The sequence below is a fragment of the Myxocyprinus asiaticus genome, chromosome 45 (genome assembly GCF_019703515.2).
Source record: "Myxocyprinus asiaticus isolate MX2 ecotype Aquarium Trade chromosome 45, UBuf_Myxa_2, whole genome shotgun sequence".
NCBI lineage: Eukaryota > Metazoa > Chordata > Actinopteri > Cypriniformes > Catostomidae > Myxocyprinus > Myxocyprinus asiaticus.
Genome location: NC_059388.1, coordinates 18,128,814 through 18,187,721, shown reverse-complemented (window position 1 = coordinate 18,187,721; position 58,908 = coordinate 18,128,814). Strand labels below are relative to the sequence as shown.

The 58,908-nt window shown below is 38.1% G+C and overlaps 1 protein-coding gene across 2 annotated transcripts; it reads right to left on the bottom strand.

Annotated features, from left to right (window-relative positions):
- Positions 1–22,658: 22,658 nt before the first annotated feature.
- Positions 22,659–47,407, bottom strand: LOC127435103 (nuclear respiratory factor 1-like). 2 transcript variants are annotated; one of them, XM_051688299.1, is made up of 12 exons: positions 47,273–47,407; positions 43,378–43,615; positions 41,831–41,945; positions 41,468–41,594; positions 40,906–41,049; positions 35,175–35,333; positions 31,645–31,848; positions 31,103–31,204; positions 30,758–30,915; positions 29,550–29,618; positions 29,279–29,403; positions 22,659–24,210 (listed from the first exon to the last, which is right to left on the bottom strand). In XM_051688299.1, the coding sequence occupies exons 2-12, from the start codon at positions 43,586–43,588 to the stop codon at positions 24,050–24,052; spliced, it is 1,575 nt and encodes a 524-aa protein (XP_051544259.1). In that variant the 5' UTR covers positions 43,589–43,615; positions 47,273–47,407; the 3' UTR covers positions 22,659–24,049. The 2 variants fall into 2 exon arrangements, with proteins under 2 accessions (XP_051544259.1, XP_051544260.1); XM_051688300.1 differs by lacking the exon at positions 29,550–29,618.
- Positions 47,408–58,908: the final 11,501 nt, after the last annotated feature.

Here is a 58,908-nt window from a genome sequence, read left to right as displayed (position 1 = left end):
TCCCTGCTTTGTCCCCCAACTCAAAGTATGACTATCTTGCCCTGAATAGCCAAAACTCCACCTTCCGTGACAAAATAGTATTATATCTGTATTTCAATCGGGTCAATTCTCTGAGGCCATCAGCTGACATACGGTGCTTCAGCTCTGCCTCGGCACTTTTAATATTCCCTTCAAACTCCACAAGTTCTCGTGCTTTGGACTTTTTGGTGAATGAGGCATACTGTATGATCCGACCCCTATGAACCGCCTTAAGTGCCTCACAAGCCACGCCCACAGAAGATACTGAGGTCCAGTTGGTCTCCATATAAACACTGATTTCAGCCTTTAACATTTGTTGGAAATCAGGATTTTGCAAAAGGGACACATTAAGGCGCCAACTATATGATTTATTTTTCTCCGAATGTGGCAACACCTCTAAACTCACCAGGGCGTGATCTGAGACTAAAATGTGTCCAATTGAGCAATCCACAGCAGATGAAATGTGGGACTTAGATATCTAAAAAAATATATATTCTAGAATATATCTTATGGACTAATGAAAAAAATGTATAGTCCCTACCAGATGGGAAATGTTTTAATGTTTATGGGCTGGCCCCATTCAATTCCAGTGTAACCCAGATTTTTTATTTATTCATTTTTAATATAATAAATGAGGGACAAGTCGAAAATAGTTTTTTGGTAATCAATATTATGCCACAAATGCTGTCAATTGAGTTGAATTTGTATTGAAACCGGAACATTCCTTTAAAGACCTTTATCCAAGATTCGTATCAACAGTTTATAGCAAAAAACACAAAATCTTCATTAAACACATTTGTGTTGGAAAAAAAAAATAGATATTATATATCACAGTGTATTAAATCATAAAGTAAAATGGACTAAAGACTTAAGGAAGTTAGTGCTAAAGGCCAGTTCAAAACAATAAACTCATATTTATAAAAGTATATATTACTCATAGAGGAGAGAAGTTTGCAAGGAAAGTTGTATAGTCCAGGTATAATTTAACAGGTAGAAAATTAGTCTGGATAATTTATTAATTTATTATTTATATGTTAATTTATTATTATTATTATTATCATTATTATTATTTTATGTAGAGACTAACGTTCACCAACAGGTGTCCCTCCAGCTACATAAAGCAGAATTACAATGAAAACTGTAGTACCATTAGTAGCCTGTAGGGTGCGATATCAACTTTTTCTTACAAGGGAGGAAACTGTTTGGTAACATACGGCCATTAATCTTTTCTACCAAAAGTCTCAGTCACGCACCAATCTGTCCTCTCTTGTTCTGTTGGGTTTTAGGAAAGTGAGATGAAATTGAAGTATGTAATTTGCATTCTCTTCCTTTTTTGATTAAAAATAGTTTCCATTGATAATCCAACTCAGGCTCTGAGTGAAATTCCTTGAGCAGTTGTGACTGTGTGACGCTCGTTTCTTTGGACCACATTTAAAGGGATAGTTCACCTGAAAATCCAAAAAGCAAATAAAGGCAGCATAAAAGTAATCCATATGACTCCAGCTGTTTAATCCATGTCTTCTGAAGTGATATGATAGGTGTGGGAGATCAATATTTAAGTCCTTTTTTACAATAAATCTACACTTTGACATTCTTCTTCTTTTGTTTTTGGCAATTCACATTCTTTGTGCATATCGTGACCTACTGGGCAGGGAGGAGAATTTATAGTAAAAAAGGACTTAAATATTGATCTGATTCTTACCCACACCTATCATATCGCTTCTGAAGATGGGGATTTAACCACTGGAGTCAAATGGATTACTTTTATGCTGCCTTTATGTGCTTTTTGGACTTTCAAAGTTCTGCCCACCATTCACTTGCATTGTATGGCCCAACAGAGCAGAGATATTATTCTAAAAATCTTTGTTTGTGTTCAGCAGAAGAAAGTCATACTCATCTTAGATGGCATGAGGGTGAGTAAATGATGAGAGACTATCCCTTAAATCCTTGAATCCTACATGCAAACTTCCTAACTCTCCCTCAACTTTCCTTCTACATTTCTCCCCTTTATCCGCCACACAATTTCCCTTCTGTCTTTCTCTATATCTCCTCCTCCATGCTTCTAAATACATCTTTTTCTTTTCATCTGTTTTACCCTTCTTCACTCTCATACTGGCCTTTCCAACAACCACTGGAGACAGATTCTTCTTCAACATCTTCACTGAGGCAGAATCTTTCCTTAAGTATTCAAAGAGAATGAGACTCGGCCAGAGATATGGCAGCGTGTATGCCAGTTCTTTCTAAAGACCTGACCTTCAGTTCTGGGGAAACATGAGCTCCTCAATGAAATATTTAAAAGCCTTTATCTGCAGTGCGATGGTCAAGAGGGCTATACTGGCATATATGACGTAATGCCCAGCCCCAAGCGGCTGCTGTGATTGGCCAGAATCAGAGCTATACTGTTATGTGACCGGTCCCTGTGGTTCACTGAACTCAGAGTAGATGCTTGATACCACTATATGTTGATGTCTTCACCATTTTCACTTAATAATGATTTTAGATTTCAACATATATTTTTTAAAATGTGCTGGGATGGCATACATAGAAACACACTTTTAAAGGGAAAGTTCACCCAACAATGAAAATTATCTCATTTACTCACCCTTATGCCATCCAAGATGTAAGACTTTCTTTCTCCTGCTGAACACAAATGAAGATTTTTAGAAGAATGTCTCAGCCCTGAAGGTCCATACAATGCAAGTGAATGGTGACCAGAATTTTGAAGGTCCAAAAAGCACATAAAGGCAGCATAATAGTATTTATATGACTCCAGGGGTTAAATGTATACCTTCTGAAGTGATATGATAGTTATGGGTTAGAAACAGATCAATATTTAAGTCAGTTTGACTATTTAAGTATGTTTCCCTCCTACACCTATCATGTCACTTCTGAAGATATGGATTTAATCACTGGAGTCTTATGAATTACTATTATGCTGCCTTTATGTGCTTTTTGGACCTTCAAAATTCTGGTCACCATTCACTTGCATTGTATGGACCTTCAGGGCTGAGACATTCTTCTAAAAATCTTCATTTGTGTTCAGCAGGAGAAAGAAAGTCTTACATCTTGGCATGAGGGTGAGTAAATGATGACAGAATTTTTATTTTTGGGCGAACTTACAATCACTTTAAGGAAAGGCATACAAAAAGGAGTTGAAAGTGTCATTATTTTTTTTTATTATTTATAAATTAAATGTATAGATCTTTATTTGGACTGTGGCTGTGTAACAATAAAAACAGTGTAGTAGATATTCATAGATATCCATATAGGTAACCATTTACTAATCACCCTCTGCACTTTTGAACTCTCATCAGTTATATGAGCTGGCAGATACACCCACAGTTATCAGATGTTTTATCAAAGCATCATATGACGAGCTGGCTGGAGGACACACAAATAGGCTAATATAACCACTCATTGTACAGTAATAAAACAAAACAAAATAAAGAAACGAAATCACAAGCTAAACCGCTGCCTTATTTTCTTTTAATGTCCTCCTGTGAAATGCCATCCTAACAGCTGACATGTGAGACGGTATGTCTCGACCGACTGAGTGTCTCTCATGTCGGCGATTCGGTTACTAAACCAGACCGACCCCGTTATTAATGGATGACCGTCTGATTAAAAACGCCTTACAAAGGCGCAAATGGCAGATGCTCTGACTCACCGTCTCCATAGAGACTGATAATGCCAGTTTAGTCAAATGTTGCTATTGATGGGAAGGTGATGACACGCAGAACATAAACTCCATGCATGGACTCAAAATTAGTTATTGTGCTAATATATCTCTTTTTAAAAATAAAAAAACCCCTGCTTTTTATTCTATCTTGCAAGATCCTTTCTTAACAAATCTAATCACAATAATATGCACACAAAAAAAAAAAAAAAAAAAAAAACGAAAAATGATTTTTCTTCTTTTTCGTTTTTTCTTTCTTTTTTAATTTTAAATAATTTATCTATCCATCCTTATATGAGAGACTGAAAAGGGACCATATCAAATCAGCAATAACAGCTTTATTAACAGCATTTCAATTTCTTCTCACATCACATTTCCCACCAGAATGATACAAAACGAGGCTTTCGATTGTCAGCAATGAACATTATTATGCCTTTGTTATTGCAACTTGTTTTCATGCGTTTATCTACGTGGTGCTTCGAAATATTCTTCAGAAAGTAATAGTGGAATAAGATGTGTTCTAGACCAGGTGTGTTGAAGTACATTATTAATGTTATTTAAAAACTGTAGTGCATTTATTTATGAATTACTGTAAATTATAAGCAAAAGAGAATTTGCAAATGGCTCTTCAACATTTGCTAATACTTCGGCTCCAAGAAATCGTATATGCCACTTATTTACATTCTGCAATTCAACATGTTTTCTTATTTTCTCTATTTTCATATTCCAGTTGTGAAAATATATTCAAAGCAATGATACAATTACAACGCTCCTACATATAGGCTATTATGGCGTATATGGCTCATCTTGAATGCATAAAAAAAATATATATATATTTCTTACACAGATGAATTATTTCCACTCTATAATGCGGATTACAGGGTTGCATTACCGGGCATACTATAACTAAATAAAACGACCTCTGCTATAAATGTGAATGAACTGTTTCATAGCAGTTGTATAATCAGACTTAAATATTATTAACACCATCTATAGGTAAACAAATGTGTGTGTGTGTGTGTGTGTGTGTGTGTTTTCTTTTCTTTCTTTTTTTTTACAGTATGCCTACATTATTAAAAATTACATAAAAAGTACGACTAAAAAACAAATAGATTTACAAATATCTAGTCCAAATTAGGCCTACTATAAAGAGATTATTGACTACCGAAAATATCTCAAATTCCTAAACTTCTATACATTTTTAAAATAGTTAATTTGATCTACTGGCTCGTAAACTGAATGCATTTCCTCAAATTATTAATGTTTTAATATGCAACAGAATGCAGAATAATTAGACTAGCTTTCCTGATAAAACATACTCTGGACTCTGGATTAATCATAGGCCTTCTTTAGATTAAAATGTGATTAGTATTAACTAATTACCTCGATCATAACAATGTTGAACCGCAAAAAGTGTCTTAAAAACCTGAAGTGATCCAGTAACATGATGGCACTTTGAAATGGACTGTGCATGAGTTGTTATTTAGTAATAAATAGCCCGTATAGACGAGGTTTATGCTGTGTATAAATGTTTGTCAATACATCAAATGCTCTATTGATCATCTGTAAACCATTCAGCCTCTGACTCTTTCCGCGCGCGCTTTGTTCCGCGCGCCCGTATCACGTATCACGTGAAGAGTGGCCCGGTTACACCCGATACCGCCTCTGGCAGGTGGGGAGGGCTGAAACATCTTATGAAACCGGGAACAACAGGTAGCTTACAACGAAATGACTATTTTAAATATTCACGAGCTTCACTCATCTTCTAATGTGCGGTGACCCTCACACAGGTGATCTGTGGCTCGTGTTTCGACTTCTCCAGAATCAGGTGGATGAAGAGTGCACGGGTGAGGGGAGGACTCGACTAGGGCTGACTGGACAACAAAGATCCCGGGGATAGATTTCACCATGGCTATTCGGTTTGAAAAGATGTAACCAGAGCCGCCAGACTAACGCCACTGGCGTACTTTGAAAATATGGAGCCGTTTTTTTCCACTGAGGTGTCGGTATAGGCTTCCGTTATCAACAGCAGGTAAGTGGACTCGGGGTTACGTGGGTAACGTGGAACGGTATATATTTGAAGAGCGATCCAATGGAGGACAGCATCACTTGAAGCCTCAATGAAGTATTTGGGTTGTGATGCACTGACTGCACGCTGCGGCTGCTCTAAAGATGTCCTGATGTCTTCGAGGATGGAGGGATGCTGTCTGCAGTGACGCCTACATGGGGTAAAATACGCGTAAAATACCAGCTCAACTTCAGATAATTTTATTATGACAGTCGTGTGCCTTCCTTTAGGCTATGCCTCCACTGGGGCCACAAACAGGGAGGCCCTAGATTATTACACAGACATAGGTCATCGAAACAGGAATGAACATCTACGCAGGTCTACTTTTTAAAATGAACAGAAATAAAGGGCAGGTTTTTGCAACTCTACTGATACAAATGGTGCCTTAAAATCTATAACAGCATGCCATCATATTTAGGGTTACGAGAGAATATTTTTTAGATGTTCACGCAACCTGCAGAGCAGAAGGCTGAAGCAGCATATAGGGCATGCAGGCATATGAAATGGTGCGTTTGAACGCCTGCTCATTACCGGCCATCTGGATGATGTCATCTGATCCTAAAACCCAAGACCTACGGGACACACATGGGGGAAAACTAAAGCAAGGCAGTACTTTACCCCCTTTATCGATAGGTTTAGCTTAAGGTATAATTTCAGAGAAATATTACACTATATCACACTTTTTGTGTTTTAAATTGTGTTGAGTTTTCGTTTCAAGTTATTTTGCCTTTTTAAGTTATTATTTTAATGATCAAAAATGTTTTCTAATTCCCCCCCTCTCTCTCTCTCTCTCTCTCTCTCTCTCTCTCTCTCAATACAGACAGAGCCCCTTTTGTTTGCCGGTAATACAGGTAAACACCTGTCTTGCCCCTCTGCAGACACAACACAGGATATTTTTGTGCGAGTCTGCGACCTTACTTGCTAAAACTGCAAGTAATATATAGCCATATTAGGCTACAGAAAACACAAAGGCTATCTATATATATATAGTGTAAGCCTCAACTAAATGAATCCTTAATTTTCGACGGGAATGAATGGACTGTCTCTTTAATGACATGCGCCGTTTAGAGTAAAGCTGTACAAAGGTACCTCATTTTCTGGAGATTTTTTATTTATTTTTATTTTTTATTTTTTTGTCAACTTATTTTTTATTTTTTCGAAAGATGTTTTATCAGCTAAAAAAAAAACCCCACCACCAATTTGAACAATAGGCTACAACCCCTTGAAGAGACTGTAGGTTTATCCTTCACAGCCTCGGTTTCATTCCCGTCAAAAATTAAATATGGCGCTACTCTGATTAAGGTCCATATTAGGCTACAATAAACACATATAAATGAAGCTTTTAATAGCATTGACAAGTTCAAAGAATATGAGCGAAACTTAATTAAAATACACAGTTTAAATCAGAAAAACAGCGGTATCTGCTGGAAAACGAAGTTTTATTTAAAAAAAGGCTTTGGCACCCTTGCTAAACAAAATATGCCAAAAACAATGAATAGCCCCAAGGTTATACGAATATAAAGTGATGTCTTTTGCAGATAAAAACGAATCCGTCTCCGGAATAATTCGGGTTTAAAAATCTTTTAATCCGAAGATCAAGTAACCCAGTGACAGCTGTATGCTTAGACTGCAGAGCTCAATCAGAAAGTCTTTAAGGTGGCCTCGCCTCCCGTCGGCTCCACCTTAAAAGGAAAGAAAACAAGCACCTGAGTTAGTGACATCGCAAAATGCACAGGACAAGAGGAGGGTTGGATTATTCCTTCGCCCTGGAGTAAGATGCTTACCAACGAATTATTTTACTGTTGCAGACTAAACAAGCGGGAGACCGTCTGTGCAAATATCGACGTTTTATTTTGCCTGTGTGTTGAGAAGAGAAAAGCAGAAATTCTGGGAAGTTGTTTGAGCACCTGGAGCCGCCAAACCGTCGCACAGGTATACAGCGACTCTCTAGGTGGAAAAGAGAGAGAGAGAGAGAGAGAGAGAGAGAGAGAGAGAGAGAGAGAGAGAGAGAGAGAGAGAGAGAGAGAGAGAGAGAGAGAGAGAGAGAGAGAGAGAGAGAGAGAGTGAGTGAGTATGTAAGGGGGAAAACAGGGCTGCATTTGTTATTTGATACTCAGGAAGTCAGTGACGACGCTTTGACTTCTTTGTCTCATTGAAAAATCCACGATTATGCGGTGAGAGAGCTTGATAAGAAGTCACTGTTCCTATTTATGAGAGTCACTCATGATTTTAAAAAACAGTAGAAGCTCGGCGGAAGGGACTTGCTTCATCTCACCCTGGCGTGGCAAGTAGTTTTTCCAAATAACAATCATGTAGACTTCGTCGAATCTGTACAAATCTGGGTGACAAGACCGGCGTTTAGATTTTGGTTATGTATAGAGCGTTTTATGTGCGTGTGCGTGTGTGTGTTTGAGTGTCCGGAAATAAGTAAACTAAAGGGAGAAACCGAGTCTGAAAAAAAGTAATTAGGATTTTGAGACGGACGCATCAGGTAAGGTCCTAAATAATTGTTTGAAAACATATGCACATTTTAGACTTTTCATAATAGCCTGTGTATATCAGTTACTGGGATCTTTCTGAAATGTTACCTGCGCATTAACATTTGAATGCATTCACTGTTACGGATTTTACGAAAGTTTAAAAAATATATTTTATAGTTTAATTTGGATGCTTTTTCAGGTGTTTCAGCTGCACAGGATAATTATAGTCTCAGTGCAAAAGGAATGCGCGTGTGTGAAAATGCATTCGCAGCATCCCACATATGTAAAAATAGGACAGGACATACACCTTGTTCAGGGGTCTTGCTAAATCTAATAAAATGTTATAGTCTTCCTTTTCTTTTTTCTTTTTCAGTTGATAGGTCTGCGTTGTTTGCATAGGCTTTCGTTGGAAAATCTCCTTGTTATTCTGGCAATCGTACTTGAAAAAAATCGAAATAATTCACAATCAACCGCAAGATGCCTGATTATGGTATTTATATTAATACCCAAGATGTATTTTAAAACACTTTATTTTAAAATAACTACACCGCTGATAATGAATTTTATGGTTGGTTGCCAAACATTAAACCCTCTTGAACAATGAATTAGATTAATTCGATTTCTCAGGAGCAACACTTTACACTGCTGCACAATGTATACAAGCTATTTATTATTATTATTATTATTATTATTATTATTATTATTATTTGTATTCAAAATCGTATATCAGTCTATCAGCAAGCAATGATTGTTTTGCCTTCAGTCACCTTGAAGAAGCACAAGTCGCCCCGTGCGGTGTCCTTTTTGAAGAGACAAAACTGGTCTAGCCAAGTCTCTCCTAAAATAACTAAACTTCGAGGAGATATTTGGTAATCAGACAAATGCGATTAACCGGGAGGCTTTGAGACGGTCATTGAGGTTAACGAGAGGTGACCAACGCACACCGGTGCTGCCAAACCAAAACGGCTTGTTAACTCTGGGTGGCTGTTTTCATGGAAAAACTTTAGAGCAAGAATCTGACGCAGTTTAGGCATAATGCCATGTAGGGTTAAAACACCGGATTCAAGATCAGTCTCTAAAGGCTGGATAATCTTGGGTTTACTTAAACGAAAACATTTGATTAGTTACAGAAATAATAAGTCTCAAAATAACTTATCTTTAAGTCATTGTTGACTGACCTGAATGACACAACATTTAAATTAGATAATACTCCAAGTCTGTATTGCATAATAATAATATTAATAATAGCATGAATAATAGCTTAAGGGAAATATTTGTTTTGTTACAGTACAAACATAGTAATACAGTCATTTAATTTATGCTGTTGTTTTTTTTTTATTATTTTTTTTTTTATGTATATACATATATATATATATATATATAAACCTTGCCCATTTGGTCTGGTACAGATGATTGGGGGAGATATGGACCATTTGTTTTTGATAAAGCAAATGTATTCACCTCTTTAGGATACTTTATAAAGTTTTGCCTTTGGCACTGTGGTTTTTGAAAAGCCCTTGTTTAGGGTGAAGACATTTTGTTTAAAATGTTTTCAGCTGTAGGTTTCCATTTTAATAATGTCTTGTGGAGAGGCAGGCACCCAAAGAAAATAGACCACTAAGTTGTTATAATGTTATCATATGAGACATTTTTCTTTCATTATGCAGGGGAGGGGGGAAACAAAAACGAGCCAGACCAATTTGACTATGCTGCCTTCTCAACTTGGCTTTTTAGAGGTATTGATTATTCCAGGAAATTGCAAGAGGAGTCTTGCTCCGGGAGCCATTTGGGCGTCTGAAAAATCACTTAGAACATCATTTTTGAGCTGGAATCAATCTGGCCTCCATCTCCTGCAGGAGTAGAGGGAGCAGGAACTAATGGCTGTTCCTGGGACCTCCTGGGTGGGGCTGCAGTGTTTGTCTTGGGGAGGAGGGTGCTCTAGGTCTGGTGGCTTCTCCCATGGCAGATGGCATATAACCTGAATCTGTGTGGTGCGGAGGCAAGAGAGAGGGGAAAATATGGGGCAACAAAAGCAGCAGGCTCTCCAGGGTGCTGTGTGTTAGATAATGTAGTTTATTTTTTTATTTTTTTTGCGCTGAAGGCAAGTAAACACAGCAACATGGCGTCTCCCATGTTACTTTACTCAATGGGGATTTTACACCAGTCTGGTTGTTGTCCAGGCCTTTCACTGTTCTCAAATCTTCCAGCTAAAGCTGATATTCCTCATGCTGCAGACGTTAATTGCTCAAAAATTGTCTGCTATGTTTGGAAGGAAATGTTTCTTATATTGTTATTCAATGACACTGATAGATGAATCCCGATGTGGACTATCATACATGCGTGTTGTCCCTCTAACTACAGTGTAAATAGAGTCTTATTTCACTGTAAAGGGATCATCCTTTCATTTTCATTTAAATCCATAACTTTTGTGAAAGCCTTTGCTTTCTTCATAATCTGCAAAGATAAGACAATTTCATCTGAAGAAGAAACGCTTCAGTTCTTAAGAAGATGTAAACTCTTATGAATGCCCATGCTGTGCCCCCCTCAGCACATTATTACGTATTAATATAACTTTGGATAATCTCCTCAACAGCTAGTTGAAAAGTCTGGTTGAGCATACCATGCAGGATAATGTCAGCATTTTTGTGCATTTGGTACAGGGCTGTAGTGATCCAAAATTTACTCTGAAGAAAACACCGATGTTTCCAGAGCCAATTTTTGATCCAGCCATTGGCATAATGGAGACCCTGTAATCTTATTTTGTGATAACTATAGAACCGAATGTTTGCTTCCTCGATAATCCAGCAAAAGAAATAGCTTGGAAAAGCAAAGTGATTGAATTTTGATCTTTATTCTGTACATTAGCAATGGACATTACAATGATATCCACAGAGGTCCACAGAAATTAAGAAATGCTCTCTTTTCATAACTTTCCCTATACTGATTTACCATTTTTCTTCATTAAATGAGGTTTTGCTTTACTGCATCACGTCTGCTTGGCATGTTGTCTCTTTGAATCTTCTATGATGCACTTTTGCATTTCCTTTCTTTTTCACAATCTCTCTCTTTCCCTTTAGGAAGAAGGGTTCTTCTCAACTTCCTTGACCAAATTCCCCCACCTCCCCCTCCCCATTACTCTCTCACTCTGTCATTGGTGTTGCTGGAGGTCGCAGGTTGTCTTGAGCTGGCTGATATCTTCAGCTTGCTGGCATGGGAGATCACTGGGTTGAAGCTGACAGACTCCTGTTCTGTGTATGGCACTGGTAGAATTCACTGTGAAAGCACACTATCAGTGAATTACCAAAGGGCCATAAACAGAGCAGAGAAAGAACCACATAAGGACACATATCCCTCCCTCTCTTCATCCATCACTTAGGCCAATGTTTCAAAACGACTTGAAACCCTTGGATGCTCTCTTGTCCCTCTTCTTTGCCTGTTTTGGCACTAGCACATTTTTGCTTTTTATATATATATGTTGAGCAATTATGTGTAGTGCCAATATAGGATGAGACAGAAATACACCAAAATTCACCATGTATATGAATGTAGCAAAAGGACAGACTGCAGGCAGACAGCTTAATTGATTCTACTCAGACAGCTTTGGCAGTCATGTTCTATTTTCAGTTCTTTTACCATGTGTAACATAAGAAGTGACTTTTGCTGCAGGGAGACAAAAATTCAATAATCTTGGAGTTCTTTGTGAGGAAATTTTCCTTTCTATCACTGCAGTGAAACCCCATTGTAGCGTGATGTAGTTTTTGCACAAATATGATTCGTGCACATAAACATGGACACATTATGATACTAAAACTGTTTGTCTGCATTGCACGCCATGAAGCATCATTACTAGAGGACATTGAGATATTCATCTAGCTGAGCTCCACTTAGACGCAACTGCATCTTCATCGATCAATAAAGTGTATGTGCTTTAAAAAAAACATGCTTCACAAACAGTTTGCCATCTTTCTATGTAATGCTACACTTGTTGACTAAAAAGATGTGCCACTGGGATTTTTACTTTCTAGAGGTCTAATTTTATGCCTGTTTATTTCCTCAGTATAAGCCATTTGCTTGAGCTTTATTGTCTTTTTTCTGACCCAATTTAGACATTTATTATTATGAAATTCAAATTAATCCTGCTCTTTTAAATATTTTTGAACTGGAATACAAAATGCAACATATTATTGCGGCATCTGACAAGGAAAAGGCCCTTGTCTCCTCTTCTTGGGAGTTCAAGGACAGACTCAAACGTTCTCAGAGGTTATTTGGCAATGGTAGAACTCACACTGGTGAGGTAGACAGATCCGGTGGTTCTAGACTTGCCAACTACTACCTGAGAACATCTCCACTGTGAAGCAACTCTTGAAAAGCTTCATAATATGATCACGGTTGATAAGCAGAAGGATTCAGAACACGTTTAGAACCCTGACTGCATTTCAGTGATGCCATTGGCTCCACCTTGATGCTCCGCCACTGAGTGAGTGACTGAGAGTAGTGCAGGCTGGGCTGAAATTTAAATATTCCCCCTGCACACCACAGTCTCAAAACTCCTGAACCTTCGGTCATTGATCTGAGAAGCTAACTGAAACCAGTCTGCCATGTTTGGTTTTGATTCCAGTACCAATTTGAATCTCATAATATGCATTAAAACAGGTTTTGCATTTCCCCCAACCTCCCAATATAAGGCCGGTGTGTCTTTTGGTAAGGGAGCTGTAATGTAAAGTCAAGGAAGATTTACCTCCCTTTTTTTTTTTTAGCAAGGTTTTGTGTTATTCCAAAAAGGAGCATTGAATGAGTATTGTAGGCAATAAAAATTTCCTGAAGTCAACATGTCCATATTTATTTTTACAATGAATAAATAAAAAATATTTGTTTGAAACCCAGAAAGAACTCAGTGGTGTGGCATTTGTATGAAACAGCTTGTGTTTTGTAGCATGGTAAATGGAGAGGCTAGCCCTGTATCTGGGTCAGGGGCTGCTAATGTAGGTGAGGAGCGGATTGGTGAATTAAGTCCTCTTTATCTCCTTTTGCATCAATCTATTCATACAGAATGAATGACAATATGAAAACACTGGCCATCACTGAAGTATAAAGTTCTTCGTCATTCATCTTCTTTACATCTGTTGTTAAATGATTGATGGGTGAATTGTTCTGTTAAGGAAAGCATGAACATGGCTTCTAAATTTGAACCTGGACAGAAGATTCATTAACATAAAAAAGAATGTATGGAGCAGATACTACACAATCAATGCTCATGCATTGCTTAGGAACAGTTATTATCACTATAGCTCTAGTGCTGTATACTATTAAATTAGGGTGGTGCAAGGTGCATTGCAATATAACATTTCTTCAATGATTTATCATCAGGATCTTTAGAAACTCTCACACTGTGCTCTTCACCTGTGAATTTATGTTTACCTTCCTGTTTCAGAAAATTGAATGCAAATATGCCAACAGAAGAAGAAAGGCACATTGTGTCAGATTCCTGCCGAAACTTCGGCTGCAGTAATTGCTTTGTGGGAAATCTCTGTCCATGTGTGCCTTCTCCAGATGGGCCGCACGGGTCGGGTTACACAGCATTTTTCAGGCCCCCTCCCCTGTACCAACTACCCCTCTCTCCCATTCAATGAATAATCCTTGGTTAAGAGAGCAAGAAATAGAGAGAGAGAGAGAGAGAGAGAAAGAGCATAGCTGAGACAGAAGTTGGTCTGTAGTCTAATGTGAAGAGAGCATTAGTGGAATGAGATTAATGTCCATCTCTCTTACGCACTGTCTGGTCCTGAGGAGGCTCGAGGTGCATGTGGTGGTGATAACATCATCAGTGTACAAAAGTTATGATGATGATGATAATGAAGATGGTGCACAATAATAATAAATCTCTTAAGTATCTGTGAATAAGTTGTGCATATCTACAGATTTATCTATATGACATGTAACCTTAATATTCAGAATAGTTGAAAAATTATGACACATAATACAGTATGAAAAATGCAAATAAAAACAAAAAGGAGTGATTTGTAAATTATATTCACCCTTTGCTATATTGAAAGCACTACAACTACATATTATATGATGTTTTTCCTTGTGATTTTCCTTGTTTTTTGAAAATGTACAGTAATTTCACATCAGATGATTATAACGCTCTCCAAAAAAAGTTGGGTCAGTCCAGTGTTTACCACTGTGTAACATCACCATTTCTTCTAATAAGACTTATTAAGCATGTGGGCACTGAAGACACAAGTTTGTTAAGTTTAGAAAGTGGAATTTCCCCCCAGTCATCTATTATGTAAGTCTTTAGCTGCGCAATTATATGGGGTCTTCGTTTCTGTATGGTGTGCTTCATAATGCACCACACATTCTCAATTGGAGACAGGTCAGGACTGTAGGCAGGCCAGTCTAGCACATACTCTCTGCTCACACAGCCATGCACTTGAAATCCGGGCAGTATGTGTTTTGAAGTTGTCCTGCTGGAAAATGCAGGGACGTCCCTGGAAAAGACTGTGCTGGATGGCACTATATGTTGCTTTTTTTGTACATATCTGTCTGCATTCATGGTCTTCTCACAGATGTGCGAGTTACCCATGCCATGGGCACTGACACACCCCTGGCCCATACAGACACTGGCTTTTGGACCTGACGCTAATAACAGCTTGGATGGTCCTTTTCCTCTTTGGCCCGGATAACACGACTGCTTTGTTTTTCAAAAACCTTTTGAAATGTGGACTCTTCAGACCAAAAAACACAGTTTCACTGTTCTACTTTCCATCTAAGATGAGACCGAGCCCAGAGAAGTTGGCAGTGCTTCTGGACAGTGTTGATGTAGGGCTTCTGCTTTGCATAGTAAAGTCTTATCTTGCATCTGTGGATGCAGCGGCGAGTGGTGTTGGCTAACAAATAATCCCTGGTAAAGAGAGCAAGAAAGAGAGAGAGAGAAAGAGAGAGAGAAAGAGCATAGCTGAGACAGAAGTTGGTCTGTAGTCTAATGTGAAGAGAGCATTAGTGGAATGAGATTAATGTCCATCTCTCTTACGCACTGTCTGGTCCTGAGGAGGCTCGAGGTGCATGTGGTGATGATAACATCATCAGTGTGCAAAAGTTATGATGATGATGATAATGAAGATGGTGCACAATAATAATAAATCAATTGCTTAAGTATCTGTGAATAAGATGTGCATATCTATAGATTTATCTATATGACATGTAACCTTAATATTCAGAATAGCTGTTAAGCAATACACAACCCCAATTCCGAAAAAGTTGGGACAGTATGAAAAATGCAAATAAAAACAAAAAAGAGTGATTTGTAAATTATATTCACCCTTTGCTATATTGAAAGCACTACAACTACATATTATATGATGTTTTTCCTTGTGATTTTTTTTTTCTCCCCTTTTTCTCCCCAATTTGGAATGCCCAATTCCCAATGCACTATAAGTCCTCGTGGTGGCGTAGCGACTCGCCTCAATCCGGGAGGCAGAGGATGAATTTCAGTTGCCTCCGCGTCTGAGATCGTCAACCCATGCATCTCATCACGTGGCTTGTTGAGTGCGCTACCGCGGAGACATAGTGCGTGTGGAGGCTTCACGCCATCCACCGCGGCATCCATGCACAACTCACCACACGCCCCACCAAGAGAGAACCACATTACAGCGACCACGAGGAGGTTACCCCATGTGACTCTAACCTCCCTAGCAACCGGGCCAATTTTTGTAGCTTAGGACAGGGGTTTTCAAACTTTTTGATGCCATGGACCCCCAAATATGACAATCACCTTGCGAGGGACCCCCTCCTAAAATATATAAAAGTCGCTATATATTTGTGTATAAAGACCAGAGAAAAATTAAGAATTTTTTTAAGAGTGATATTAAAAGGCTATATAAATTATTAGCTTTTATATAGTTATTGTACTAGAGCCAAAATAAATTATTAAAATAATATCTGCTCCGATGTGCCAACCACCGCATTTATTATCAATAGGGATGCACCGTATTTATCGGCCAATTGACCGATTTAAAACCATTGATAGAAACCGCTTGTATAAACCATTGGTTTTTCTTATTGGCGCTTTCATACTTACGATCGAATAAGCATGAAAACGCTGATATGAAAAACCGATGGTTTATTTATAATTAATTACGTAAATGTATTTAGTTGTATTACATTTTTAATAATTTTTCTGTGTGTAGTATAAAGAAATACTAACCAAAATGAATAAAATCCAAAAACGCATGTAGAATATACTGATTCATAATATACATTTGTAATATTTTATCATAATATGTAAAATGTGAGGTTTATCATTTAGAACTGCAAAAAACAGAAAAGCAAAAATGTTTTAGAAGTGATCTGGTGACAAAATAAGGTAAGTGGCAAAATATCGGTTTTGGACTGTAGTTTTTTGTTAAAATATTTATCGTATCGGCCAAAAATGTTCATTTCATTGCATCCATTATCTGGAAAATATTTAGCCTATTTTGTAGTATGTGGCCAGCGTATCTTTTTTTTCTACCTAATAATTGAGTAATATTAAATATACAAACCTGAAGAAAAACATTTAGATTAAACTGAAATGGCAATCATGTCAAATTCGGTAAATATAGTGTTTTGCCTTTTTACATTTATGAACACTTTCTTCTTTCTCTGAAATTTTCCACTGACCCCCTAGCACCTCCTCGTGGCCCCTTGGGGTCCCTGGACCCCAGTTTGAAACCCCGGGCTTAGGAGACCTGGCTGGAGTCACTCAGCAAGCCCTGGGATTTGAACTTGTGAACTCCAGGGGTGATAGTAAATGTCTTTGCTCGCTGAGCTACCCAGGCCCCCTTTCTTTGTGATTGTTTTTTGAAAATGTACAGTAATTTCAAATCAGATGATTATAACGCACTCCAAAAAAAGTTGGGACAGTCCAGTGTTTACCACTTTGTAACATCACCATTTCTTCTAATAACACTTATTAAGCATGTGGGCACTGAAGACACAAGTTTGTTAAGTTTAGAAAGTGGAATTTTCCCCCAATCGTCTATTATGTAGGTCTTTAGCTGCGCAATTATATGGGATCTTCGTTGCCGTATGGTGTGCTTCATAATGCACCACACATTCTCAATTGGAGACAGGTCAGGACTGTAGGCAGGCCAATCTAGCACCCACACTCTCTGCTCACACAGCCATGCACTTGAAATCCGGGCAGTATGTGTTTTGAAGTTGTCCTGCTGGAAAATGCAGGGATTGGAAAAGACAGTGCTGGATGGCACTATATGTTGCTTTTTTTTGTACATATCTGTCTGCATTCATGGTCTTCTCACAGATGTGCAAGTTACCCATGCCATGGGCACTGACACACCCCTGGCCCATACAGACACTGGCTTTTGGACCTGATGCTGATAACAGCTTGGATGGCCCTTTTCCACTTTGGCCCGGATAACACGACGGCTTTGTTTTTCAAAAACCTTTTGAAATGAGGACTCTTCAGACCAAAAAAACACAGTTCCACTGTTCTACTTTCCATCTAAGATGAGACCGAGCCCAGAGAAGTCAGCAGCGCTTCTGGACAGTGTTGATGTAGGGCTTCTGCTTTGCACAGTAAAGTCTTATCTTGCCTAACAAAAGTTTACTAAAGTAATCCCAAGCCCATGTTCATGATATCCATTACAGATGAATGCCATTTTTTAAGACAGTGACATCTGAGGGATCAGAGATCACGCACATTCAGAAGTGGTTTTCGTTTTGCCCTTTACGCACTGAGATTTGAACATATTCCTTGAATCTTTTAACTATATTGTGCACTGTAGAGGGTGAAATGCCCCAAATCCTTCCAATTTCTCTTTGGGGAACATTGTTCTCAATGTGCTGGATTATTTGCAGAAGCATCTGTTGGCAAATTGACAAGTCTCGAATGATCCTTGCTCTTGAAGGTCTAAGCTGTTTTTGGAGGCTCCTGTTTCACATCGCCTTGTTATTTTAACTTGTCAAATTGTTATTAGTCTTAAACTGCCCCTGTCTCAACTTTTTTGGAGTGTATTGCAATCATCTGATTTGAAATCACTGTACATTTTTACAAAATAATGAAATTCACAAGGAAAAACATCATATAATATGTAGTTGTGGTGCTTTCAATATAGCAAAGGGTGAATATAATTTACAAATCACTCCTTTTTGTTTTTATTAGCATTCTTCATACTGTCCCAGCTTTTTCGGAATTGGGGTTGTAGGTTTGGATATTGAATATTTGGTTTTGATAGGTAGATAGTTAGACAGACAGACAGATAGATGTCTATGGTTGTTACTGCCTAGAAAGATAGATGGATTGGATTAGAATTTGAATATTTATATAGATAGATAGATATGTTTATACACTAGCGTATTGTTGTCTTCTTAGCTCTTAGGCTGGGTGCAGAGTCTAGGAGAGAAGATATTCCATTATAGTTCAGAGCAACTGCTTGCATGCATGCATATGTGTGTGTGTGTAAGAGAGAGGGCCAGAGGGATGTCGTGTGTATTAAGATACGATTAGTAGAGATTAAAGCCCTGCCCCAGAGTTTGTGCAGCTCCAGGCAGGAGGAACGAGCCCCCTGCAGAGACTGGAGCCTTCAGCCCTGTCAGAGCCATATCCTCTCCCTAACACAATCAATAACTCTGCCCCACACTCTCCAGATGAAACAACTCCACCAGACGACCATTCACTGTTGTCTGAGCTAATGGCAACCCTCATAAAAAGATAAAACTAATGAGGATTCCTATGCATTTACAAATGTGAGACAATTAAAAAAGGGAAAGCAGCTCTTTTAAAAATACTAAACTAGTACACTTGAAATAAACATAATACATTCATGTTTGCGATGAGAACATAATTATATTGTGTGAAGTCCAAGTGATTTTCAACACAGTCATCAAAAAGTGATAGTATTGCAGTGTAATGTTCTTGGATTCAGACTTCTAATGGATGGTGTTCACTCAATGTGATTTTTAAATAACTTATTTAAAATGATCTAATGCAACATAATTCATTAGCATTTGGTCTCAACTTAATTTCATTGTGTACAATCCATCTATGTTCAATTAATCCAATTCTCTTGGGACTATGTGAATCATTTTTGTTGCATCAATGTATTGCTGAAACCGGGCAGGGGATTTCCAGTTCCCGGTATGCTTTGCATTGGACTGGATTGGGATAGTAAATTAAAAAAGTGTTATTTTTATGTATTTCTATGCAAACTGAAACAAGTAGGAGACTTGTTTGTGTTTAATTTTCTGTTATGGTGGGTTTAGAGGATTTTCTTTTTTTTTTTTAGGTAACCATTGTGGAGAAGAGTTCACAGCTAATGGTTAGGTCGAGGTTGGGTACAAACCTGTTGACAGATCAGTGTGTATTGCTTTTCTCATTAAGTAAATACTGAGAGAGCAGGATAATGACTGATTGGGGATCTGGAAACGCTCAGCAGCACCATACAGAACAAAAAGATATATATGGTTTGCTAATGTGTTTGTTTCTAGATAGGAACAAGTTGCAAGGTTCAATTATTTAGTTATTTGAACAGATCAAATTAAAGTTAGGTTAAATCGGTTAATTTAGGTTTTCGCTAAACAAAGTATTTGAGTAAAGCCTACATTTTAATTTCATATCAAACAAACTCATTGTCATTGTGTGGAACCAGTTTCCACAATTTAATTAAGTTAAACCAACAAAAATGTTTTTCTAGTATGTAGGAGCCTGGTTGGCTCGAGTTAATTACATTCTAGTTATTAGTAATTACATATTATATGTCACATTTGGTAGAGCATGGGCGCTACGCTAGCAACACCAATTTCATAGGTTCAATCCCAGGAAACATTCAGTCTAATAAAATGTGTACCATAAATGCATTAGAAGTCATTTTTGGATAAAAAAAGTCTGCTATATGCATAACTGTATAAGTACAACATAACAGCCAATAGTCTTGAAATTTACATCACACTAAAACTGGGTACATAGCCTTTTGATGTTGAGTTGAATTTATGTATTTTGATTAGAGCTCAGTCTGAACACTGTTCTGTGAACACAGAGTGAGGAACAGATTGGTTGAGCACTTGGCTGGGATGCAGGCGGGGCCCAGCGAGATTCACAGAAAGCGTGCTAATAAGAGTCCCTTAATCTGGAGCTCACGAATGACGCACGCGTGCACTGAGCATCTCCTGCCAGCTGCCACCATGACCTGGAACCCCCCCCCCCATACCCTAACCCTAAACCTCTTACAGAAACCTGTTGACATCATTAGTTTTGAAGCAAAATATTTGAAACATTATAAGCATTTCAAATAGTGAGGGCCACTTCAAATGTCTTTAAAAGTCACTCAAGTTTCATTATATTTCTGAGAATATTTTCAAATTTGCACAATTTGACTCACTTGCTCACTCGTCCTTACACAGATGCGGCACTCTCACACACTTCCCTTAATGTCTCTACAACCCTCTCGGTATGGCCTGCTCAGAACGGATGTGTTCTGACATGCAGTGGAAGATTAGACAGTCGCATGCTTTATATTTCTCTCTGATCGTGCAGCTAGGCACTGATAATCTGGAAGTGGATGCTAGGATGTGTGCAATGCCTGATGGATTAGTGTGAGTGTCCCTCCGCCTCCCCCAGCAGAAGGACACAGGCCTTAAATCAGGTTTTAGCCAGGAGGGAGGGATCAGGGCTTATGATGCAACAAGAGCCCCATCATCACGGCAGGCTGGAGGTGTGGTGCAGATGTGATCATGTGGTTTGTAAAAAGATCAGTTTTCATGATGGGATTACTCAACTTCGTAAAAACAAGTGGCCAATAAGTAGTGAACTTGACAGAAGACGAGTAGCATCTGAATACTAAAAGATTACCATCTTCTCATTGGTCTGGCTTGAATGTTTTTGGAGAAGAAATGTATCATGGTGGTAATTTATTGCTTCATATATCACTTGTGATTGTTTTTCTGTAATAGTTTTCAAAATTTAGATTCCCAATCTCGACCAGCCAGAAGAAATGGTGAAGGTCAATCGACAGCTTTTACAGTCACAAAAATTAATATCATCTCATCCCTCCTTTTCTTTACAAAAAGCAAAAATCAAGTTTAAAGTGAGGCATTTACAAAGGAAGTGAATGGGGCCAATTTTTGAAGGGTTTTAAAGGCAGAAATGTGAAGCTTATAATTTATTAAATGCACTTTAATTCTTCTGTTAAAACTTGTGTATTATTTGAACTGTAAAGTCTTTTTGACGGTCGTTTTACGGTTTACAGCGTCATGGCAGAGAAGTTGTAAAATTGCCAATAACTTTACACAGAAAAGGTTACTAAGTGATTTAATCACACTAAATTCATGTTAACAAGCATATTAAGTCTTGTGGTTATACTTTTAAAAACAGTGAGTATTTTAACGTTTACGGATTGGCCCCATTGCTTTAACTGTAAGTGCCTCCTTACCTGACCTGGTTGTCCAGTTAGGTCCTCTGTCGTCGAATGTACAAGATCATGTGAGGAGTCTTGGAGTGATTTTAGACTCCTCGTTACTTTTCAATAAGCAGATCGGTGCTGTTGTCAAGGGTAGCTTTTTGCACCTGAGATCTATCGCTAAAATAAAACATTTTCTTTCCCATAAAGACTTGGAAATTGTGATCCACTCACTTATCACATCAAGGTTAGACTATTGTAACTCATTGTACATTGGTCTGCCCCAAACTGCATTATCCTGCCTACAGCTAGTTCAAAACATGGCATCTGGGCTTTTAACAGGGTCAAGAAAGAGGAATCACATTTCCCTGGTTTTAGCATCTCTACACTGGCTTCCTGTGAAATTCAGGGTCAGTTTTAAATTTCTGATTTTTGTCTACAAGGCACTATCTGGTCACACGCCCCAATATATCAGTGACCTTCTACACCTTTACTCCCCCACCAGAGCGCTCAGGTCTTCTGATCAACTTTTGAGGGTTCCTCGTTGCCGCTACAGATCTAAGGGTGACCGTGCCTTTTCTGTGATAGGTCCTAATCTATGGAACAGTCTCCCTTTCCATGTGATGTCAGCTACATCATTAGCCATTTTTAAATCTTCTTTAAAAACATATTTTTATTGCGTAGCTTTTGAATAGATCGAGTAGTTTAAAATGGATAAATACATGTTGTATTTAAATGTTTTTATATATTTTATATTTAACTTTAAATCAATCTGTCATTTTGTTTGTTTGATCTGTAAAGCATTTTGGGTCAACTTCTGTTGTTTGTAAATGTGCTCTATAAATAAAGGTTGACTTGACTCACTGGAACCCAGATTTTTGCTTTAAAAACTAGTCTATATTAATGTGTTGTAAGCAACATTATGCAACAAATGCTGTTGATTGAGCTCAACTTGTAAACTTGGAATATACAAGTTGATAAGAAGAAACTCAGTTGAAGGCGGACAGAATTTCCATTACAGTTTGTGAATAGTGGCCATTTTATTTTTCAAGAGAGGATAAAAAGGTAAAGACAAACTTTGACATGTGGTGCCAAACAATGTCACCACCATTCTGACAAGCAACGTAGGAGGGTTTGGTTTCATCAAACCTTATATTTTACAAGTTTTACATAAAAAGGTTGATACTATGTGGTCGTACAGGCGTATACAAATTGTAACTGTCAAAGAGCAGGAAACATAGCAAAGCAAGTCAACTGCCAAACAATACCAAAAAGTTATATTGCACTGTAGATACAATATAACAAAAACAGAGAGAGATAGAATATGAATTTTTAGTTATGCCACTTTGCGGTGTATGCAATACCACCAGAACTCAAAATATGTGTTGTTTTCTTGATTTCAAAATCTTGACATCACTTACAACATTTCCTTGTCTTGTGTGTGATTTCAAGGATATGAGCGCACATCTAAACAAAAACATTAACGAAAAATAAATACAAATAAATAAAACACGTTCCCCAGCAGTTTCATAATATGTAGATTAATTTTCCAAAATGCTATTATGCTATGAGTATGTAAAGTTGTTTATTTTCGGAAGTATAAAATGTATGATATGGAGTGCTACATCTTCCACCTCGTCATTGGTAAGTCAACATTTATAGTCATCTATTAATAGTACAATCCAATGAAAGACTATAGATAGAGCTGAGTGACTGTTCAAATTTCAACGCAATTCTGTACCGACAGGAAACGGTGCTCTCACTCAATATACCACTTAATCAGTCAAGATCATAGTTTTGTTTTTTCACTGAGAGTTCATGTGAAATGCATTCAATGACAATTCTACATTATGCAATGTGACAAAACAAGAAAAATCAAAAACCATGCATGTCCATCTCAGTAGTCAAGGGTAATGGGTTCTAATACTAAAATCATGGCACAAGTTGGGTCACAATATACATACACAAACCTAGATAAAAACTGAAAGTGAGAGAGAGAGGGAGGTAGAGCACACTTAAATTATGCCTTATATGGGGAGAAATGAACCATAATGGATCCAGAAAACAAATTATGCCACTAAGTTCTTGATGGGTGAAAATTTTGGTTGATAATTTTCTTTTACTGTAATTGTAGAGAAAGAATTAGTCTACAAATAATTCTAAGTATACTTTGCAATACATTTATCAAACATCAGCTAAAAAAAAAAAGAACTAACATTAACAAAGATAACAACACTTGGCAGAAAAATAAAGAAGACAATTAATTGTTTCCAAAGTAAAAATAAAAAATCTTTTGACCCCTGCAGATGTATTAACAGGTAAAAATATGATTTTTTACAATATTTTCCAGCAGTTACTTCCTTTACATATGTACGGAACTTCCTGTCCCACACATCTGCAGGGGCAGTGTATGTCACTGTTCTAGGGTCACCACCTCCACCGCCTGTCCGTCAAGTGTTACCGTATTGTCGATGCGTGTGGCTACGGGAGCCATTGCGACCTGAACAGGTCGATTTCCCTGCGCCAAACTGGTGACGACTGTCTGATACATGCTGACGGGAATCTGGACGAGACCTGCAATTAGAAAGATCTGTTATCTTCTTTTGGCCTAAACCAGTGTCAGACAATATTTGTCCCCTGAAAATCTTGTTTCATGCAGGGTCAAAAAATTAAGGTGGGCTTTTGGCAAAAATGCCATCAAAAGTGACAAAATGCCCTTGTAATTTAAAATGTGGTGGCAAAAAATGCTCCGTAATGCATTTTTCTGTTAAAAAAAACAAACCTCTGATATAGTATTTAAGTAAAGGAGTGACAAAATACTTTTTATATGTTTAGAAAAAAAAGTCCCTCATAAATGTAAATAAATGCCCCTGAAAATCAAATCCACGGAGCAATCGTTGCCCCGTTATGGAAAAGTTCATTTTTGAAACTGCATTCATGATGGTATATTTATATTTTAACCATATAAAAACACACAGTATGACACTGATTTATGTCAAATCAACAAACTGAAAAAAATTCTTACTGTTAGCTATCAAATCAAATCAAATCATCACCAAATAAAAAGTAGCTCTAAATAATGCACAAGATATCATAACACAAATTCTAGATATATAATTAAATGATGTAAAATGTATTCTAGCATTCTAAAATATTTTTAATAACATATACAATATATATATATATATATATATATATATATAAAACTATAAATAATCACCGTTTTAAGTTATTGGAAGTGTTTTCTTTATGTTCAGCCATATTAAAGTATTATCTAATTAGGCTAGATAGAATATTATGAAATACATAAAATGCTAGATAACAGATAAAAAAAAAAAGAAGAAGAGGAATTTACTATGGGGGCATTTTTGCCCCAGCATTTTACACATCTGAGCCAATCTAATCACTTTAGGTAGCATTTTTGCTTTGAGCCTTGTTGAATTTCTAACCCTGGTCCAAATTTAGTTACTATTCACATTGAAGGACCCATCGTTGGGAATGCTTAACACGCATCATACACCCGAATCAAAGCATTTACAACTGTGGCACCCGCTGAAGATGTTCTAGTGGATTGGGACATACGTCAGCCGTGATAGCAGCACATAGCCTGTCAGCTGAGACTGTGGGCAGGACGTTGAGCCAAGCGGCCATGTTAGACTGCGTGTTTCGAGTAGCATTACGTGGTCGGGGCAGAGGGCAGGGCTACTGCATCACACTGCAATGCGGAACAATGGAGTGATTGAGGCAGCCACTCCCAGCTTCCGTTTCACGGTCTCCCTCTCTGACTCTAGGTGTACCACTCTCTCTATCTCTTTCCATGCCCAGCTGTGAGCAGGGCAGTCTGGATTACAGCTGCAGTCACATGGGGCGTACTGTGGGTGGGGAATCTAGAAAATGAGATATTTGTAAGGGCTCCAAAACTAATGAAGAGTCTTCAAGTCACAATGGAACAACTCTGTCACAAAGTCCTATGAAATGTCTCATATTTCAAGCAAATCCATCATTTTGCCTTTCAGATACTTTGTTTCTGCTTCCCATGCCAATACAACCTCCTCAAGATAAATTCTCCCTTTAATCTCAGTTTAACAAAAAAAGCGGATCAGTTTTGACCTTAAATGCATCTTAAATAGGCATGGACAATGTGAAACATTTTATCTGATCTCCCAGAACCCTTACATCAACCCTTACACCCTTACATCGTGTCAGGGTCCTATTTCAACCCACAATCTGAATAAAAACAAAAAAACAAAATCCTTTTTAGGACCATTACAATTTTTTGCATTGTGAACATATTTTTGTGACAATTAAGCACATTTAAATTCCCCATGTCAAATTCTCAGTTGCATAATATAATGCAAAAACAATCTCATTGTTATTACTGTAATGGCAAAAATAATAATAATAATAATAATTATATATATATATATTCCCGCCCCCCCCAGCATAGTAGTATTTGTTGTATTGTCATAATAGTTTTAATTAGAATGTCACAATGCAAAAAAATAAATAAAATAAAAATCCATAACACTTTAAAATAAGATTCTTGTTAACATTAGTAAATGCATTATGTATCATGAACTAAAAATGAACAATATATTTTTTTACAGCATTTATTCATCTTTTTAAATGTTGATTTCTAAAAAATACAACTGTTAGTTCATAATGCAATAAAACTGCATTTTAAAACGGTATTAGTAAATGTTGAAATTAACATTAACCAGGATTAATAAGTTCTGAAAAACAATTGTTCATTGTCAGTTCCTGTTAACTAATGTTAACAAATACAAACTATATTTACATTACTGTAAAGTGTTACCAAAAATTCCTATTTTTATCTTCTGATTTTGGGGTGAAGTATGACTCCCAAGATTCACCCTTTAAATAGAACAAATGACAATCAGTTTCTACACACACTCCACATAGCAAGCCTGCCTGGCAGATACAAGTGACTCAGTCTAAACGCTCCGATTTCTCATAATCGCATCTTGTCTCAATAATTGTTGGGGAGTGCCTACAAACCCTCCATCACTCTGACATTGAAGGTTTCTACTAGGCTTATGGAGTGAAAGAGGGGCACAGGACCAATAAACTTAAATAAGTCACGACAACCTCAGAATAGCCACTTCAAAGCTGCGCCAGCACTGTCATTTCACTGATTGAATAAGGTCAATAAATGCTAGCTGCCCCGACAAGTGTCTGTTGTTGACTACACTCTCACCAGGCTCCTGAGCAGAAGCGTGAATTAGGTTTAATTGCCCAGCTTAAAGGTGTGGGCCTCTTTTTCGGCAGAGACCCACAGTTAGCTCAGATAAACAGTCAACTCGCTTGTTTATGTATGTGGGAAACGGAGTGTACTCAGTCCCACCATCCTCTGTCCACAAGTGACCTTTCTAGAGGAGGTCAGTACAGTGTTATATAAAGTGACATCCTTTTATCAAGCAACTCTTTCCCTTCATTTACAAAAACATTTAAAGATAGAGAAGCGGGGGAAAAAGACAAACAGTTGGACAATCAAGAGATAGTGAGTATACAATCCCCTCGGACTACAGGACACGAAACGTGTGGTTTACTGTGCTGTTGAATCACGGTTCGTGCAGAATTGCTAATGAACTTCAAAATGTGCATTTGACTGATTAACCAATACAACAAGAAGGAAAATACCACTATTTATGCAGATGTGCAATAGTTACACTTTTACATGAATAATTTTGGGAAAATAAGAGATTGAAAACCAAGTGGTTTGGAAGATACTTACTGTGGCATTATAACAATTATTTCAATTATTCAAGCAAAGTGCAAATATAGAATGAGCCTTTGTCTATAACTTGTTTCATTTGTACAGATTCTCTGCACAGCTAGACATCAAGGGTTTTCGTATAATGACACACTTGTACCAAGATACCCTATTCCCTCATGTTTTTTTTTTTTTTTAAAGACACTGGGCGAATTCCAATAGAAAGTGATCATCCCTATGCCCTACTCACTACACTACTACACGACAGAGCTCTTGATGTGGGCACTCTGAAGTGAGCACGGCATTACAGTTTAAATGTAGCCTTCACTAAAATCTTGTGAAAGGGCCCTTAGTGAAAAATGATCTTTCTTACTTTTGTTTGGAACGACCCTTCAAGTGGTGTCCCCTTCCCAAGGTGCCCTTCAAGGGTGCAAAAATGGCATTTGGAAAATGCCCGGCGACCTAACAATGTTGTACACAAATTCTAGGGCTAAACGCAGGATGTTTAGCACATGTTGTGTAAAATACAGAAGAAACAAGCGAGTAAAACAAAACAAACAAACCAAAAATTCTATATTATTCTATTGCGTATATAATATAATATTGTATCGAAGTATCCATTGTATTTTGTTGGTAGAGTGGCAGTGCTCATATTGATATACCAAGGGGAGGGAAGGCTGATGTCCATTTCTTTAAATGTAGTTTTAATACTTGCTAATCAGCTTTTATATTTAAATACACCCCTCACCCCTGTCTCTTCTTCTTAGTTCATGCAAGTGTGTGTGTTTTATGGACTAGGCTTCCCAGTGCTGACAGCTGGTTCTGTGATTAGACTATGCACTGATAATGGAAAGGATCAAAGCCCTTTAAGAGGGTTCCTCTGGGTTAGGAGGGGGAGGGGCTTCTGTTTGGTCACCAGGGGCAACAGGGAAAGCCAGGACACTAGGTAGGATAATAAAAAAAATCATAATAAATTATGGTTACGTGGGCAGTTCTACGGATAAAAATATGGTAGAAATACTTCCGGGAATCTGATGTGCTCTGCAGTGTGACATGCTATTCTCCATTTTAAACTATTTTAAACAACATTTCATTAATTATCTTATTTTTTAAAAACCATATTAATTATAGAATGCATGGAATATTTGTACTTTGAAAATAATTTGTCACCGCAGACTAATTTAAAATAATCTAAAATCTTGTACAAAAAAAGCTCATAGATGTTAACTACCTACATGTATGAATACTGGCATGATTTGTTTAGACTCCTTATGTCAAGTGTGGCATAAAGAGGAAATGTGCCACTTCATTACACTGTAACAAATACCTGCAGTACACATACAGCATCTAATGCAGGTGTATGCACACTCTACTCATAGCAGAGGGAGGACTGGAGGGTGCCGTGCATATGCAGAGCGCTTAGTGGTTGAGGCAAAGCGAAGATTAGAGAGAAGTGTAGAGGCTGGAGTGTGCGACACGGGTCACACACACACACCATCTGTCCCATAAACACCATGGGGATTACAGTAGACCTCCACAGACTTCTACGCACACATATGTGCACACACCTAAACGGGATCTAGAGTGACATTGCTGATGATGAAAGGGATGTTTAATTAATATGTTGTTATTTATATGTTTGCCCACCTCAAACATTCCTGTTTAAATTTTATAGCATCTATCAATTTCATCATGTATGGGCATCCACATACAGTAAGTCAGGTGTGTGTATGTGTGTGAGAGTTAACACCGGAGTTCTGGAATAGTAGTGGGAAAATGAGATAATATCATATAAATAGGTTGTGCTTGCTTCCTAGTGTGTGAATGCATTGGTGGAACACCGCAGTGCATTTGTGTGTGAAAGAGAGATAGAGTTAGAGAGAGAGGGGGGGGGGAGAGGTTTCGTACCACTGGCATCCTGAACTCCAGTTAAAGCTCCTACTGCGGCTGCTGTCTCTCCTGCTAAGACGATCTGCCCTCCGCCCTGAAGAGTCGCTTCCGCTAATGTCGCCACTGCATGAGCTGCTGCTTCACTGCAACACACACATACACATTAGCCTGAGGGAATAAACACATCTTACAATAGCACAGCTTGCATAACCATGCAATACTTAATAAAGATTTTATCCAGGATCTGACAGACAGATTGGTGTGCCCCCTAGTGCAGGAAATCACTAACCTCAGGGAATGATATTGGTTACTTGGCCTACAAATGGCCCTCTGGCTCTGACAGATCTGAGATAGATGTCTAAATAAAACAAAGATGGGGTTATTTACGAAACTGGTGAATGGGGCTATTATACGAAGGAAATGGTGGGAATGCTTGTAAAACTTCCCACTAGGAATGGGCTGACTAGTCATTTTTCGTTTTATCCATGATATTTTGCGCATGGGTGCTTTAAAGGGGATCAATTAAGAGACACGACTTCTCTGAGAGGGCTTTAGCATGCTGAAACTTTCTGAGAAGTTACCTCTCTAAATGCTACAGTCAAAAACATTTCTTTTGTAATATCGCCTTGTATTCACCACCTTTTACAAAATTACTGTCGGACATCAAATTGCAGATTATAATGCATAATCTGTAGATAGTTTTTTTTTTTTGAGCAATAAAAAGTTACAGATATTTTTTAAATGGTCTATGCATACAAGTCCTGGCAGTTGCATCGCGCTTCACGCAGTTTTTTCAGTGTTCCATTCCACTGAACATGTGTCTGATCAGCGTCAGATGAACCCAAAACCATCTTAATTATACTGGCCATAATGTTGATTACCACAAAAAATTATTCCAAATCATCCCTCCTTTTATTTAAAAAAAGCATAAATCGAAGTTACAGTGAGTCACTTACAATGAAAGTGAATGAGGCCAATTTTTGGAGGGTTTAAAGGCTTTTATTTATTTTTTTAAGAAAATGAGGGGCAAGTCAACATTTTTTTTGTGGTAAATCAATATGCTACAAATGCTGTTGATTGAGCTTAACTTGTATTGAACCCAGAATATACCTTTAAAACCGATTAATCGACTAGTCATTCAGGCAACCCACCTACTAGTCGATTTTGAAAATGTAGTTTTGCACATCACTAGTTCTGACTGTGCTCAGCAGACTGAGTTCATTTACTGCTTTAATAAAGACTGCTACTGTGAGCACAGAGTGGAAAACAATGCCTCCTCAGCCTAATTGTTGTGGGAATGGAGCATGAACCAATAACCAATTGTTCCCGCAGTGCTGTGTTTCTGGGCTGCTGCTGCTACCTGCTTGTGATAAACAGGAGAGTGGGCTCAGGTGAGTCTGTTAACAAGACCCCAGGGACATGTATCTGTGCCTTGGACTGTATTTCCTTTCTATCACTCTTTGTCCAACCCACTTTACCATTGCTTCCCATGAGTACCTGTTGAGCGCCATGGTAACCGTTGCCCCCTGCTGCATCTCATGTGATGCAGCGACAGCAGCTTCAGCTAAGGAGGCCACAGCCTGCGTGGCCTCGGACGCTTGCGTGGTCTGTATGGTCATCTCACCACCCTGTAGTGTAGCCCAATTTTGCTCCACCTTAAAGAGAGAGAGAGAAAAAGAATGGATATGAACAGAGTGATGATCTGTAGTATAGTTCACTAACTAGCGATCATGCTGTATGTACTGTATGTAGAGGGCTGAGCAAGACATATGGAAGATGTGAACTTATTAAATATTCAGATTAAAAAGTGCAAGTGTGTGTTTCCCTGTGTGTTGACATTACCTCTCCATCTGTCACTGTGGAGTAATTCACCTGGGCGACTGTCACTGTACCTGGCAGCTCTGATGCATCTGCCAGTGTTGCTACTGTGGCTCCAGTGCCAACCTGTTGATTAATAAAGCATTTCAACGTTAGGATGTACAGATATTCAGCAAAAATACTTTTACATGGATCAAACACATTCACAACCCATTTCACTTCCATAAGGTAACATATTTCTGTGTGAAATCTTAATTGTTTAAAGATTAAGACATTTTTATTTGGAATAATATCCATCAATTAATTATGCACAATAAGATCAAGATTGTGCATTAAAGCAAATAGTCAATTTTTATTATTCATAGCTGTTTGTTTTTCAAGAAAATCTATATATTTAAAAATGAGCTTTTAAATAAATAAAATTGTTAGTAATATATACAAACTATACTCTATATATAACTATACCCCATAAACTTGATTTTTTAAAGCTATATAGTACAGTTCGAGTTGTCTAAGTAGTCAAAAACAACCGTGTAGCTGTTCCCACAGCAGGGACCTGAGCTCACCTGTATGAGCGAGACTGTTCCATCAGGATTACTGATCGTCTGCACCACGGTCTGTGACGGCACCAGGTGCGCAATGCTGTGTGTGGCTGTTGTGGCAACTTGTTGTGTGGTGATCTGGTCCTCAAAGGCGTAGAGCAGGTCCTCTCTCCCATGCTGCTTGTAGCAGTTTTTCACGATAGTCCTCAGGGCTTGTGTCCATGACACCTGTTTCCAATGGAAATAAACCCTCAATAAATCAATATGATGCAAGCTTTAGCTCATTTGTGTCAATTCAGTTGCAATTTTGTGAATAACAGGCAAAATTATGGTGTGACTTAATCGTGGTCCACATTTGCATTCTAACTACATAGGTGATAGGGCTGGGCAATATATTAGCTAAATATTAATGCACTTTTCGTAATGATGTTGCTGTCAATATAAAATTAAGCAAGCAACATTGTGAATATTGCAATGATTTTTACGCGCTTGCATTACAATTTTTATGTGTTAAGACAAATATGTTTGAACTGATATTCAATGATTCATTTGCACCATCATGCAAAATATATGTTTTTTTTTATACATTAATATGTTTTAGTAAATATACATGTAGCTAAATATTGCTCTTAATTAGTTATTATACTGATGCATATAAATAAAAAATAAACATTGTATATCAAATATAATTTCTTGTGTTCATTTAGTGAAAAACAGTATGGGAAAAATTACTATTATTTTAACTAGATTTGATCCTGTGTGTTACTTCTTGCATTAAAACTCCGAATCTACTTGGTTCCAATAGTTGTTTGGTTGATTTTGTTTCCTTTTATTGGGAAAAGAAAACAGTGGCAAGAAAAAGTATGTGAACCCTTTCCTGCATTTATGTATAAAACTGTCTTAAAATCGGGTTTGATCTTCATCTAAGTTACAACAATGAACAAACACAAACTGTTTTAACTAATAACACACAAATTATTGTATTGTTCTTGCACATATTGAATACATCATTCAAACATTCACAGTGTAGGTTGGAAAAAGTATACGAACCCTTAGGCTGATGACATGAACAAAAGCTAATTAGAGTCAGTAGTTGGCAAACCTGGCATCCAATTAATTAAATGAGATTGAAGGTGTTGGTTAGAGCTACTTTGACTTATAAAAAACACTCAAACATTTTGAGTTTACACTTCACAAGAAGCATCTGCTGACACAAAAAAAGAGATCCCAGAAGACCTACGATCAAGAATTGTTGCTTTGCTTAAAGCTGGAAAGTGTTACAATGTTATCTCAAAGAGCTTAGATATTCATCTGTCCACAGTGAGACAAACTGTCTATTGGGCAGAGAAACTAAATTCGAATTTTTACCTTAAAAATGTTCTAAATTTGAATTTTTAAGTCAGCTGATATTTTAAATTGACATTATTTCCTTAGTCCACAAGAGCGCACATTTAATACATAACCATTCAGTTATATTAACCAGGTGTTATATTATCTTATTGCAAAGAACATTCCTGGCTGTTAGGAGTCTAAAAAAATTCCATTTTAAACTAAACTGCATAAAAAAATAAAAATAAAAAAAATAAAAATTTTAGTCGGTTCATATTCTCAATGCTTCAATAGGCAACTCTGTGCAAACATGGTGTTACACTTGCACTGGTGCCACAGTATATACTACCACAGACTCAAACTTCATAATAACAGCGATTATACCATAGTGTTTTTCATTAATTACAGCTGTATGTAGGGTAGAATTATTCCCAGATAGCAGCGGTATTCAGCTCATGATCCCTGGTCAGGGGCTGTTCAAACAGACGGTACACAACAGAGGGGAACAGAACGCGAGGATCTTGAGACACACATTTCCAACTTAAACTCCTTTACAGACAAACCAATTTCTTAATCTGAGAAATGCTGATAAGAAAGCAAGACGCAACGACCAAAGACCTCCACCTACTGAAAGGGGCTGTTCACACCAAACACTTTTGAAACCATCCAGTTTACCATTTGTTTTTCTATGTAAACACACTAGACGAAAGCCTCTGTTTCGCTTCGTTTTAGTTTATTCAGTGTCTCGTGGAGAAGCACTGTTTTTAGATGTCGTGTCAAGTTAAAAATAACTTTAAAACATGTCTCGAGACACCTGGTTTCTGTTAAAAAAGCTAAATTCATCTAGCCTTTTTTAGCGCAAGAGTGCGATGGGTCTGAAGTCATCGCCAGTGCTTGCCACACATCCAAAATTCGAATGCGCAATTTTAGCGCATTTTAGTATTTATCTTAAATTTGATGAATATTCAAATTTTTATTTGACAGCCCTATTTAGTACTGTGGCTATTCTCCCTAGAAGAGGCTGTCCAGCCAAGATGACTCAAAGGGAACACCGCAGAATGCTCTATGAGGTAAAAAAAAAAAAAAAAGAACCCTAGAGTGACAGCTAAAGACCTGAAGGAATCATTGGAAATGGTTAACACCTCTGTTCTGGCTTCAAAAAAAGAAAATCCACTTTTTGGAGTGGCTTAGCCAGATCCCAGATCTTAACCCAATAGAGATGCTGTGGAATGACCTCAAGAGAGCCAGAGCAGTTCTGTAAGGAAGAATGGTCAAAATTCCTTCAGAACGCTGTGCAGGTCTAATCCGCAGCTGCTGGAAACACTTGGTTGAGGTTACTGCTGCCAAAGGAGGATCGACAAGTAATTAAATCAGAGGGTTCACTTACTTTTTCCACAGCACTGTGAACGTTTAGTGGGATGTGTTCAATAAAGACACAAAAGATTTTAATTGTTTGTACATTGTTAGCTTAAGCACATTGTTGATGAGATCACATTTTATGACCAATTAATGCAGAAAACCAGCTAATTCCAAATGGTACACATACCTTTTCTTACCACTGTACATAACTATCGAGACAAATATTGAACATTGTTAAAATACTGCAAAAAACACACACACACTAACACACACACACACACGCACAGTACAGTGCAAAAGTTTTAGGCACTTGTGAAAACTGTTGCATAGCATTGATGTCTTCAAAAATAATGCCATAAATAGTTTTCATATATCAATTAACATCATACAAGGTGCAGTAAACATAAAACAAGCTAAATCAATATTTGGTGTGACCACCTTTGCCTTCAAAACAGCACCAATTCTCCTAGGTACACCTGGACACAGTTTTTCTTGGTTGTTGGCAGATTGGATGTTCCAAGCATCTTGGAGAGTTCGCCACAGTTATTCTATCTATTTAGGATGTCTCCATTTCTTCAATCTCTTCACGTAATCTCAGACTAACTCGATGTTCAGTGGGGGGCTCTGTTGGGGTCATGCCATCTGTTGCAGGGCTCCCTGTTCTTCTTTTCTGTTCTATTATATTTGTAAAAAGAATGTTTGGGAGTCTAAAATGTAGTTTTCCTATTGACACACTAAAGCTGAAGATATAAATAACCATCTTAAGACAAGTGTTTTTGTGAAACATCTTATGTGCCTAAGACTTTTGCACAGTACTGTATATTATCAGCCAGCTTTACTGTGAGCACCAATTCTGTCAACATTACCCTCTGTTTTTGCTCCTCTGTCCGGACATCACTGCGAACGTTGGCCCAGGGAATATCCTCTGGCCACCAGATGGGCTTACAGCTCTCTTTCCCCCAGCCAGGCTTCCCACGGCCTGTAGAATACTTAAGCATTTCTGGAATGAACGCTCGGAGTTGGGCCTGCAAGGGAACAAAGAATAAATTCAGACAAATAACTGCTGATGATTTTAGACTGAGAATGGTGGAGAGCACCGTGTCCTCTGGAAAAATGTGTGTAAAGTGAGTTTAAAAACAACCAACCATTGATTTTCCTCTGCCTTGTACAGCTGAGCGCAGACAGTCTGGCCACACATATAGCTTCTAAAAGTAGTCTATTAGATTTCTATTTGAAGTCCAATCTATAGGTAAGACTCTAACACAGTCTGACTACAGCTGATGGAGAGAACTGTGGAAGAACCCAATGAGATTTCATCATCTCTAATGAAATGAACCCAGCAGACAGTCTAAACTAAAGATTATGCAGAAAAAATGTACTTTTATGTTGGCTGGTCCATAATCACAGAGCATTTGTACTCTCTGTACTGTATCTCTGGTATACCCACCCATTATTGTAAACAAATGGGAAAGACCAATCACAATTCATTAAACTAATAAATAAAGGAAAGTAGACCAACAGCAATGCAGAATACAAAGATTACAATGAGGTCATGTTGCATTTGGTTAGTTTTTGAATGAGGTACATTTTAACAGTGCAAGTCAATTAGACATTATTAAACTTTATATGGTTAATTTCTTTAAAAGTTTCCGTAACTAAATATAGTGCTCCTAATACCAAAACTACTCTATAAGGAATTTTAGCTGAATTAATTGCTGAAAATTGTGAAGAAAAAGTAGAAGAATAAAAATAGGGTGTTTGATGAAGCATTTTAATAATATTGTGTTTATCATATTATATCAGACAATTATTGTCTTCTTGGTTTTAAGAACTTTAGACCCAAGTTTTGTTATATGCGGCTAGAGGTAGACGGATTTATCGGTTTTATCGATAAATCGGTGCCAATAGCTGCTTTTTAGTTGCTTATTCCTCCCTGTTAATTTGATAATTACGTTTTTTTTAAGCGAAGGCATGCAAAGAAAAATTAGACTTAGACGAGGGGCAACATCCCCTTTGACGAAGGGAAATGTCCCTCATCACCACATACATCAAGTCTCCAATATATTGTGAATAATAATAATAATAACATTATATAGGATATAAAAAGCTTAATTTGGTCAATATAAAAAAATAGAGCATTCTAATGGAGCAAAGTCTCCGTCATTTCAAATAAGAGTCCCCAGTGTGTAATTCAATCTTGTTTAGTGTTAAAAGTCCCATGTTATATACCCAATCTTCTTTTTTTCTGATTATTATTGGTTGAAAAATAAACTACATCTGGGATTTTTTTCATTTTGTACTCTGGCCTCTATGTCTGTGCCGACTAAGGAAATGTTGTAACATCCTATGAATCGATTTTAAAAACTATTAGCCAATTAATCGGTTATCTACCTTTTCCACCACCTTAGTTATTGGTATCTGCAAAATCCACTATCAGTCGACCTCTATATGGGGCAGACCACTAGCCCAGAGACAGACAAATCTTCGGGTTGAGGGTGGAGTTTAGTGCAATGTACTCACTGCCCTTGATAATTCCGTGGGCAAGCCAGTGATTGTACTGCCCAGTGCACTGGAGCAACGTCTGTTCACCTCGACAGCACAGGCTAAATTTGGCCTTGGGAGGAATAAATCAGTTCCCAAAAGAGCTTCTCCCTCCTGCTCTCTCTCCGTCACAAACAAACTTCCTGTCGGTCTGACATTGGACAGTGACAGACGACAACATGACAGAGGGCCAGTGGAGAAGGATTTTAGCGCAAGGGATTATAAAGTTTTGATATAACCAATTAACAATTAATTGAAACATAAAACACAATTAGATGGCTTCCACACCTTTTTAATTTCAATTAATTTCCATTATCTTTTTTAGTCGTTCATTTTTTACTGGATAAGGAATTTAAAAACCCTTTGATTTGAGATTGCACTCACAAATAGCAATTTTAGCAATAAAAATATTTTATATACAAGGATAACTAGAAAAATATATATTTACTAAAGACATTTTCATGGCTTCTCCATAACTAAGATATTAATTTCCCAGAAATTTCCAGGCATGAAAATCACAATTTTGAAACAATTGTGTATGTATGTATATATATATATATATATATTATTATTATTATTATTATATACACACATACATATGTATACACACACACACTTTAAATCAAAATATCAATAATTAATTTTTTATAATACATCTATAAAATCTTAATTGCCCAAAAACAAATAATGCTGACTTTTTAAACATAAATGGCTGAATTTAATAAATATGGATGTTAATTACACTGCTTAAAGTCTGTGTAACAGACTGCCTATATTAGCGGCATAAATAGAAGGCTCTTCCTTGTGTTTGTGCAGATGGCCTAATTACATGGCAAAGGTATTAATAGGAATCTCATGCCCCAAACACAACCCCCCACCCCTGCTCTTAATCCACCTGGGAGCCAATCAGAAAGCTCTTTGCTTTGCCACGATGTGCTAGATAATTACTTGCACACACAAGCCTAACCTGATGACCCTGCACAGACCTGCCACAAACTACACAAGGTGTGTCTGTCCTGAGGGACATTAGCTGTCTGCAATCCATCCTCAAACACCATGAGGAGTGACGAGTAATGGGTGAGCTGGTAAAAGTAGCCTACTGGTTATACTGGCTAAACTAGTTATATGGTCTTATTTCAGGAAAAAAAAAAGAAGAACTTCTCTAAGTTAAAGTGACCTGTCTTAGTGGTCAGTGTCAGAAATGAACCTTTCCAGTAAAGCTGAAGTATTTAACTTTTTCAGTGTTAAACTTTATTCTGTTCCAGTTTTAATGCAGACAACTACTGTATAAGTCATTCGTAGGTACATTTTCTCGAAAACTGTAAGCAATACGTCTCTGTGGCACTGCAAAAACTTGTGTTTGAGTGGCCCATCCAGCCCGACACAACAACACTGACTCAACCAGTGGTGTGAGGTGGGGCCGGGACTATCTGCTTGTTCGATCAACAGAAGACGGGGGGCGTATTTGTAAGATGTTGATTTTTTTTTTTTTGCATTGGGTGGCAAAGAAAATACACACTTCAGCTTTAACTGGCGACATCTGCCTATAGAGTTTAGGGGCATTTTAAAATCTATATGAGGGCATATTTTTCTAATGCTATAAAAATGTGTGTTATAATCAGTGCTAGGTAGTAACGGATTACATGTAATCCGAATTACGTATTCAGATTTCAAAAATCAAGTACTTGTGATTGGATTAATTTACATTTTAAAATACTCGTAATCGGACTACAGTTCCTTTTTTATAGATTACATGATTACATATTAACAAGGCAATGGCAGTAAATTGTTAATTTATTGATCATTTTCATATCAATATCATCATATTCTTACCCCGAAGAGCAATAGTCTCAAAGATTAACATTTTGAGCATGTGCTCCTTTTATGTTAAAATAGGTGGTAGACTTTTACTAAGTAGTAAGGGTTATAAGTGTGTCAGAGTTTTGAGCTGTTAGCTTTGACCTAGCAACATCATTGTTGTTGATTTCAGGTTCATTACTGTTTTTTCATGTAATGCTTTACACACTTAAAATGAACTAGATATGGTGTTCAGCTCACACATTGAACTTAATTGCTTCAAAGGATCTAGTGGATGCCATTTCTAAGGGTCCTGCCTGCATGGTGCACAATAGTTCAACTGTAAAATGTGCAGTAATATGGAACAAAGCCCATCACTCAACTGCATGAAATGACATAAAACTTGATACAATTGTTCCTTGTGTGACTCGGTGGAATTCTGCCGTTTTAAAATATTTAGCTCTTTTAGAATATTCTTGCTGTTCAAAAGATAATATCCTGCACCTCAGCTTTGGAATAGGTGATTGACTATCAGTAAGCAGTAAGGGTTAAACGTGTTTCAGTGTTTTTAGATTCAAACTTTGACCTAGGCAACATCATTGCTGTTGATTTTATGGTCATCAATGCTTGTAATGCTGCTATTGTTTTATGCATTTTAAATGAACTTGATGTCTGCTGGTGTTTTGAATGATAAACTTTGGCCATGCACTGTCATTGCTGTTAGATTTAATGTTTATTTCATTCATGTAATGTTTATGCACTTTTTAAAAAAATGTCAAGGAGCTCATTTTATTAGTTATAAAGAATGTAATACATTTTCTTCCTCTTTGTATTTTTATGTTAGAATGATTATCCTACTCAAATAAATGTGACAAAATAAAATGGTTGAAAGTAATCCAAAAGTAATAGGATTAGATTAACCAAAAAATGTAATCTATGAGATTACGTTACTAATTGCATTTTTGTTCCCCATGTAATTTGTAATTGCTACCTGATTACAATTCACAAGTAATCCACCCAGCACTGGTTATCATTTTATATGTTAAATACTACAATTAAATCAGCATGATTAGATGGACAGTTACCCTTTTAAATTTAAATCAACAACAACTCATTTTGTGCTATGTCTCAGGGTTCCCACCCTTTATTGACCAATGCATCTCCATAACACTTCCAGTTGTTTGTGATTTCTAGAAACCAGTTTTTAAGAATTATTTTGTTTCAGACTGATTTGCTACCGAATCATTCAGGGCAGCGTTTCCCAAAAGCAACATAAGCTTAAATAGATCGTAGAAATCACTGGCGCCAATGGTCTCTACGAAATGCAGCCCAGAACGATTTGTGAACCATTTTGACCAATTAACTGAACAGAACATACTCAAAAGAAAGATTCGTTCACAAACTGGACATCACTATCGCTTGTGATAATTTCTTCACGACACAAGCTCTAAACAAGAGCAATAGTTAGGTGATTAAATGGTTTAGAGCAGAGCATAATTAGAAAAAAATTATATTGGCAATAGAAATTTCCATGACTTTTTCAGGACTGGAAAACACAGTTTGAAAATTCCCTGATATTTCCGGGTTTTCCATGACTGTGGGAACAGCAGGTGGAACCCTATAACTATGCCTAAAAAAGAATATTAAGAAATATATCAAAGGTTACAAATAAGAAACTGAGGAATTCATTTTGAGGGCATTTTTTGCCCCCATATTTGTTAGCCTGTTATGGGGACACAGAACCACAACAGTGCCACTTCATCGCTCTCAGTCTCTAATGCTTTTGAGCTGATTCACTGCATCAGCAACATCACAAAGTCAAACAAGAGGTTCTGGGAAAAGACCCAAGCAAAAGCCTTGGAATAACTGTTACGGATACATCAGCCACAGCAGAACTGTGGTTCACCTACACAGCCACAGATGCTAAAGCAGTGCCAAAGGTTTCATTTGAACATTGAGGGAACAATTTCAGATACCTGTCCACTATTACCCTTTGAGCCATCATAAACAGTTCAACATCACCTGCATGACTCATAAGTTCTCGAACACAGGAACCTTATAGCAGCTTTGTTTACTGGCTTCTCATGCTAATTTCTTTTTAACACTAAAAGCTTGTTTTAGCTTTTGATGTAAAGAGAAGGCAGACTACAGTTTGATTCAATTGATTTCTGTTTAGTGCTGCCCAAGGAGCATTGTTTGAGAACTGAAAAAGATACAACATCAATGCATCCTTGCCTCATAGTGCCACCTGGTGCCTACCTGTGTCATCTTGTCTACAGACACTGGTATGCCATCAATGGTGAGTGGAGGAAGTTCAGAGCTGAGTTCTCCACCACCAGGGGGCGCATGTTCAGCCAGAGCATTCTCCAAATCCTCCAAAATCATGCTCTTATATTTCCTTACCTAATTACATGAAAGAAAAAAAGGACAGGCCAAAACAGTGGTAAGATTAGAGACACTGCACTTAAAGGGATAGTTCACCCAAAAATTACAATTCTGTCATCATTCACTCAACCTCAGTGTTGTTTCTTCGGTAGAACACAAAATAATATGTTAGGCAGAATGTTAGCCTCAGTCACCGTCTACTTTCATTGCATCTTTTTTTCCACATACAATGAAAGTGAATGTTGACTGAGGCTAACATTCTGCCTAACATTTCTTTTCTGTGTTCCACAGAGGAAGCAATGTCATATCGGTATGGAACCACATGAGGGTGAGTAAATGATGACAGAACTGTCATTTTCGGGTAAAATATCCCTTTAAATGAAAATTAGAGATTTGTAAATGTGAAGAAGAAAAACATAACACACAAAATACTCACCACATTCTCTAGTGGAGCGGCTCCAAACACTCTAAATACAGGGTTTGGTTTAGAAGGAGAGATGCATAACACAATAGCCTGCTGGCCAACCCGTGTTGTGTACTCATCTAGAGTAGCTCTCAGCTTCCTGCAGAAACAGCAAGGGTTAATTTATTATTGATTTTTTTTTACAAAAAACACGGACATAGACCTAGAGAGAGACAAGAAATGCATAAAAGGTAGAGAGAGAGAGAGAGAGAGAGAGAGAGAGAGAGAGCGGTTCATAGATAGACTAAAACTTCAATTAATTTTTTACAGAGTTATGCTATATATTAAAAAGCCAATGCAAAGAGACCAGTTAAGAATACAAAAAATATGGCTCACCTAAGCAGGCGAGTTTGTTGTCTTTTTCGGATTGAGGGGTTTGACTCAAAAATGTGTGGCCGTTTACGTTTCTTCCCCGTTGCCACGGCGGCGGCTGCTGCCATGCCAACAGGCCCTGAAAAAGAATATAGGGCATAGTATCATCTGTTTAAGATAAATCAAAGGACCAAAGTTTTCACTGGATATGTACAACATTGACTTAAAGCATTTAGATGGTTTAAGTTTGCCATCTAGTGGTCATTTTGATAACTACTTGTCAAAGAATAGGCATGTACAGTTGAAGTCAGAAGTTTACATCCACCTAAGTCAAATACATTTAAACTCAGTTCCTGCCATTTAATCGTAGAAAACATTCCCTGTCTAAGGTCAGTTAGGATCACTACTTTAAGAATGTGAAATGTCAGAATAATAGTAGAGACAATGATTTATTTCAGCTTTTCTTTCATCACATTCCCAGTGGGTCAGAAGTTTACATACAATTTGTTAGTATTTGGTAGCATTGCCTTTAAATTGTTTAACTTGGGTCAAACATTTTGAGTAGCCTTCCACAAGCTTCTCACAATAAGTTGCTGGAATTTTGGCCCATTCCTCCAGACAGAACTGGTGTAACTGAGTCAGGTTTGTAGGCCTCCTTGCTTGCACACGCTTTTTCAGTTTTCAGATTGAGGTCAGGGCTTTTTTTTGTGGAAATTTCTCCAAAAAGTAAGATCTTTGTCCCCATATGCACTTGCAAACTGTAGTCTGTCTTTTTTATGGCGATTTGGCAGAGAAGCAGTGGCTTCTTGCTGAGCAGCCTTTCAGGTTATGTAGATATAGGACTCATTTTACTGTGGATATAGATACTTGTCTACCTGTTTCCTCCACCATCTTCACAAGATCCTTTGCTGTTGTTCTGGGATTGATTTGCAAGTTTTGCTCCAAACTACGTTAATCTCTAGGAGACGGAATGCATCTCCATGAGCTGTATGATGGCTGCGTGGTCCCATAGTGTTTATACTTGTGTACTGTTATTATTACAGATGAATGTGGTATCTTCAGGCATTTGGAAATTGCTCCCAAGGATGAATCAGACATGTGGAGGACCACAATTTTCTTTCCTGAAGTCTTGGCTGATTTCTTTTCATTTTCTCATGATGTCAAGCAAAGAGGCACTGAGTTTGAAGGTAGGCCTTAAAATACATCCACAGGTACACCTCCAATTCAGTACGTCTCCTATCAGAAGCTAATTGTCTAAAGGCTTGACATAATTTTCTAGAATTTTCCAAGCTGCTTAAAGGCACAGTTAACTTAGTTTATGTAAACTTATGACCCACTGGAATTGTGATACAGTCAATTAAAAGTGAAATAATCTGTCTGTAAACAATTGCTGGAAAAATTACTTGTGTCATGCACAAAGTAGATGTCCAAAACGACTTGCCAAAACTATAGTTTGCTAATATGAAATCTGTGGAGTGGTTACAAAATGTGTTTTAATGACTTCAACCTCAGTGTATGTAAACTTCTGACTTCAACTGTAGATGAGTTTACAACTATGTGTAGGAACCTACCTGCAGCAGCCAGGTGTGCAGTGACCTCATCTGTCCCAGTTGAGTTGAGGATGTCAGAGTCATCGTAAGCATCGTCATCGGGTGAGGAGGGTGAATCCTCATCAGCGCTTAGCATGTGCTCCGTGTACGTGGCGACGTGCACCTGCTGAGACACGGCGTGGGCCTCGATGGTTGTCATGTGCTCCGTTTGATGCACCGTGTGGTCTTCCATCACCCAATACAGTTTCTTTCAAACACACTGAAACACAAATACAACAGCACAATCACACTCCACAAGCAAATAGCTCATATACCTAAATTCAAGCAAATGAGACAGATTCACAAACTGTATTTTGAAAACACCTGAAGAGTGGTTAAAAAGATCGACATTAGGCTTAATAAATTAAAGGAATATTCCAGGTTCAATAAAAGTTAAGCTCAATCTACAGCATTTGTGGCAACATTGATTACCACAAAATTATTTTTGACTTGTCCCTCCTTTTCTTTAAAAAAAAAAAAAAAAAAAAGCAAAATCTGGGTTACAGTGAGGCACTTACAATGGAAGTGAATGGGGGCAAATCCATAAACGTTAAAATATTGTTTCAAAAGTATTTCCACAAAATGTAAACAATATGCATGCTACCATGATTTTAGTAATAAAAATGCTTGCTAACCTTTTCTGTGTAAAGTTATATCCAACTTCACAACTTTGTTGCCATGACAACGTAACGCCGTAAACACTAAAAGGTCTGTAAAAAACAACTTGAGCTCAATAACATGAGTTTTAACAGAAGAATTTTCTTTCTTATAAAAGAAGAAAAGTACTTTTATAAAATTGTTAGCTTCACATTTCTGTTTAAACTTTCCAAAAACTGGCCCCATTCACTTCCATTGTAAGTGCCTCACTTTATTTTTTTTTAGACAAGAAGAAACTAATCAAAATGAATTTTTGTGGTAATCAACATTATGCCACAAATGCTGTCAACTGAGCTTAATTTGTATTGAACCCGGAATATTCCTTTAATGAAAATAAAATAATCAGACTGATTAAAATAGATATCTTATAACACCAGCCTTATTTAACTTTTACAATATACAGTCTTCTGAGTCAGAATGTCTCATTCCATATTAAGAGCTAAAATGTGTCTAGAAGTGACAAACAGCTGGCTATTAAACTTGAATGCCAGTGAATAAGTCAAACAAGGTATTATATTAATACAATCTAGTGTTGGTAGTTAAAAAAAGAACTTGCACAAAATATCTGCTATCTTTTCAAACTAAACTTATGGGTGGGTCAACTATTTAATATGAGGCAAACTTCTGAAATTAATATACTTGTGTTCCTAATTACCTGTTACTTTTTTTTATTTTTTAATAAAGTTTATAACGTCCCTCCAGCAGGGGTCAATAACTATCACAGTGCATCCTTTCTTGCCGAAAAAGACCGAATTTTATTGATATTAGATCTTTGAATTTGTAAAGTTGACTTTCAGTATTTACCAAACATGATATGAAATTAATAAATATTTATGAGGCTAAGTGACAACATATGCTTTTGGTAGGCATAAATATATTAATATTTTTTATTAGTAATGTACAATAATGTAGAAAATTTATTTACAAGATCATTTTACAGCAGAAAATGAAATGTTCTGCAAAATAAATGGCACAAAAAAAAAAAAAATGTTCATGTTTTATTGAGAAACAAGATACTGTAATGACATGTTTCATACAGCAAGCAGTGTGTTGATAACATTTATTTCAGGGTTTTGGACAGTAAATGAAGACAGAATTGTGAAATAGTCACAGCCTGAAAAATTTTTATAAATACACTGGTGGCCAAAAGTTTGGAATAATGTTCAGATTTTGCTCTTATGGAAAGAAATTGGTACTTTTATTCACAAAAGTTGCATTTAACTGATCACAATGTATAGTCAGGACATTAATAATGTGAAAAATTACTATTACAATTTTAAAAAAAAGTTTAACATTTTAAATTACAAAGAGTTCTCATCAAAAAATCCTCCACGTGCAGCAATGTCAGCTTTGCAGATCCTTGACATTCTAGCTGTCAGTTTGTCCAGATACTCTGGTGACATTTCACCCCATGCTTCCTGTAGCACTTGCCATAGATGTGGCTGTCTCATCGGGCACTTCACACACACCTTACAGTCTACCTGATCCCACAAAAGCTCAATGGGGTTAAGATCCATAACACTCTTTTCCAATTATCTGTTGTCCAATGTCTGTGTTTCTTTGCCCACTCTAACCTTTTTTGTTTTTCTGTTTCAAAAGTGGCTTTTTCTTTGCAATTCTTCCCATAAGGCCTGCACCCCTGAGTCTTCTCTTTACTGTTGTACATGAAACTGGTGTTGAGCGGGTAGAAGTCAATGAAGCTGTCAGCTAAGGACATGTGAGCCGTCTATTTCTCAAACTAGAGACGCTGATGTACTGATCCTCTTGTTTAGTTGTACATCTGGCCTTCCACATCTCTTTCTGTCCTTGTTAGAGCCAGTTGTCCTTTGTCTTTGAAGACTGTAATGTACACCTTTGTATGAAATCTTCAGGTTTTTTTTGCAGTTTCAAGCATTGTATATTCCTCAAAACAATGACTGACTGATGAGTTTCTAGAGAAAGCATTTTTTTCCCTCAATTTTTGACCTAATATTGACCTTAAGACATGCCAGTCTGTTGCATAATGTAGAAACTCAAAAACAAACACAAAGACAATGTTAAGCTTCATTTAACGAACCAAACAGCTTTCAGCTGAGGTTGATATAATGGCAAGTTATTTTCTAGTACTAAATTAGCAATTTAGCATGATAACTCAAGGATAAGGTGTTGGAGTGATGGTTGCTGGAAATGGAGCCTGTGTAGATTTGATCAAAAATGACTTTTTTTAATTAGTGATGGTGCTGTTTTTTACATCAGTAATGTCCTGACTATACTTTGTGATCAGTTGAATTCCACTTTGGTGAATTAAAGTACCTACTTCCTTCAGAAACAGCAAAATCTGTACATTATTCCAAACTTTTGGCCGCCAGTGTAAATTAATAAGTGATGTCGCACTGTACTTCATCTGTAAGGATGTATATAGCCCAGCTCGTGCATCATCATTCAGTTCAATTAAATGGCTGACAAGCTCTGGAAAACGGTACATTTGATATATTTACCAAAAACACTCCCAAACACAAAAAAGCCATTTCCACGATTAATTATACTGTTATAAAGGTAGGTTTGAATCCATCATAACACTATAAAATCAATACAGAGCAGTGCAGTCCATCATAAATAACGACACGCAAATGGCGGTTATTTTCAAGCCGAGTTAATAATGTGTAAAGAGCGTACAAAACAAATATTAAACACTGCCGACAATTTGTGAAATTACTCTTTCAAAAGTGGTATTAAACACAGATAATATGAATCACATATAATCTTTTAGCTCAAATGCAAGCCGGCTCAGTTTAAGGGGAATCGTTGTGTATAAAGCCATATTAACACGACATTATTTTCCCGATAACGCCCGATCGATAACACGAATGTGTCAATATGATATTAGGCAAACATTCACTTTATTTCCTGATTTAAACATATAAACACTAGCTAACAAGCCTTGCGATGCCATTTAGCATCTGCACAAAACCACAGCGATACGGTTGCAATGAATGCACATCAAAATTCACTAGGCCAAAGGCCTGCATCTGCGCCATTATACTTTTTGTCCCAAATCAAGCGGGGTAAATAATTAATATGCCATCCAGGCAAATTTTTGCGATATCAGACCATGTTCTGTTTAGCATCGTCGCGATCTGCATCCGTGTGTGTGAGTGTGTGAAAGGCAAACGCTGCCGGGTTGTTTGGTGCGGCTGCGCCGGGGCTGAAATGGCTGGAGATTGCGCGGTAGGGCACTAACCTCAGAGCGGCTGCGCTACTTCGGGCCTGCGCTGTGCGGTGGAGCTGCGAACACCAGCTGCAATGGAGGACAAAGAACAAGCGGCAGAGGAAAGCGCGCGTCCTGAGCTCAGCGGCTGCTGATGCGCGTTCCCGCGCGAAGTGCAATGAACAAATCCCGCCCCTCCCTCTCATTCCACTGACGCGTGAAGCTCAGGGTGAAGGGTCAAGACATGAAGGAATATGAACAACATATTATACATTTGTTTATTTTGTTAGGAAAATTCCATATACATAAAAAGAAGTGGGCTCAATGTAAACCAAATTTTGCACATTTTATAAATGACTTTAAATTATATGTAAATCTCTTGGAACAAACAAAAAACAAAAAAGCACTGAAAACATGTAATGCTCTGAAAGCATTGAAATTTATGTAATTTTCTTCCTTTATTTTTTCTCTCTCTCTGGCAGCTAATGTTAATTTGATTATGTGGATATGTAATACCTCTTGTTCTTGTGGCACTGAATCAATAAAGCATAAAAAAAAAAGACATGAAGGAATATACCGAATTTGTGGGCAGATGAATTAAACGTAGATTTTGTTCAAATGTAAACTATTAAATGTATTAAATTTCATATATTTTATTTAGGACACACACACACACACACACACACACACACACACACACACACACACACACACACACACACATATACAGTATATATTGGTTATATAGGTTAAAACATAAGATATGTTATTAATTTATTAAATTGTAATTTATTAGATTAATGTATTACTATTTAATATATATATATATATATATATAGTAATAAATATATATATAAAATAATCGAATCGAATTAAATATTTTTTTAAATTATACAATTTAATAAATGAAATATCTGATGTTTTAACCAAACAGTGTTTAAATATATATATATATATATATATATATATATATATATATATATATATATATATATATATATATATATATAATAGTAATACATTAATCTAATATATTAAAATTTAATAAATTAATAACATATCTTATGTTTTAACCTACATAACCAATATATATTGTATATATATGTGTGTGTCTGTGTGTTTGTGTGTGTCCTAAATAAAATATATGAAATTTAATACATTTAATAGGTTTAAATTTGAACAAAAACTATATATATGACATATTTAAACACTGTTTTGACTAAAATACCATGTATTTTATTTATTAAAATGTAATGTATTAAATACATGTATTATTATTTAATTATATTGATTTAACCTTTATATTTATGTATACAATATTTTAATATATTTTACAGTTTTTGCTGTATAAAACCTCCTGTTTTAGTTGTTATTTGTTCATGTACTTGTGCAACTGTAACCTGCTTTTCAACCATATTATTTCAACCTGTTATCTAGCCTTATTTTATTCCTCAGTTGTACATGTGAATGCAGAATAAAAGTCCCCTAAATTTCAGGCTTCAAAAATGTTTGATTACACACCTGTTTCCTATGAAGCCTTAATGGCTCTTGTGTACGATGTCAAGCATTGGTGAAATGCAAAGACGATGGAGATTTTTATCCATAAAATCTCGAATTTGGTGAGTTCTTTTGGACTTTTGGAATGATACCTAAATGTTGTATCCACTAAATGTCCAAAACTTTGAAAGATTAAAAGCCAATTTAAATGGCTAGTCAAGTCAGTAGGATAACTTTTATTATGAGAAAAACAGAAAAGATGACAAAATAGTTTGAATAAATAAGATACCAAAATTAACATGGTAATATGTTCATGGTTAATTTTTAAAAGAGGAGCCTCCATAAGAGGGCACTATGGTATCACAAATGTTTTACTGTATTTGTTTTTGTGTGAAACGGTAGGTGGCAGAAAACGATCATTAATTCTTTGCTTGCAGACTGTATGGCTGATGATGCACAGTACTGTTATGACAGCAGCATGTTGGTGTATCACTGCACACACCAGCTTGTGTGATTCTGATGTTCAGAATTACAGCTGATTTATTGAGATGTTATTCAATTATTCTGCCTCTAATCCAGTTCATGCAAGCCGCTGAATAAAAAAAAAAAAAAAGAAGAAAGAAAAAATTACATCAACGGGAAAATTTGTATTGCTTGGCATCTTATGTTGTTGGCAAAGAACCTGAAGCCTAGTTTAGTTCTTCACGTAATGTTTTTTTAAAGGTTCTGTTTAGGGGCTGTGAAAAGGTGACTGTAGTGCCATGCAGTAGTACAAATAAAGGAAATTCTCCGGTGATAAAGAGTCAGTCTTTAGATGTTTCACAATCTGTGATCTATCTCCACTGTGCTGCCCTGCTGGGAAGAACCGATAAGATTTCAGAAGAAAGAGAGGAGTTCAATAATTTGCTTAATTGATTGTCTGGAAGAGAAGATAATTCATGGTAATTGTCAGGCTAGTGAGGAGCCCATGAGTTGGATCCCCTGAGGGAGGAATAATGGATACTTCACTCGCTTACATGGCACAGACAGACCAAGCGAGGAGCCATCATTTGTTTTTGCCTTCACAGAGTTAAGCAGGCTATGTTAATGCAATGAAGTGTGAGAAAAGTACAGATTGTGCTTTGCTTCTCAAACATCAGGCCATTATAATGCTGAAAAGATGAGCAAAACTGATGACCAGACTATATTGTGTCTTGGATGGTAGGGATGTAATACAGAAACATCCTGTTTAGTAACCATGGCGATTTTAGTTTGGATCTCAGATCTTAACTTAAAATTTAAAGGGATAGTTCACCCAAAAATGAAAATTCTCTCATCATTTACTCACCCTCATGCCATCCCTTATGCTGAACACAAATAAATATTTTTAGAAGAATATATCAGCTCTGTATGTCCATACAATGCAAGTGAATGGTGATCAGGCCTTTGAAACTCCAAAAAGGAGACAAAATCAGTCAGCATAAAAGTAATCCATACGAAGGTTTAATCAATGTCTTCTGTAGCAAAGGTTTTGGGTGAGAACAGATCAAAATATAACTTCTTTCACTGAATTTCATTTTTGGGTAAACCAACCCTTTAAGGTAGGAAGAATATGCAATATAGCCCCTGCACTCAAAATGGGATGCTGGGGCTGTATTACAGGCTTTATTCCTATCTTAAGTCTTACGTTTAGATTAAGTTAAGAGTCTCTAACTGGTAGATTCTCATGAAACCTGGCAAGAAAATGTCCTGGTCATATATAACACCAAATCAGTAACAAATAATAACACCAAATCAAGAAGAAGAAAAGGGGGCCTGGGTACATCAGCGAGTATTGACGCTGACTACCACCCCTGGAGTCACAAGTTTGAATCCAGGGCTTGCTGAGTGACTCCAGCCAGGTCTCCTAAGCAACCAAATTGGCCCGGTTGCTAGGGAGGGTAGAGTCACATGGGGGTAATCTTCTTGTGGTTGCTATAATGTGGTTCTCACTCTCAGTGGGGTGTGTGGTGAGTTGCACGTGGATGCCGCAGAGAATAGCGTGAAGCCTCCACGCGCACTAGGTCTCCGCGATAACACGCTCAACAAGCCACGTGATAAGACGCGTGGATTGACGGTCTCAGACGCGGAGGCAACTGAGTTTTGTCCTCCGCCATCCGGATTGAGGCGAGTCGCTACACCACCATGAGGACTTAGAACGTATTGGGTATTGGGCATTCCAAATTGGTGAGAAAAGGGGAGGAAAGTAAAAAATCTCAATAGCTCTAAAAAAGACTTCATTTTCTATATGCAAAATATAATTTATAATTGTAAATATAAAAATACTTGTTTTGACTTTGGAGTAAAATATAGCCAAGACATTTTCATGACAGGTTTGGTGAAAAATGAGAATCACCCTACTACTGTAACTTAACTTGCAAAATGTTATTGGTCAACCAGCTTCAGCAGAGAGATTATGCTGGTCAACCTAGGATTTGCTGGTGGACAGCATATCCACCAGCATAAACCCACCAGGACCAGCATGGAAATGCATAATGGTCTATGGTGGTCTTTGCAGCAGGGGACACAAATTATAGCCTAAAAGAAGACGGAACCACCAGAACATACTATGAAACAACACACAAGCCACTTTTATTAAGATCCTTTGATTATAGTGAGCAGAATTATGAGTTTTTCTGCTTATTAGACCTTTCCAGAATGTCTTCTTAAACATAATGCTTATAATTTTGTTACATTTATGATTTTCAGACATTCAAATGCAGGATGTCTGTTTCATCTGTCAAACTGTCAAAAGAAAGGACTTTTTAAATGAATGAGTTCAAAATAGTTACAAAAACAGATGTGGGCATCACCAAATCGTCTAGGCCAAGCACAGTCAGACAAGCCTTATCAATGTTGAGGAGCGAAAGAATGAAGCCAAAAATAGCCTAAACCCGTTAACCGTGAATTGAAGCTCATTTAATTTATTCCAGCTGTAATCAGAGCATGGATTGCTGTCAGTGCAATCAGATTATAATTAGGAGGGTTCTCTGTTGTTCTGCTATGTTTTCTTGGAGGCCCTGTGGTGCTGAGTGGCTGTCTGTGGGCTGATGTGTAGCAAACAGCCAATTTAGTGAACCATTAAGATATCGGCACCTTTTGCTTTTCCCTCGTAACCTGTTGCCATGCCTGCTTCTCATCTCGTATCATTTCCTCCTCTCTGTTTCCCTGTTGTGCACTTTCACTCTCTCTCTATCTCTGCCCTCCTCCTCTGCAAGCCCTTTTGGTGAACAGGTGTGACTTTGTGAACAACTTTATTCCTTGTTCACAAAGGGCAAAAATACTTTCCCTTTAGTGTCTTTGTCACATATCAGAGAGGGTGGCCAAAGAGAGGTCATGTATTTGCTGTTGTCAATGGAATCAGAAAGATAGAGCCAGGGAGTGCAGGAGCTGCTTCTGTTGCTTTCTGTTTTTCTATTGTAAAAACATCCACTATATTACTATTGTTTGTAGAAACCATTCATCATTATAAGTATTTGTAACAGCATTCATATTTTATGGGCAAATGGACAAGTCAGGAGGCAATGGAAACAGTCAACGTAAGTATTTTATTATTCTTCAGCATCGTTCACAAAACTCAAACAAAAGGGCACTTAGTGGCCAAATAAACACACAAAAATGAGTTGAGCTATCTTGTCGCACACACAGGAACAGTTTCTCTCTGGCCCCTCTCTTTCAGCTGACTGATGCGCTTTGTTAGTCTTTTCAGGTCTCCCTCTGCCATCACTATAACAAGAGACAGGTGTTAATGATAATGACAGCCCAGGTGATGAGCCTTACCTCTCTCCCTCTCCTGCAGACAGACACACGACCACGGCCCCATCCCCACATACCCCCACCGCCTGACTCAGGCCAGAGCAACATCCGGCCTTGCACCCCTCCCCGCCCCCCTCCACACACAGCCATCTGCACCCCCGGTCTGTGGATCACCTAGAGTTTAAACGGCTGAAGTGCCAGGTACCAACAGGTGATCTGCGCGTTGGTATCTTTCATGCGGTGGAGCCATTGGAGTGGGGCATGATCTGAGCAGAGGGTGAAGGCCCACTCAAGCAGGAAGTAGCGGAGGGTGAGGACAGCCCACTTGATCGCAAGACACTCTTTCTCGATGGTTCAGTTCTTTGTCTCCCTCAGGGGGAGCTTGCGACTTATGAACAGTACTGGCTGTTCCTCCCCTCCTGTGACAGCACCACCCCCATCCCCCTGTCAGATGCATCCATCTGCAAAATAAAAGGTAGAGAGAAGTTAGAGGCATGTAAGCGGCCCCCCACAAAGCGCAGACTTTACTTTTAGGAAAGCCTGTTGGCACGACTCCATCCACTGGACCGTTAAGTCAACAGGCTGGTGACGTCAGAGTAACTATGCACAAACCTTCGGTAGTAGCCAGCCAGCCCCAGAAACTGTCTTACCTCCTTTTTGGTCTTGGGCCTCGGGCAGGCCGCGATCACTGCGGTTTTGTTAACCTGGGGTTGCACCTGCCCATGGCCCAAGTGGAACCCCAGATACCGAACTTCCACCCGCCCAATTGCACACTTCTTCGGGTTGGCCATGAGTTCCGCCCGTCGCAGCGACCTCAGGACAGCTCTCAGATGTTGCATGTGCCGCTGTGGCATAAACCGCATACAGCATGAGAATTTTGTCCATGAGACGCTGAAACATGGCCGGGGCCCCAAACAAACCGAACTGAAGAGTCATAAAGTTTGAGTTAAAGGGATCTGCCAATAACCCTTTGTTAAATCCAGTGTCAAATAAAATTGAGCCGCACCCAAATGATCGAGCAACTCATCAATCCAAGGCATTGGGTACGCATAATATTTGGACACCGTGTTCACTTTGCGATAGTCCACACAGAACCAGACCATCCTGTCGCTCTTAGGTACCAGAACCAGCAGGCTGGCCCAATCGCCGTGCGACTATTCTATTACGCCCATCTCGAGCATTGCCTCTAATTCTTCCTGAACATCCTTTTTCTTGTGTTCAGGAAGGCAATAGGGGAGGCTATGAACCACCATTCCCGGGATGGTCCCGATATGGTGTTCTATGAGGTCCGTGTGACCGGGGAGAGACACATCCACGAATTCCTCTTGTAATTGGCCACGTCTGTGAGCTGTGATGGTGAGAGGTGGTCTCCACATGGGACCGGGGTGAATTAATTTGATTTGAGTGTCACCTCCAGACTGAGCTCCACCCTCTTCGGAACTACCATTGCCAAGGCCACAGGGACCACCTCCCTCCATGATTTTAGGAGGTTGAGATAGTAAATTTGTCGTTCCCCACCCCTTTCCATTCACCTAACCTCATAATCGACATCTCCTACTTGCCGTGTGACATCAGAAGGCCCTTGCCACTTGGCGAGTAATTCAGAGCTTGAGGTGGGCAGTAATACAAGCACTTTATCTCCCGGTCCAAATTCCCATAGTCAAGTGCCCCTGTCATACAGTTGGCTTTGATGTTTCTGAACTTGGAGCAAATTCTCCTGTGTTAATTGACCCAAAGTGTGGAGTTTTGCTCTAAGATCAAGAACGTACTGAATTTCATTTTTACTGTTTGAAAGTCCCCCCTCCCAAGCTTCCCGCATCATGTCGAGCACGCCGCGTGGCTGACGCCCATACACCAGCTTGAATGGGGAAAAACTTGTGGAGGCTTGTGGGACCTCTTGCACTGCAAATAACAGGGGTTCGAGTCACTTATCCCAATTTCTAGCATCCTCATGTACGAACTTATGAATAGGTTTTAAGGTTTTATTAAATCATCCCACCAGCCCATCTGTTTGTGTGTGGTAAACACGGGTGCGAATCGATTTAATACCTACAGTTCGCATAGTGTTTGTGACATAAATGTAGTGCCTTGATCAGTGAGGATTTCTTTTGGAATCCCCACTCGGGAGATTATTCTGAAGAGTGCCTCCGCAACACTATGTGCTGAGATGTTGCACAGGGGCACTGCTTCCTGATATCGCGTTGCATAGTCCACCAGAACTAATACAAAGTGATGCCTGTGTGCGGTCCTTTGTAATGGCCCGACGAGGTCCATGCCAATTCTCTCGAAGGGGATCTCGATTAGCAATGGCGTTTTTGGGGTGGCCGGTGGATTCACCGCACACCACTTGCGAACGTCCCCGTGAATGCCAGGCCAAAAAAATAAAGGGCCATTATTCGGTTAAGCGTTTTCTCGTGAACTAGATGGCCAGCCATTGGATTATGATGAGCCACCTGGAAGAGGGTTTCCTGGCAGCTCTTCTGTACTAATAATTTGGTTGTATTTTCCTTTGTTTGAGTGTCCTTCATCACTTGATACAACCGATCTTTAATAATTGAAGTGAGTGAGTGCTACGTCAGGCTGGAGCTGTTGACCATCGAAGACTCTCACTTGGTCAAACGCGTGTTTGAGGGACTCGTCATGTGACTGCTCTAGAGGGAAATCCCCCCAGGGAACCCCCCTGGAGCATTCAAACCGCTTTGTGGCAGGAGTTGGAAACACTGTTCCTGCTCCAGGCATAAATCAATGAGGGCCTGATGTTGGTTCTGCTGGATGCTGGCGAGGGACTTGATTACTTCGCCCAGTGGTGAAGGGTCCATGATGACGTTATCCTCCAAATCCTGGGTTTCGGCACCAGTGTAACAACGTTTGTATTTTATGGGCAAATGGAGGAGTCAGGAGGCAGTGGAAACAGTCAACGTGAGTATTTTATTACTCTTTAGTGTTGTTCACAAAACTCAAACAAAAGGGCACTTAGTGGCCAAATAAACACACAAATGAGTCAAGCAGTCTTGATGCACACACAGGAACAGTTTCTCTCTGGTCCCTCTCTTTCTGCTGACTGATGCGCTTTGTTGGCCTTTTCAGGTCTCCCTCCACCATCACTATAACAAGAGATAGGTGTTAATGATAATGACAGCCCAGGTGACGAGCCTTACCGCTTTCCCTTTCCTGCAGACAGACACACGACCAGGCCCCCATCCCCACAGTAGTTTATCATACTATGGTCAGGGGGTGCTGCTCGTTGTATTTTCAATTTTCTAAGTCATTGGACTTGCAATTTTCACTTGGCAGACGATAAAATGGGTGAAAAAAAAAAATCCAATAGACCTACATTGAAGAAGGGACCCATGCCATATTTAGGGACCAGAATATTGAGACTTGGTGGTGGGCTCTTTTGACTTGGGCTTCTGCATAGCCATAACTTGACAATAACCCACAATATCCTAGCATTATGGCAGCAAGTTTCGCATGGACAAGCAACACTCACGTTTCCTTCATAAAATGTGAAAATCTAGTTTGAATATGACTTGCATTCTGTAATATTGATGCCATGGTGTCATGGTCAAGATGTAGGTTGGTAAGACATTAGGAAAAAATGAATATAAAATGGAGAGGACATTTTAAAAGAGAGGGAAATCAAAGTCAGATATAATGGCCTCAGTTTTGAAGGACATTGCTGAGGTAGAAGTATGTTATATAAGGTTTAGGTTCAGTGGAGGTGGAAAAAATTGAGAAACATATCTGCAGATGTGACTGGGTGGTCTAAATAGTTTTGTAGCACATTCCTACAGTAGAACTAAAAGGGCCATTCTCTGTCTCTCTTCAGTTTGAATGCTTAATTTAACACTCAGGAGGAGACCGTGCCACTCTGACATCACTGCCCCACTGTGACATTTATTGCTCTCCAAGTAATGACAGGGCATGGCAGGAAGTGAGAGGGGGTAAGGTCAATAGAGAGAGAAAAAAATGAAAAGGAGAAAAATAGAAGGATTGAGTGTCCTAGCTTTGGATAGGTGAGTGTATATCGTAAGCAGACAGGTAATTGTAGGGATAGAGGGTGATCTGTAAACTAAATCAATCCCCTCTGGCCCCTGCACTAAATCTTTGCTTTGCTGATAGTGATATACAGTTGGGTGCAAATTTGGGATATTTTTGGAACTTGAAAATAAACAACGTTTTAGGATTTTGTAAGCAAATTTCAAGCAAATTTGTGACACTGACCAGATGATCTTGTCAAAGCAAAATAGGGACATGCTGAATACTAAGACATTTTTTAATTAAGGTTAATTTTTCAATTAAACTTTTTACTAAAATTGGATTTTCTTTTTTTGAAGCCATTCTGTAGTGGATTTACTTTGATGTTTAGGGTCATTGTCCTGCTGAATCACCCAACTTCTTCTGAGTTTCAGCTGGTGCACAGCCACCCTGATATTATCCTGTAGGATATCTTGATAAACATTGCTTTCCTCTGATAGCAAGTGGTCCAGGCCCCGAAGCAGCAAAGCAGCCCCAAATCATGATGCTCCCTCCACCGTACTTCACTGCTGGGATGATGTTTTTCGTGTTGGTATGTGGTTCCCTTTTTACGCCATATGTAGTGCTGCATGTTCTATCCAAACTATTACATCTTAGGTTCATCAGTCCACAAAACATTTTCCCAGTAGCATTGTGGAGTGTCAAGGTGGTCTTTGGCAGCTACAGGTGCAGCAAAGTTTTTGTTAGAGAGCAATGGCTTCCTTTGTGGTGTACTACCATGGACACCATGCCTGTTTAATGTTTTCTGTGTAGTAGACTCATGAACAGAGATGTTAACCAGTTCCAATGATCCCTTTAAGTCTTTAGCTGTCACTCTAGGGTTCTTTTTTTTTTTTTTTTTTTTAATTTTTTTACATTTTGAGCATTCTGTGGTGTTCCCTTTGAGTCATCTTGGCTGGACAGCCACTTCTAGGGAGAGTAGCCACAGTACTAAATCATATCCATTTATAGACAATTTGTCTAACTGTTGACAGATGAATATCTAAGCTCTTCGAAATAAATTGTAACTCTTTCCAGCTTTATGCAAAGCAACAATTCTTGATTGTAGGTCTTCTGAGAGCTCTCTTTTTTGTGAGGCATGGTCCACGTCAGTAAACAAATGTTTGAGTGCTTTCTATAAGTTGAAAGTAGCTCTAACCCAGACCTCCAATCTCTGTTCATTAATTGGATGCCACGTATGCAAACTCCTTACACTAGCTTTTGTTTGATGTCATTAGCCTAGGGGTTCACATACTTTTTCTAGCCAACACTGTGAATGTTTAAATGATGTATTCAGTATGTACAAGAACAATACAATAATCTGTGTGTTATTAGTTACAACAGATTGTGTTTGTTGATTATTGTAATTTAGATGAAGATCAAAACAGATTTATACATAAATGCAGGTAATTTCAAACATACCACTCTATGTAATGAAAAGTATTACATTAGAGTAATGCATATAAGAAGTTTTTCACAAGGGGTCTCAGACTTTTGGACCCCTCCATATAGTATTTGATCTGCGCAGTTTAAGGTGCCTGAATAGTGACTTGGATGGTGCCTTCAATTCAGGGACACCACAACATTCTTTTCCTTGTAAAAAGATTGTGCTGTGACAGCACACACACACACACAAAGGGGTGATTAACTTTGTAGCAGTACTTATTGTCAAACTCAAAGCAACGGATCCTAGGGTTTCTCTCTCAGGTTGAACTCACAGGAGACCTTATTACTTTAAATCTCTTTGCAAGCAGTTTGGCTGACATAGCACTGAAAAGAGTGTGGATTGCTATTGATACCACGGGGTTTAGCTGCCCAATTATGTCAGTAGCTCAAATTTGAAACCGAATATGATAATGCAGAACGAAGTTGCTAACTCCCCTGTTTTTAACTTATTAGCTTCTGTGTGAAGTGCTGTTCTGTAATTTATCATCTCCTCCGGTAATAAATGGGGTAACGGAGCTTCATTTCTCTTATCGATTCACAGTGACTGTTGACTTGTAGGTCTAGAAGACTGTTCTTGGTCTCAGCAATTATTTGCTGGTCCTTTCGTGCTTCTTAGAGTGATGACCAAATCTGCATGCAAGCTTTTGTTTATACAGCATATTTTTGTCAGCTTTTAAAACAAGAGACACACTACTACTTGAATACCAAATACACACACACACGCGCGCACACTACCACTTGAATACCAAGTACACACACACATACACGGAAACAAACTTATTACAGTACAAATGATGAGCACAGCCATTTTCAGTGTCAACAACATTTGCTTTTGCACAATGATTGTGTTATTCTGTGGGAAGAGGTGTTGTTTTTCAGTAAAGGAGGAGGTCTTATATTGCAGAATGTGGTCTGAAGGCCCAAAAGTCATTGAT

Coding starts and splice junctions, on each gene's coding strand:
- LOC127435103 (XM_051688299.1), bottom strand. CDS start 43,588: ATGGAAGACCACACGGTGCATCAAACGGAGCACATGACAACCATCGAG. Junction 29,404..29,549: donor AACCAATATCATTCCCTGAG/GTTAGTGATTTC, acceptor TGTGTGTTGCAG/TGAAGCAGCAGCTCATGCAG. Junction 24,211..29,278: donor TGGAGTTCAGGATGCCAGTG/GTACGAAACCTC, acceptor TTCTAATTGCAG/GTCTCGTCCAGATTCCCGTC.